Below are 72,089 nucleotides of genomic sequence, written 5' to 3'. Positions count from 1 at the left end.
TAACTGTATGTATTGAGTGATTGTATATAGAACCAATGTGTTTGTATACGTTATGTGTAGAGGAGGAGATGGGGGATGTACTCCGCGGTTTAGGGGAAGATGGGGGATGTACCTCTAAACCGGATAGTATTGGGAGAAGATAGGGGATGAACTCCGTAGATACAGCTCATATGCTTGTCTAGAGAAGTGAAGATAGAGCTCATATGCTTATCTTTGTGAAGTGTGGATACAGCTTATATGCGTATCTGTGAATGCGGGATACTGTTCTTATACATATCTGTTTAGAATGTGGATATAGCTTATATGCTTATCTGTGAATGTGGGATATAGTTTTTATACATATCTGTTGAAAAAGGGAAAAGGAAAAGTAACTTGGACTCATAAGTCGGATGACATAAAACGTGATTTATGTGGATGTATTAGTGTTGGCCATCTATCAATTGCTAATCTTTTAGTCATTGTTCATGGTTGGTTTAGTGTATTTCTACTGGGCTATGGCTCACCCTATATGGGAATATCATTTTCAGGTACAGGTAGCATGCCACCTCCAAGGTCATAGCTTGGGAGGCTAGAGGCGGGCAGATTTTTGTTGTGTAAGTTCCTTTTTGATGTATTACATGTATATTCAAGCCAAGGGCTTAATGTGTAAATGAGTTAGCACTCTTTTATTGTAACTAAGTGTTAACTTGGAAAGCTGTAAGCCCATAGGGCATTTTGCTTTTGTTGTTAACATGTAATACTTTTGTAATGAAACTCTGATGAATAGAAGAATGTGGATATTTTGTATGTAAATGAATGTCTTAATTGATGGTTTAATGTTATTATTTCGAGGGCGTTACAACTTGGTATCAGAGCGTACCGGGTTCGAATACTTTGGGTACGTGGGAAGTGATTAGTATCACAATGGGTTTGTCTCGCTTGATAGAGAGTTCGGAATAGTGTTGCATGCTGTGTGCTTAATTGATAACATGCTTATGTGACTATGTGGGTATGGAATGTAGTTTCTAGGATGTTGATTGGATCCTTGGGTTTTTAGGAGTCTTGTTGGAAAGGCACTTGATCAATGTCGTTTCTAACCGGAACTCTAGTAATGCCTCGGGACTATCATTATCCGGAGATGAAATTCGTAAGTGCTTATGTGTTTATGTGTTTACGTGGAGTGAATTACAGTTGTCCATGCATTAGGACATGAGTGTTTAGTTTCGGCACATTTGTGAATGTGCTAACGTCCTGTATCACCTTTATTAGGATGTCAGGACGAGGAAGAGGTGCTAGGCGTGGTAGACCTGCGAGGCAGGAAGTAGCGTTACCGGGTGAGATTCCGGCAGTGCAGGAGGGAGTTGGCCAGGCCAATGTGGCCGAGCCAGCGGGTCAGCAGGCTATGGGTGCCTTGGCCAGAGAGATAGCAGCAGCTTTGGGCATTCTTAGAGCTGGGAATCAGGCAGCTGAGGCAGGGCCTTCCTTCTTGAAGAGGGAGTTTTTCCGGTCTAATCCGGATGAGTTTATCGGGGATCCGAAGGAGCCACTGAAGGCTGATGAGTGGCTAGAGCAAATGAGTAAGACGTTCGAGATGCTTGGCATCGAGGACGGAGCACTGAAAGTGACCTTGGCATCCTTCCAGCTGAAGGGAGATGCGGGTCAATGGTGGAAGTACGAGAAGGCTCGTGTTGGGGGTACATGGGAGGCGTTTGTAAATGCTTTTCAGGAGAGGTTTTTGTCTGCAGCAGCTAGGGAGAAGCTGAGGGATCAGTTTAGCCGGCTTAAACAGTAGGGCTTGTTAGTGGCCGAGTTTGAGGCTACTTTTACCAGTCTGTCCAGGTTTGCACCTGAACTGGTGGTGTCCGAGGAACGCCATTGCTATGAGTTTGAGCGGAAGTTGAGGCGGGGCTTCAAGTTGAGAGTTGGTGGGTCTTACATCCGAGAGTATAGGCACCTGGTAGATGCCGCTGCTCATATGGAAATTATGATGCAGGAAGAGGAGGAAGAGCAGAGGGGCTCCAAGAGGGGCCAAGATGGCCAGGGTGATGGCAGGAGGCAGAGGGGTTATAACCCTCAGCAGTCTCAGGGAGCAGTCTCTAGATCGACCTTTCTAGTGCCGAGTGCAGGCTCGGGGAGAGGCAATCAGGGGGAGTTTGCTTGTTACAAGTGTGGCCAGCTGGGTCACAAGGTTTCAGTTTGCCCGCAGAAGGGTGGGGGTCAGAGAGCTGCTTCTTCTTCAGCTAGACCGCAGAGTCAGAGTTTGGGCAGGGGACAACCCTTGTCTTGTTATCAGTGTGGACAGCCTGGGCACCTAAAGAGGTTTTGCCCGCAGTTGAGTGCCACTTCGGGAGCGTCTGGTTCCAGGCAGACGCAGAGTTTTCAGCCAGCTCAGTCTGTGCAGGCCTCGAGGGCCAATCCGGGGGCTTCGTCGTCCCAGTCTGTGCAGCAGTCTTTTGCTCCTAGAGGGGAGCTGGTAGACCAAGGGCCTACGGGGCGCGTGTATGCTGTTACCGCGCAGGATTTAGTACCGGCTCCATCGGTAGTGAGAGGTACTTTTCTGTTCTGCAACTCGGTTGCTAGTGTGTTGATTGACACAGGTGCATCTCATTCTTTTGTATCTACTGCATTTGCATCTGTTTTGGAATTGGAGTTAGCACAGTTAGCATCTCCTATTTGTGTGGTATCGCCTTTGGGTGGTGAGTTGATCCTGAAACAGGGTGTTAGAGGTTGTGATATAGAGGTCGCCGACTATAGGCTTCCTTTTCCGTTTGTTGTCATGCCCATGAAGGGTTTTGATGTTATTTTGGGTATGGACTTGCTATTGTTATACCGAGCTGTTATCGATTGCTACCGCCAGAGGGTCACGTTATGTACCTTGAGCGGGGAGTGGTTCCATTTCTTGGGAGACCGGGTTGGTAGTGTTTTGCCACCGGGGTATGATTCGCGAGGGCGAAGTGAGCTTAGTGGTCTACTTGCTAGCTTTGAGAGTAGTGAGTGTGATGAGACCCAGATTGTATTGCCGAGGGTGGTTTGTGAGTATTCGGATGTCTTTCCCGAAGATCTTGTTAGTTTGCCACCTCACCGAGAGATAGAGTTCTCTATTGATTTAGTGCCCGGCACGGCGCCGATTTCTATGGCACCTTACCGTTTTGCTCCAGCAGAGTTGGTTGAGTTGAAAGTTCAGCTCTAGGAATTGCTAGATAAGGGTTTTGTTCGCCCTAGTGTTTCACCAAGGGGAGCACCGGCCCTCTTTGCTAAAAAGAAAGATGGTGCCTTGAGATTGTGTATAGACTACCGGAAGTTGAATCGGGCTACGGTCAAGAATAAGTACCCTATGCCCCGTATAGATGATCTGTTTGACCAGTTGAAGGGTTCCCGTTGTTTCTCTAAGATAGACTTGAGATCGGGTTACCACCAGTTGAGGGTCAGGGAGGAGGATATTCCGAAGACGGCATTCCGTACGCGGTATGGCCATTATGAGTTTCTGGTGATGCCATTTGGGCTTACCAATGCACCGGCAGTCCTTATGGACTTGATGAATCGGATCTTTCGGGAATTCTTGGATCGATTTGTAGTCGTTTTCGTGGACGACATCCTTATCTATTCGCCTTCTGAGGAGGAGCACGAGGAACACTTGAGAGTGGTGCTTGAATTGCTTAGAGCCCATAGGCTGTATGCCAAGTTTGGGAAGTGTGAGTTCTGGCTGAGGGAAGTCAAATTCCTAGGCCACGTGGTTTCCGGGGAAGGGGTGTCTGTAGATACATCCAAGATTGAGGCAGTGCAAGATTGGGCACAGCCTAAGAGTGTGTTTGAGATCCGCAGTTTTCTGGGATTAGCTGGGTATTACCGTCGGTTTGTGAAAGATTTCTCCAGGCTAGCTTCGCCGTTGACTAGATTGACTCGGAAGGGAGTCAAATTTGTGTGGAGTGAGACTTGCGAAAAGTCGTTCCAAGAGTTGAAGGTTAGATTGACCACCGCCCCGGTGTTGATTATTCCGGAGAGGGGGTTGGGTTATGCGGTTTATTGCGATGCCTCACGAGAGGGTATGGGTTGTGTGTTGATGCAAGAAGGGAAAGTGGTAGCCTATGGCTCACGTCAGTTGAAAATACACGAGAAGAATTACCCTACACACGACCTAGAGTTAGCGGCTGTGATCTTTGCCTTGAAAGTCTGGAGGCATTACCTTTATGGTGAGAGGTTCGAAGTGTTCTCGGATCAGAAGAGTTTGAAGTATCTGTTTACACAGAGAGACTTGGATTTGAGGCAGAGAAGGTGGATGGAGTTCATTGAGGATTATGATTTTGAGTTGCATTATCATTCGGGAAAGGCCAATGTTGTGGCCGATGCCCTTAGTAGGAAATCCATTAGTGATGTAGCTAGTATAGCCATCCGAGAATGGGAGATGTTGGGAGCACTTGGCGAGTTTGATTTGCTACTGGGCGAATCCGTTGAGGCTGCGGCCTTGTTTTCTATTGTTGCGCAGCCTACACTTGTGACACGAGTGTTAGAGGCACAGAGAGGTGACCTTGAGGTAGAATCTCTCCGAGAGAAGATCTCCACTAGGAAGGTTGAGAAGGGTTTGACGGTGTATCCCGACCAGAGTGTGAGATACCGAGACCATTTGTTTGTGCCGGAGTCTTGCCGAGAGGAAGTACTCCGAGAGTTTCACCATTCGCGCCTTGCGGTGCATCCGGGAGGTACTAAGATGTATCGGGATTTGGGTCGCCAGTTTTAGTGGCGGGGTATGAAGAGAGATGCGGCCGTCTTCGTATCGAAATGCCTTACTTGCCAGCAAGTGAAGGCCGAGCATCAGAGGCCAGCGAGTTTGTTGCAACCCTTGCCTATTGCCGAGTGGAAGTGGGAGCATGTCACTATGGACTTCGTTGTAGGTCTTCCGAGGACTCAGCGGGGTAGTGATGCTATTTGGGTGGTTGTAGACCGGTTGACTAAGTCGGCGCACTTCATTCCTATGCGCGTGAGAGATTCGGTAGATCATCTTGCCGATTTGTATATTCGGGACATAGTGAGGTTGCACGGGGTCCCAGTGATGATCGTCTCAGATAGAGATCCTCGTTTTACCGCCAGGTTGTGGCAGAGTTTGCAGAGTACCTTGGGCACTAAGTTGACCTTTAGTACGGCCTATCATCCTCAGACTAACGGGCAGTCCGAGCGCACTATTCAGATCCTCGAGGATATGCTTCGGGGTTGTGTCCTGGACTTCAGTGGGACGTGGGAGAGGCATTTACCCTTGGTAGAGTTTGCCTACGACAACAGTTTTCAGTCTAGTATCGGTATGGCACCGTTTGAGGCCTTGTATGGCCGACCGTGTAGGTCTCCAGTGTGTTGGGCCGAGGTGGGTGATGCACCTTTGTTGGGTCCGGAATTGGTTAGGGAGACGACGGAGAAAGTTGAGCTTATCCGTAGGAGGCTTGTTACAGCCCAGAGTCGTCAGAAATCGTATGCTGATCGTAGGAGGAGGCCTTTGGCGTTTGAGGTACGTGATCATGTCTTTCTGAAGATATCACCTAGGCGAGGTTTGATGAGGTTTGGGAAGAGTGGGAAGTTATCCCCTTGTTTATTGGTCCTTTTGAGATCCTTGAGAGGATTGGCGAGGTTGCTTATCGGTTAGCCTTACCGCCGCAGTTGTCCGGAGTGCATGGCGTGTTTCATGTGAGTATGCTTCGGAAGTATGAGCCAGATCCATCACATGTATTGGATTGGACCGATTTAGAGGTAGATGAGGGTGCCTCGTATGAGGAGAGACCGGTTCGGGTCTTGGATAGGCGGGATCAGGTCCTGCGTGCCAAGACCATTCCTTTGGTGAAAGTCTTGTGGAAACATCACGGAGTGGAGGAAGCCACTTGGGAACGTGAGTTGGAAGTCCGTGAAAAATATCCGGACTTATTTGTTGATATGTAATCTTGTATTTAGATTTTGAACTATTGTTGAACTTAAGAGCTTTTATATATGTCTTAAGTTGTGAAACATTGAAAATGTTTGGTTTATTGGAAGTATGTTTTGGAACTTGCCTCATATGGAAGTTGAATGTAACATTATATATGTTAAATGTATTGTTGAAATTGGGAAGGAAATGCATAATGTTGATACATGTTGAAAGTACATATGTTGTTTACATATTGTGAAATGCCTCTTGATAAGAGATGGGATGACCGGTAATGGGTCGAGTTTTTGAATGTTAAAATGCAACATTGTTAAAAAAAAATGGAGAAAAACCTGTCTTTGAAAACTTGTGCTTAATTTCGGGGACGAAATTCTTTAAGGGGGGGAGGTTATAGCGATCCCGGATTTACCCTTGTTGTATAGTGATCCGGACATGTGTCCGTGGATGTTGGTAGTTGGTTATTATCTTGTTTACATCCTTTCTTACTTTGTATTTGAGTTATAGGATGTGTTGGGCAGGTTTGTTACAGGTTGGTTGAGTTTAGAAACCAAAACTAGTTGCCCAGATTTTGGCCTGTCCGCTCGAGCGGGGAATACACCCATCCAGTATTTCCTGTGCAGTGTTGGACGCTCGAGCGGGGATTGGCCGCTCGAGCGGGAGGTTGTGAGTGACGCTCAAGCGGGGCTTCGAGCGCTCGAGCAGGGGACCTGTTGTGTCGAGATGCTGGGAGAGTGCATCCGGAGCTCGAGCGGGAGTTTGGCCGCTCGAGCGGGAGTCTGTGAGTGCCGCTCGAGCGGGGGTTCGGACGCTCGAGCGTGGCAACTGGGTTTAAGTTCCGAGTTTTGACTTTTCAAATCACTTTTTCACGTTCTCTTCTCTCTCCTACTTTTCCAAAAACACCATTGTTGAGCCTCTCACTCTAGAACTCTACCTTCTCTCTAGGTTTTGATCTAGTAGGAGTGATTTGCTCACCTTTGGCCTTTACAAAAAAGTTGTTGATCGTCGAGGGCTACATTTTAATCTGAAAATTTCGGGTTTTGGAGCACGTTGGGTTTTGTCATCTTCTCCCTTGGGGCTCCGGATTTGAGGTAGGGATATCCTACTCCTCTCTATGGATTTTGTCTTTAAACTTTGGTATTTTGAGATGTTGGGGTTGGTTTGGTAATTTTGTGAAAGTTTGGGGCTTTTGTGTTATTTTACAAAAGTTGGGGTTTTATTTATAATAAACCTAGATGCATGTTTGGTATAGAGAAATGGAATAAATGTTGAATCATTGATGAAAATGGGACCTAAGGGTTGTAATGGTAATTATGGAAAATGACCTAATTACATTGATTGATTAATTGGGATAATTAATTGTGAGAAATGAGGAAATGAAATGGAATTGTTGAGATTGAGAGTGCATGGGGTTAAAGGGTGTAGTTGAATTGTTTATCACACACCGAATTGAAATGTTGATTGAATATCCATTTGTGCATTTATTTTCTGTTTAGAAATAACTGCTTTGGGCTATCGGTGGAGGATAGTTGTAGGAACCCACATTTTAATCCTCATCATGTTCATGAGCATCGGTATGATTATGACTTGTTTAGCTTGCATGTGTATGTTGTGATTTGTTTCGCTTGAGCTAATGTGATCCATGCCCTGTTTTGAAGCCTTGTGATTTGTCTAAGTGTAGTATACTTGTCTTGTTCCTTCCTTGATGTGAAACTTAGGTCACGCCTTGCCTGAGTCATGCTAGCCGATGATATTTCAAGCCGAGGTCATCCTTAGTCTAGTAGTAGTATCTTGGAACCCCTTGTTGACCTCCGTCCTCGCCTTGACACATTAGCCGAGATGTTACCCTGCACCCAAGCGATCTCGTCCTGGAGTGGTACGACCTAGGCCGAGGTGTGGCGCATCTAGGCCAAGATGTGGCATAGCTTAGTCAAGTGTTGTCCTTCCTAGCCGAGGTCATTGTCACCTTAGTTGCCGAAGTCCTTTATTAGCCGATGTCACCCCTTGCCGGAGTGCCATTCCGTGTAGCTTGTTAGATACGCCTTGTTGTTAGCCGATGTCATTGCCTTGTCAGAGAGCCCATACCGCTTTGCTTGTTGAACACCCTTCAACCATGCTTTGTCTGGCCTGTCAGCCACCTTTTCAGGAAGAACCCAACCAGTCGCTGCCACGTGTCTCAGCAGAGGGTTAACCCCAGAACCGGGTATAGAAAACTATCATTTGGTGTCATAACCTTGTCTTGTAGAGAGAGAAGCTCTAGGAGGAAGAAAGAGTTTTAGAGTGAGGAAGTAGATCTTCAAGCTTGATTCCTAGAAATCGAACCGTTAGATCCGTGTTCTAAGGTTAGATTCTTGATCTGCTCATGATGTTCTTTACGTTTATGTTATTGCATTGCATGATTAAAAATGATTTGTAAGCCATGCATCGTTTTGAAGTTCGATTTTGGAAAGAGAAAATGACATTCATGTGTTCCTCAAGAAAGTCTTGTTTTGATCCGAAAGCTTGCATAGAGAATCATGTTTTTGTGTTTGTTCTTGCATGATTTTCCAGTACGGGTACCCAGGTCCATGTTTTCAAACTCATAACACGAAAATCCCAGATTTGTGATGGCAGATTATGATTGAACATTCGTATTTTCCATGTTTTCACCCTCATGTTCTTCATGTTCATCAGCAGAGGGAAACCCAGAGTTTCCCGACCTCTTTTCCTTGCATGTGGCCCTCGGGAACACACCTCGGCGAGGAGGTGTGGAACCTCGGCCTGAACCTGGTTGGTGCCCAGCATGTTTTCCGAAACCATTTGTGTACATACGAAACTTGTTGAAGGTGCATTCAATAGGCTTTGCCCTGTGTTTGTAGGACTTGGACTTGTCTCGACCCCGACGTGTGAAGAAACTATGTGAGTGGTATTTTTAATAAAGCTATGTTACACTTGTTTTCATAAATCTCGTCTTGCCTTGTTTTGAAAAGTACTTGATCTAGCATGAATGACTATCCCTACTTGTATATTAAACGCTATCCTGTTTTGATGACATGTCTTGAAAGTCCTTAGCTGCAGGGGACTATAATGCAACTGCACTCTTGTCTTGAAAGTCCTTAGCTGCAGAGGACTATAATGCAACTGCACTCTTGTCTTGAAAGTCCTTAGCTGCAGGGAACTATAATGCAACTGCACTCTTGTCTTGAAAGTCCTTAGCTGCAGGGGACTATAATGCAACTGCACTCTTGTCTTGAAAGTCCTTAGCTGCAGGGGACTATAATGCAACTGCACTCTTGTCTTGATATGTCATCGCACTTGTAATATGTAGATGTAATAACATCCAAGAACTTGAAAGGCCGACAATGAACTTGTTTTCCCCTTGCTTGTAAAGTATGCTATGTATTGTTTTGAAAGAAATCTTGGATATCAATCATGCAAAACCTTTATTCCTAATATCATTCACTGAGTATACAAGCTCACCCTCTCTATATATATGTAGGTGACGAACAAGAAGGCATTGAGGCCTAGTCGTGATGCCGATGTGTTTTTGGGTGCATTGCCGACATGTTTTGGACTATCATTTTGTACCATCTTGAAGATCATGCTTCTCGGCTTGTTTTTCATTTGTACTTGTATACGTCGGCTTGGGAAGCCTTTTGGTCAAGATGTGTTTTGTATCTCATTTCCTTATTGTATTTAAGTTGTAAGACTTTATAAAGATGTATGTCATTTCATCGGACTTATGCACGGCTCTCATGGACTACTTAGATTCTGTATGTACACATATTGCTTCCGCACTTGTAAGCCCCATATTTTATACTCTGACTGTGTGTGATTCTTGTAAGTCGGCCACCAAACTACTAGGGGCGGTTTGGGGGCGTGACAGAATGGTATCAGAGCACATGTTCCTCGGTATATGTTATTCACACACTTTGAGTCCTAAAGAGCATAGGATGTCCCTTAGAAGAATGTTAGGATTGCATCATGTTGCTTGCTACTTGAAAAGGTGTGCATCATCTCGGCATGAGCATTTTGTTACATCGGCATGATCATGTTCACTTGCACGCACGTTCATTTGTTCATTTTGTTCTAAGTGTCACATCCTCCACACCCCAGCATCATGAGGAGAGGTAGACCTCCAGTTGGCCGAGATCATTCCGAGGATAGGTTGGAGAGACTGGAAAGGTTAGTCGAAGGCTTGGTTCGTGAACTGAGACAACCGAGGCCATAGGATACTGGTACCACCTCTACCCAGGCCGAGCAGACCAATGGCCGATATGCAGCTCCGCCTCCACCTCCTCCAGTGCCACAAGTGCCTTTACAACAGGCTTTGTATGGGAACGACACGATAACCCTGATCAGAGAGTTCAAGAAAATGAAACCGCCAAGATTCCAAGGGGGCATAGAACCAATGAAAGCCGAGGCGTGGGTTTTAGAAATGGAGAAGCTGTTTGAAATTTTCCCCAGTACAGACGCTCAGAAGGTATCTCTGGCAGCGTTCACGTTAGACGACGACGCCCGCAGGTGGTGGATGATGGTTCGAGAAAGTAATCTGGGTTTGACTTGGGCCAGATTCCTGGAGTTATTCCACAACAAACATTTTCCCCTTAGCGTCCGAGACCGAAAGACCACGGAGTTCCAGAATCTGACACAGGGGAACAAGACAGTGGCAGAGTATGATCGTGCCTTTACCGAGTTGGCGAGATATGCACCCCATATGGTTGACGACGAATACCGAAAAGCGAGAAAGTTCGAAAGTGGGTTACGTGGACCGATACAAGATAGGGTCAATATGCTCAATATGCCAACATACGCTGGAGTACTGGACAAGGCCATCCTGGCTGAAGCTAATTTAAACCGATACCAGAGTTCAAGTGAGGGTCAGAGGAAGAGACAGAATTATGATAATCGCCGAGTTCCGTTCAATGCCAAGAAGAGAATGAGCACAGACAGTTCCAGCAACTCAAATCAGGAAGGTAACGCCAAGCCGATGTGCGCGAGTTGTGGAAAGCTACATTTCGGAGTTTGTCGTTGGGCAACAGGAGCTTGCTATGAGTGCGGCGAGATAGGTCATCGCCTGAAGGACTTCCCGAAAGCAAAGGCTGATGACGGGAAGAAGAATGGAAGCACCCCGGGCTCTGCACAGAACAACAATGTCGGGAGAATACAGGCAAGGCAAGGCAGAGTTTTCGCATTGGTACCCGGAGACGCCCAGAATGCCGAGGCAGTTGTGTCAGGTACCCTTTCAATTTGTTCTCAAGATGCATACGTATTGATTGATTCGGGTTCTACGCATTCATTTGTGTCCACGATATTCGCCGAGAAGTTGAGTAAAGAATTAGAACCCCTTGATTATGTATTATCTGTGTCTACTCCATCTGGGAGAAATATGATTGTTACATCCATTTATAGGGCGTGTATTGTTATGATTGAGAGTGTAGGGTTGTTAGTTGATTTGATGCCATTAAGCATGACCCATTTCGACGTCATATTGGGAATGGATTGGCTAGTAGCGAACCATGCATCCATTAATTGTGTTACCAAGAGCGTCACGTTGAAGACCCCAAGCCAAGCTGAGGTCATTTTCCAAGGTAAAGGAGTGGTACCCCCACCTTACTTAATCTCATCCATGAAGGCCTACAAGTTGATCCGAAAAGGATGTAAGGGTTATTTATGCAGTATACTAAGTAATTTGAATGGAAATGTTGAGTTAGCCGACATACCCGTTGTTGAGGAATTCCCCGATGTCTTTCCGAATGAGTTGCCTGGCCACCTTGTAGATAGGGAAATAGAGTTCACCGTGGACATCCTGTCAGGAACACAACCCATCTCCAAAACACCCTACAGAATGGCCCCAGCCGAACTTAGAGAACTGAAATCGCAATTACAAGAATTGTTGGACAAAGGATTTGTTAGGCCGAGCACTTCACCATGGGGAGCACCCGTTCTATTTGTTAAGAAAAAGGATGGCACACTTCGTCTTTGCATTGACTACAGAGAACTTAATAAGGTGACCATTAAGAACAAGTACCCATTGCCTAGAATCGACGATTTGCTTGATCAACTACGAGGAGCACGAGTCTTTTCCAAGATTGACCTTAGGTCAGGCTACCACCAGTTGAAGGTTAAAGCCGAGGACATCGAGAAAACTGCTTTTCGGACAAGATATGGCCACTACGAATTTTTGGTAATGCCCTTCGGAGTAACCAATGCCCCAGCAGCATTCATGGACTTGATGAACAGAGTCTTTAAGCCGTACCTAGATGAGTTTGTCATTATTTTCATCGACGACATATTGATCTATTCCGGGAATGCGAGCGAGCACGAGGATCATCTGAGACTTGCCCTGCAGACCTTGAGAGATAAGAAGTTGTACGCCAAGTTAAGTAAATGCGAGTTTTGGCTTTCCAGCATTTCATTCCTAGGGCATGTGATTAATGAAGATGGTATATCAGTTGACCCCAGTAAAATTGAAGCCATTGTGAATTGGCCGACGCCGACCAACGTGTCCGAGGTTCGTAGTTTTCTGGGTTTGGCAGGTTATTACAGAAAGTTTGTGAAGGATTTCTCGAGGATTGCAGTGCCTTTGACACAACTAACTAAGAAGGGAGCAGCTTATGAATGGACCAATGAAAGAGAATCAGCCTTCCAGGAGCTGAAGGCGAGGTTAGTTACAGCACCAGTTTTGGTACTACCATCGGCTACTGAGGAATTTCAGATTTACAGTGATGCTTCACATAAGGGTTTGGGTTGCGTGTTAATGCAAGAAGGTAAAGTCATAGCGTACGCGTCTCGTCAGTTGAAGCCCAATGAAAAGAATTATCCTACCCATGATCTGGAGCTAGCTGCCGTGGTTTTTGCTTTGAAGATATGGCGTCATTACCTGTATGGAACATCTTGCCAAGTTTTCACCGACCACAAGAGTCTGAAGTACCTGTTCACTCAGAAAGAGTTAAATATGAGGCAGAGAAGATGGCTCGAGCTACTGAAGGATTATGACATACAGATTCAGTATCACCCAGGTAAGGCAAATTCCGTAGCCGACGCATTGAGCAGGAAGTTAGTTGGAAGTTTGGCGTGTCTGACAGCGGTTTCGGTGGAACCGACCATCATTGAGGAAGTGAAGACCAGACAGAGGGAGGATAAATTCCTCAAGAAGGTAATTGATGAACTCGTCACCAAGCCGAGGCCGGGATACACCATGGAGAATCAAGTGCTTAAGTTTGAAGGGAGATTGTGTGTAGCCGACGTACCAGAGTTAAAGAGGAAGATTTTGCAAGAGGCCCATAGTTCCAAGTTTGCCATTCATCCAGGGAGCACCAAGATGTATCAGGACGTAAAGCGGACCTTTTGGTGGCCAAATATGAAAAGAGAGATAGCCGAGTTTGTAATTCAGTGTCTGTGTTGTCAGTAAGTGAAGGCAGAACACCAGAGACCGGCAGGACTTCTTCAACCCTTGTCAATTCCTGAGTGGAAATGGGAGCACATCTCCATGGATTTCGTAGTGGGTTTGCCGAGGACACAAAGAGGTATGGATTCCATTTGGGTTATAGTCGACAGGTTTACTAAGTCAGCTCACTTTCTGCCTGTCAAGACTACATTCAATGCCGACCGACTTGCCGAATTGTACATGAATGAGATCGTTAGGCTTCATGGTGTGCCGATGTCCATTGTGTCAGACCGAGATCCGAAGTTCGTTTCTAGATTTTGGCAGAGTCTACAAGGAGCCTTGGGAACAGAGCTGAGATTTAGCACAGCCTTTCACCCCCAGACCGACGGGCAGACAGAAAGAACGATTCAGACACTCGAAGACATGCTCAGACTGTGCGTGTTGGATTTCCAGGGAGGTTGGGAATCGCATTTGCCATTAGTAGAGTTCGCGTACAACAACAGCTATCAAGCCAGCATAGGCATGGCGCCGTATGAAGCTTTGTATGGAAGGGAGTGCAGATCGCCGATATGTTGGATTGAAGTAGGAGACAAAGCTCTAATTGGCCCCGAGTTGGTTCAGGTGACAACTGAAAAGATCAAACTCATTCAGCAGAGGATTAAAACTGCACAGAGTCGACAGAAGTGTTATGCCGACCAAAGAAGGAGGGAGTTAGAATTTGAAATTGGGGATCATGTGTTTTTGAAGGTCTCGCCGATGACAGGAGTATCGAGATTTGGGAAGAAGGGTAAACTTGCACACCGATATATTGGACCGTTTGAAATTCTTGAGAAAGTTAACACCGTTGCTTACAGACTCGCTTTGCCGCCAGATTTGAGCCAAGTCCACAGCGTGTTCCATGTTTCGATGCTGAGAAAATATATCCGAGACCCACTGCATGTAATAGATTACTCCGGGGTTGTAGTTAACGAAGACCTGGGCTACGAAGAGAAGCCGATGAGAATTATCGACAGACAAGTGAGACGGCTGAGAAACAAGTCGATATCAATGGTGAAAATCGAATGGGAGAAGCATTATGGCGAGGAGGCCACATGGGAAAAGGAAGAGGAGATGAAAATCCGTTACCCGGAGTTATTCGTAGGACAAGGTGACTTAAGTTTGGGGACCAAACTTCCTTAAGGAGGGTAGACTGTAGGAACCCACATTTTATGTCCTCATCATGTTCATGAGCATCGGTATGATTATGACTTGTTTAGCTTGCATGTGTATGTTGTGATTTGTTTCGCTTGAGCTAATGTGATCCATGCCCTGTTTTGAAGCCTTGTGATTTGTCTAAGTGTAGTATACTTGTCTTGTTCCTTCCTTGATGTGAAACTTAGGTCACGCCTTGCCTGAGTCATGCTAGCCGATGATATTCCAAGCCGAGGTCATCCTTAGTCTAGTAGTAGTATCTTGGAACCCCTTGTTGACCTCCGTCCTCGCCTTGACACATTAGCCGAGATGTTACCCTGCACCCAAGCGATCTCGTCCTGGAGTGGTACGACCTAGGCCGAGGTGTGGCGCATCTAGGGCAAGATGTGGCACAGCTTAGTCAAGTGTTGTCCTTCCTAGCCGAGGTCATTGTCACCTTAGTTGCCGAAGTCCTTTATTAGCCGATGTCACCCCTTGCCGGAGTGCCATTCCGTGTAGCTTGTTAGATACGCCTTGTTGTTAGCCGATGTCATTGCCTTGTCAGAGAGCCCATACCGCTTTGCTTGTTGAACACCCTTCCACCATGCTTTGTCTGGCCTGTCAGCCACCTTTTCAGGAAGAACCCAACCAGTCGCTGCCACGTGTCTCAGCAGAGGGTTAAGCCCAGAACCGGGTATAGAAAACTATCATTTGGTGTCATAACCTTGTCTTGTAGAGAGAGAAGCTCTAGGAGGAAGAAAGAGTTTTAGAGTGAGGAAGTAGATCTTCAAGCTTGATTCCTAGAAATCGAACCGTTAGATCCGTGTTCTAAGGTTAGATTCTTGATCTGCTCATGATGTTCTTTACGTTTATGTTATTGCATTGCATGATTAAAAATGATTTGTAAGCCATGCATCGTTTTGAAGTTCGATTTTGGAAAGAGAAAATGGCATTCATGTGTTCCTCAAGAAAGTCTTGTTTTGATCCGAAAGCTTGCATAGAGAATCATGTTTTTGTGTTTGTTCTTGCATGATTTTCCAGTACGGGTACCCAGGTCCATGTTTTCAAACTCATAACACGAAAATCCCAGATTTGTGATGGCAGATTATGATTGAACATTCGCATTTTCCATGTTTTCACCCTCATGTTCTTCATGTTCATCAGCAGAGGGAAACCCAGAGTTTCCCGACCTCTTTTCCTTGCATGTGGCCCTCGGGAACACACCTCGGCGAGGAGGTGTGGAACCTCGGCCTGGACCTGGTTGGTGCCCAGCATGTTTTTCGAAACCATTTGTGTACATACGAAACTTGTTGAAGGTGCATTCAATAGGCTTTGCCCTGTGTTTGTAGGACTTGGGCTTGTCTCGACCCCGACGTGTGAAGAAACTATGTGAGTGGTATTTTTAATAAAGCTATGTTACACTTGTTTTCATAAATCTCGTCTTGCCTTGTTTTGAAAAGTACTTGATCTAGCATGAATGACTATCCCTACTTGTATATTAAACGCTATCTTGTTTTGATGACATGTCTTGAAAGTCCTTAGCTGCAGGGGACTATAATGCAACTGCACTCTTGTCTTGAAAGTCCTTAGCTGCAGGGGACTATAATGCAACTGCACTCTTGTCTTGAAAGTCCTTAGCTGCAGGGGACTATAATGCAACTGCACTCTTATCTTGATATGTCATCGCACTTGTAATATGTAGATGTAATAACATCCAAGAACTTGAAAGGCCGGCAATGAACTTGTTTTCCCCTTGCTTGTAAAGTATGCTATGTATTGTTTTGAAAGAAATCTTGGATATCAATCATGCAAAACCTTTATTCCTAATATCATTCACTGAGTATCCAAGCTCACCCTCTCTATATATATGTAGGTCACGAACAAGAAGGCATTGAGGCCTAGACGTGATGCCGATGTGTTTTTGGGTGCATTGCCGACATGTTTTGGACTATCATTTTGTACCATCTTGAAGATCATGCTTCTCGGCTTGTTTTTCATTTGTACTTGTATACGTCGGCTTGAGAAGCCTTTTGGTCAAGATGTGTTTTGTATCTCATTTCCTTATTGTATTTAAGTTGTAAGACTTTATAAAGATGTATGTCATTTCATCGGACTTATGCACTGCTCTCATGGACTACTTAGATTCTATATGTACACATATTGCTTCCGCACTTGTAAGCCCCATATTTTATACTCTGACTGTGTGTGATTCTTGTAAGTCGGCCTTCGGTAATCTCGGATTACTGGCCATCATGGCACCAAACTACTAGGGGCGGTTTGGGGGCGTGACAATAGTCGTGATTGTTGTAGACAATGCATGATGATTAGGCAAACGGAAACTAATCAATGGAATGTGTCATGGAATTTGACGGTTGATAGAATACATTAACTGTATGTATTGAGTGATTGTATATAGAACCAATGTGTTTGTATACGTTATGTGTAGAGGAGAAGATGGGGGATGTACTCCACGGTTTAGGGGAAGATGGGGGATGTACCTCTAAACCGGATAGTATTGGGAGAAGATAGGGGATGAACTCCGTAGATACAGTTCATATGCTTGTCTAGAGAAGTGAAGATAGAGCTCATATGCTTATCTTTGTGAAGCGTGGATACAGCTTATATGCTTATCTGTGAATGTGGGATACTGTTGTTATACATATCTGTTTAGAATGTGGATATAGCTTATATGCTTATCTGTGAATGTGGGATATAGTTTTTATACATATCTGTTGAAAAAGGGAAAAGGAAAAGTAACTTGGACTCATAAGTCGGATGACATAAAACGTGATTTATGTGGATGTATCAGTGTTGGCCATCTATCAATTGCTAATCTTTTAGTCATTGTTCATGGTTGGTTTAGTGTATTTCTACTGGGCTGTGGCTCACCCTATATGGGAATATCATTTTCAGGTACAGGTAGCATGCCACCTCCAAGGTCATAGCTTGGGAGGCTAGAGGCGGGCAGATTTTTGTTGTTTAAGTTCCTTTTTGATGTATTACATGTATATTCAAGCCGAGGGCTTAATGTGTAAATGAGTTAGCACTCTTTTGTTGTAACCAAGTGTTAACTTGGAAAGCTGTAAGCACATAGGGCATTTTGCTTTTGTTGTTAACATGTAATACTTTTGTAATGAAACTCTGATGAATAGAAGAATGTGGATATTTTGTATGTAAATGAATGTCTTAATTGATGGTTTAATGTTATTATTTCGAGGGCGTTACAACTTGGTATCAGAGCGTACCGGGTTCGAATACTTTGGGTATGTGGGAAGTGATTAGTATCACAATGGGTTTGTCTCGCTTGATAGAGAGTTCGGAATAGTGTTGCATGCTATGTGCTTAATTGATAACATGCTTATGTGACTATGTGGGTATGGAATGTAGTTTCTAGGATGTTGATTGGATCCTTGGGTTTTTAGGAGTCTTGTTGGAAAGGCACTTGATCAATGCCGTTTCTAACCGGAACTCTAGTAATGCCTCGGGACTATCATTATCCGGAGATGAAATTCGTAAGTGCTTATGTGTTTATGTGTTTACGTGGAGTGAATTACAGTTGTCCATGCATTAGGACATGAGTGTTTAGTTTCGGCACATTTGTGAATGTGCTAACGTCCTGTATCACCTTTATTAGGATGTCAGGACGAGGAAGAGGTGCTAGGCGTGGTAGACCTGCGAGGCAGGAAGTAGCGTTACCGGGTGAGATTCCGGCACTGCAGGAGGGAGTTGGCCAGGCCAATGTGGCCGAGCCAGCGGGTCAGCAGGCTATGGGTGCCTTGGCCAGAGAGATAGCAGCAGCTTTGGGCATTCTTAGAGCTGGGAATCAGGCAGCTGAGGCAGGGCCTTCCTTCTTGAAGAGGGAGTTTTTCCGGTCTAATCCGGATGAGTTTATCGGGGATCCGAAGGAGCCACTGAAGGCTGATGAGTGGCTAGAGCAAATGAGTAAGACGTTCGAGATGCTTGGCATCGAGGACGGAGCACTGAAAGTGACCTTGGCATCCTTCCAGCTGAAGGGAGATGCGGGTCAATGGTGGAAGTACGAGAAGGCTCGTGTTGGGGGTACATGGGAGGCGTTTGTAAATGCTTTTCAGGAGAGGTTTTTGTCTGCAGCAGCTAGGGAGAAGCTGAGGGATCAGTTTAGCCGGCTTAAACAGTAGGGCTTGTCAGTGGCCGAGTTTGAGGCTACTTTTACCAGTCTGTCCAGGTTTGCACCTGAACTGGTGGCGTCCGAGGAACGCCATTGCTATGAGTTTGAGCGGAAGTTGAGGCGGGGCTTCAAGTTGAGAGTTGGTGGGTCTTACATCCGAGAGTATAGGCACCTGGTAGATGCCGCTGCTCATATGGAAATTATGATGCAGGAAGAGGAGGAAGAGCAGAGGGGCTCCAAGAGGGGCCAAGATGGCCAGGGTGATGGCAGGAGGCAGAGGGGTTATAACCCTCAGCAGTCTCAGGGAGCAGTCTCTAGATCGACCTTTCTAGTGCCGAGTGCAGGCTCGAGGAGAGGCAATCAGGGGGAGTTTGCTTGTTACAAGTGTGGCCAGTTGGGTCACAAGGTTTCAGTTTGCCCGCAGAAGGGTGGGGGTCAGAGAGCTGCTTCTTCTTCAGCTAGACCGCAGAGTCAGAGTTTGGGCAGGGGACAGCCCTTGTCTTGTTATCAGTGTGGACAGCCTGGGCACCTAAAGAGGTTTTGCCCGCAGTTGAGTGCCACTTCGGGAGCGTCTGGTTCCAGGCAGACGCAGAGTTTTCAGCCAGCTCAGTCTGTGCAGGCCTTGAGGGCCAATCCGGGGGCTTCGTCGTCCCAGTCTGTGCAGCAGTCTTTTGCTCCTAGAGGTGAGCAGGTAGACCAAGGGCCTACGGGGCGCGTGTATGCTGTTACCGCGCAGGATTTAGTACCGGCTCCATCGGTAGTGAGAGGTACTTTTCTGTTCTGCAACTCGGTTGCTAGTGTGTTGATTGACACAGGTGCATCTCATTCTTTTGTATCTACTGCATTTGTATCTGTTTTGGAATTGGAGTTAGCACAGTTAGCATCTCCTATTTGTGTGGTATCACCTTTGGTTGGTGAGTTGATCCTGAAACAGGGTGTTAGAGGTTGTGATATAGAGGTCGCCGACTATAGGCTTCCTTTTCCGTTTGTTGTCATGCCCATGAAGGGTTTTGATGTTATTTTGGGTATGGACTGGCTATTGTTATACCGGGCTGTTATCGATTGCTACCGCCAGAGGGTCACGTTATGTACCTTGAGCGGGGAGTGGTTCCATTTCTTGGGAGACCGGGTTGGTAGTGTTTTGCCACCGGGGTATGATTCACGAGGGCGAAGTGAGCTTAGTGGTCTACTTGCTAGCTTTGAGAGTAGTGAGTGTGATGAGACCCAGATTGTATTGCCGAGGGTGGTTTGTGAGTATTCAGATGTCTTTCCCGAAGATCTTGTTAGTTTGCCACCTCACCGAGAGATAGAGTTCTCTATTGATTTAGTGCCCGGCACGGCGCCGATTTCTATGGCACCTTACCGTTTTGCTCCAGCAGAGTTGGTTGAGTTGAAAGTTCAGCTCTAGGAATTGCTAGATAAGGGTTTTGTTCGCCCTAGTGTTTCACCAAGGGGAGCACCGGCCCTCTTTGCTAAAAAGAAAGATGGTGCCTTGAGATTGTGTATAGACTACCGGAAGTTGAATCGGGCTACGGTCAAGAATAAGTACCCTATGCCCCGTATAGATGATCTGTTTGACCAGTTGAAGGGTTCCCGTTGTTTCTCTAAGATAGACTTGAGATCGGGTTACCACCAGTTGAGGGTCAGGGAGGAGGATATTCCGAAGACGGCATTCCGTACGCGGTATGGCCATTATGAGTTTCTGGTGATGCCATTTGGGCTTACCAATGCACCGGCAGTCCTTATGGACTTGATGAACCGGATCTTTCGGGAATTCTTGGATCGATTTGTAGTCGTTTTCGTGGACGACATCCTTATCTATTCGCCTTCTGAGGAGGAGCACGAGGAACACTTGAGAGTGGTGCTTGAATTGCTTAGAGCCCATAGGCTGTATGCCAAGTTTGGGAAGTGTGAGTTCTGGCTGAGGGAAGTCAAATTCCTAGGCCACGTGGTTTCCAGGGAAGGGGTGTCTGTAGATACATCCAAGATTGAGGCAGTGCAAGATTGGGCACAGCCTAAGAGTGTGTTTGAGATCCGCAGTTTTCTGGGATTAGCTGGGTATTACCGTCGGTTTGTGAAAGATTTCTCCAGGCTAGCTTCGCCGTTGACTAGATTGACTCGGAAGGGAGTCAAATTTGTGTGGAGTGAGACTTGCGAAAAGTCGTTCCAAGAGTTGAAGGTTAGATTGACCACCGCCCCGGTGTTGATTATTCCGGAGAGGGGGTTGGGTTATGCGGTTTATTACGATGCCTCACGAGAGGGTTTGGGTTGTGTGTTGATGCAAGAAGGGAAAGTGGTAGCCTATGGCTCACGTCAGTTGTAAATACACGAGAAGAATTACCCTACACACGACCTAGAGTTAGCGGCTGTGATCTTTGCCTTGAAAGTCTGGAGGCATTACCTTTATGGTGAGAGGTTCGAAGTGTTCTCGGATCACAAGAGTTTGAAGTATCTGTTTGCACAGAGAGACTTGGATTTGAGGCAGAGAAAGTGGATGGAGTTCATTGAGGATTATGATTTTGAGTTGCATTATCATTCGGGAAAGGCCAATGTTGTGGCCGATGCCCTTAGTAGGAAATCCATTAGTGATGTAGCTAGTATAGCCATCCGAGAATGGGAGATGTTGGGAGCACTTGGCGAGTTTGATTTGCTACTGGGCGAATCCGTTGAGGCTGCGGCCTTGTTTTCTATTGTTGCGCAGCCTACACTTGTGACACGAGTGTTAGAGGCACAGAGAGGTGACCTTGAGGTAGAATCCATCCGAGAGAAGATCTCCACTGGGAAGGTTGAGAAGGGTTTGACGGTGTATCCCGACCAGAGTGTGAGATACCGAGACCATTTGTTTGTGCCGGAGTCTTGCCGAGAGGAAGTACTCCGAGAGTTTCACCATTCGCGCCTTGCGGTGCATCCGGGAGGTACTAAGATGTATTGGGATTTGGGTCGCCAGTTTTGGTGGCGGGGTATGAAGAGAGATGCGGCCGTCTTCGTATCGAAATGCCTTACTTGCCAGCAAGTGAAGGCCGAGCATCAGAGGCCAGCGAGTTTGTTGCAACCCTTGCCTATTGCCGAGTGGAAGTGGGAGCATGTCACTATGGACTTCGTTGTAGGTCTTCCGAGGACTCAGCGGGGTAGTGATGCTATTTGGGTGGTTGTAGACCGGTTGACTAAGTCAGCGCACTTCATTCCTATGCGCGTGAGAGATTCGGGAGATCATCTTGCCGATTTGTATATTCGGGACATAGTGAGGTTGCACGGGGTCCCAGTGACGATCGTCTCAGATAGAGATCCTCGTTTTACCGCCAGGTTGTGGCAGAGTTTGCAGAGTGCCTTGGGCACTAAGTTGACCTTTAGTACGGCCTATCATCCTCAGACTGACGGCAGTCCGAGCGTACTATTCAGATCCTCAAGGATATGCTTCGGGGTTGTGTCTTGGACTTCAATGGGACGTGGGAGAGGCACGTACCCTTGGTAGAGTTTGCCTACAACAACAGTTTTCAGTCTAGTATCGGTATGGCACCGTTTGAGGCCTTGTATGGCCGACCGTGTAGGTCTCTAGTGTGTTGGGCCGAGGTGGGTGATGCACCTTTGTTGGGTCCGGAATTGGTTAGGGAGACGACGAAGAAAGTTGAGCTTATCCGTAGGAGGCTTGTTACAGCCTAGAGTCGTCAGAAATCGTATGCTGATCGTAGGAGGAGGCCTTTGGCGTTTGAGGTAGGTGATCATGTCTTTCTGAAGATATCACCTAGGCGAGGTTTGATGAGGTTTGGGAAGAGTGGGAAGTTATCCCCTTGGTTTATTGGTCCTTTTGAGATCCTTGAGAGGATTGGCGAGTTTGCTTATCGGTTAGCCTTACCGCCGCAGTTGTCCGGAGTGCATGGCGTGTTTCATGTGAGTATGCTTCGGAAGTATGAGCCAGATCCATCACATGTATTGGATTGGACCGATTTAGAGGTAGATGAGGGTGCCTCGTATGAGGAGAGACCGGTTCGGGTCTTGGATAGGCGGGATCAGGTCCTGCGTGCCAAGACCATTCCTTTGGTGAAAGTCTTGTGGAAACATCACGGAGTGGAGGAAGCCACTTGGGAACGTGAGTTGGAAGTCCGCGAAAAATATCCGGACTTATTTGTTGATATGTAATCTTGTATTTAGATTTTGAACTATTGTTGAACCTAAGAGCTTTTATATATGTCTTAAGTTGTGAAACATTGAAAATGTTTGGTTTATTGGAAGTATGTTTTGGAACTTGCCTCATATGGAAGTTGAATGTAACATTATATATGTTAAATGTATTGTTGAAATTGGGAAGGAAATGCATAATGTTGATACATGTTGAAAGTACATATGTTGTTTACATATTGTGAAATGCCTCTTGATAAGAGATGGGATGACCGGTAATGGGTCGAGTTTTTGAATGTTAAAATGCAACATTGTTAAAAAAAAATGGAGAAAAACCTGTCTTTGAAAACTTGTGCTTAATTTCGGGGACGAAATTCTTTAAGGGGGGGAGGTTATAGCGATCCCGGATTTACCCTTGTTGTATAGTGATCCGGACATGTGTCCGTGGATGTTGGTAGTTGGTTATTATCTTGTTTACATCCTTTCTTACTTTGTATTTGAGTTATAGGATGTGTTGGGCAGGTTTGTTACAGGTTGGTTGAGTTTAGAAACCAAAACTAGTTGCCCAAATTTTGGCCTGTCCGCTCGAGCGGGGAATACACCCATCCAGTATTTCCTGTGCAGTGTTGGACGCTCGAGCGGGGATTGGCTGCTCGAGCGGGAGGTTGTGAGTGACGCTCAAGCGGGGCTTCGAGCGCTCGAGCAGGGGACCTGTTGTGTCGAGATGCTGGGAGAGTGCATTCGGAGCTCGAGCAGGAGTTTGGCCGCTCGAGCGGGAGTCTGTGAGTGCCGCTCGAGCGGGGGTTCGGACGGTCGAGCGTGGCGACTGGGTTTAAGTTCCGAGTTTTGACTTTTCAAATCACTTTTTCACGTTCTCTTCTCTCTCCTACTTTTCCAAAAACACCATTGTTGAGCCTCTCACTCTAGAACTCTACCTTCTCTCTAGGTTTTGATCTAGTAGGAGTGATTTGCTCACCTTTGGCCTTTACAAAAAAGTTGTTGATCGTCGAGGGCTACATTTTAATCTGAAAATTTCGGGTTTAGGAGCACGTTGGGTTTTGTCATCTTCTCCCTTGGGGCTCTAGATTTGAGGTAGGGATATCCTACTCCTCTCTATGGATTTTGTCTTTAAACTTTGGTATTTTGAGATGTTGGGGTTGGTTTGGTAATTTTGTGAAAGTTTGGGGCTTTTGTGTTATTTTACAAAAGTTGGGGTTTTATTTATAATAAACCTAGATGCATGTTTGGTATAGAGAAATGGAATAAATGTTGAATCATTGATGAAAATGGGACCTAAGGGTTGTAATGGTAATTATGGAAAATGACCTAATTACATTGATTGATTAATTGGGATAATTAATTGTGAGAAATGAGGAAATGAAATGGAATTGTTGAGATTGAGAGTGCATGGGGTTAAAGGGTGTAGTTGAATTGTTTATCACACACCGAATTGAAATGTTGATTGAATATCCATTTGTGCATTTATTTTCTGTTTAGAAATAACTGCTTTGGGCTATCGGTGGAAGATAGTCGTGATTGTTGTAGACAATGCATGATGATTAGGCAAACGGAAACTAATCAATGGAATGTGTCATGGAATTTGACGGTTGATAGAATACATTAACTGTATGTATTGAGTGATTGTATATAGAACCAATGTGTTTGTATACGTTATGTGTAGAGGAGAAGATGGGGGATGTACTCCACGGTTTAGGTGAAGATGGGGGATGTACCTCTAAACCGGATAGTATTGGGAGAAGATAGGGGATGAACTCCGTAGATACAGCTTATATGCTTGTCTAGAGAAGTGAAGATAGAGCTCATATGCTTATCTTTGTGAAGTGTGGATACAGCTTATATGCTTATCTGTGAATGTGGGATACTGTTGTTATACATATCTGTTTAGAATGTGGATATAGCTTATATGCTTATCTGTGAATGTGGGATATAGTTTTTATACATATCTGTTGAAAAAGGGAAAAGGAAAAGTAACTTGGACTCATAAGTCGGATGACATAAAACGTGATTTATGTGGATGTATCAGTGTTGGCCATCTATCAATTGCTAATCTTTTAGTCATTGTTCATGGTTGGTTTAGTGTATTTCTACTGGGCTGTGGCTCACCCTATATGGGAATATCATTTTCAGGTACAGGTAGCATGCCACCTCCAAGGTCATAGCTTGGGAGGCTAGAGGCGGGCAGATTTTTGTTGTTTAAGTTCCTTTTTGATGTATTACATGTATATTCAAGCCGAGGGCTTAATGTGTAAATGAGTTAGCACTCTTTTGTTGTAACCAAGTGTTAACTTGGAAAGCTGTAAGCACATAGGGCATTTTGCTTTTGTTGTTAACATGTAATACTTTTGTAATGAAACTCTGATGAATAGAAGAATGTGGATATTTTGTATGTAAATGAATGTCTTAATTGATTGTTTAATGTTATTATTTCGAGGGCGTTACACTATTAATTATTTGTATTGAGTGATTAAGGAACATAAGGGGGTGTACTGAATGGTGATTGGTGAGGGAATATGATTACATAATGTTCTGAGACTATTATATAATTTTCCATTATTACTTGCACTGTGCATATCCCCAGACCAGGGCCGACTTGAGGTAATGCCAAAAAGGCATTTGCCGCCGAATTCTATCTAAAAAATAAGGCTCCTGAATGATTTAGTTCTTATGTTAGGTACAATTAATTGACATGATCTGGAATGAAATAATCATCCCATTATAATGTTCATTTTCATGTTCAGTTCACTAAAAAAATGATCAAAAGATATATTATAAACAAAATCATTTTCACCATTGTGAGAGGCTAAGGAATGACAATTCCATTTTATTCAATTTCATTTCAGTGAGCCAAATATTGCTTTATTGTATTAGTAATTTAAAAATGAAATTTCACTATTTTTTTTTTAATAATTGAAGTGGTGAATTATTTAATAATAATGGATGGTTATTTGTTAAATGTGTGGAAAGATTGTGACTATACCAGTTATAATTGCCTCTTGATAAATAATTTCCTTAAAGTTGAAGCTAATCAAATTTTACATTCAATCAACTATGTCGTAAAAAAAAAAAGTTGGAATAAATTAAGGAGAATTTACCATAAGTCTCATTCCAAAAAAGTATGCACCGGAAAGTCTCTTCAATTTTCTTATAGACTATTAAGTCCTATTAAATTGGAAAGGTATACCGTGAGGTCGTTTCACTATATTTCATAGAAACAACAAATGTAGGGGTAGTTCATTTGTGTACTATTGTCTTGTTAAACTTTTGTCAAATGTATCATTTTTTTGTTTTTTGTTTTGAAAACATGAAAAACACTTATATTAGTAAACAACATACAGATTAACAAAAGAAAAACAACAAGATCCTAAAGGGTTGAACAAACAACCATACAACAAAACTGTAATGCCCCAAAATAATTGCAACAATTCCTCTATAAATGGCTAATACCAGATGGCATAAATGAAATAATCGACTTTCATTAGTCAATTTACAAAAAGACACATGCGATATACATTCATAAGCCCCACCTTGAATCTATAGCATGTGATATCAAGTTAATGATCAACAAAATAAATGCCATATAAACTTACATCTGTCCAAGACGGTGCTTGGTTACAACAAAAAAAAGAGTCTTAAGCTCTATACATATAAAGCCTTAGGCTTGTGCAAAATATTAAATACAAAACAACAAAACAGAGCCTTCAGCTCCCAGGTCCTCCCAAGCTAAGTCTTTGGAGGAGGCATGTCACCAGCACCTGAAAATGGTTTTCCAAGTAGGGTGAGTTAAAGCCTAGTAGAAATAATTTAACATAATATACGAATGTTAACAAAGGTATAAGTATAAATGTGCATATACAATGCTCGTAGTAAAATCATTCTTATTTGACACGATCATAGTGAGCCAAGTTTTATGTCTTAATCCATTTGTCTCAATTCCATTAATCGTATTCATTCCATTTCAATTCATTTTACCTCAGTTCCTGAGTCATATTCATCATAATCCAGACAACCCAGCTGAGACTACAATTCAGTGGTTCTGTAACATATACAACCATCACACAAACACTTTACTTTGCCATTTTATGGAAATTTTGTCTGCGGGAATCGGGGCCAATGTATACGCGCGGTTTTCGGGAATTTCACCCTAGACACACAGGCCAACTTAATTTAATGGAGTCCATCCCCTTTCTCCTCCCAAACATCATACATAGACAATGTATTAAAAATACAGTCATATTCAATGACAACCAACAAGAGATTAGTTTCAATTCTCCTAATCCTCATGCAATTTCAACAACAATCATAGCTATCCTCCACCGATAGCCCAAAACAGATATACAATCTTCACAACAGATGCATTATTCAAATTTCCATAGGTGAGAGATTAGACTTATCCAACTACACCACTTGTATAAACATCTATCCAATTTCACTTTCTTACACAAATTCCATTATTTATACAAAATAATTATTCAAGGTATTTTAGGGAAAAATTTCCCTTTTTCCCAATCTTGTCGCAAACTCCAATATCACCCATTTTAATACAACACAAGCTCATATACATTTCCATAACCCTTTCCAAGACATCCATTTTAGAACCCCCTCTTTTGAATTTTAAACCCTAAGCCATAGGTTTGTTCAAAATCACCTCAAGTCCCAATATTTCTTACACATCAATAAATAACTAAGTTAAAACTCATAAAAGAGTGTAGAAACTTCATACCTCAAAGTTAGCAGACGAGCAAAGTAAGGTGGAAACTTTAATGACGCTGAAACCAAGTTCCAATCGGATCAAAACGAAGTTCTAGGAATGCTCTAACTTTTTCTCAAAGGCACTAAGGTAGAGAACCCAATGGATCTAGGTGAAAATGTAGAGAGAATGTGGGTTTTAGAGAGAGAGACTCAAGATCTAGCTTTTCGAAAAGTTTTAGAGAGAAAGAGGAATGAAAAATTTAAGTAAAAAGTCATCTTCATAAACTGATATACACGTAGTTCGCTTGAGCGCAAGAAGTGATGCTTGTACGTCAGACACAATGTTTTGCTCAAGCGCAAGAAGTGACGCTCGACCGAAGAATACACACGTTTAGAAGTTTTGTAGACAGAAGTCCATCGGTTGCGTGCTAGAATGTTCGCTCGAGAGCTAGACCACCCGAGGGTATGAAACGCTGCTCGAGCGTAGAATGCTCTCGTCCAGTATTTTTGTAGAGACCTGTAAAGTACTGAAATTGTACAAATCGTGCTCGAGCGCAATAAGTGCTACTTGAGCGAAGGAGCAAAATGCTTGGCAACAAAAGTTTGAAAACTGAACAACCAACTTGTTTCAAACACAACCACTACAATCCAACAACCAAATTTAAAAAAGAATAAGGGGACAAAGACATGAACAACCATACGAAGCTATGAAACTCGAGACCAGAACACGCAATGGGTTGGGCCTAAACCAGAAACGTTATAAAAACATGAACAAAAAATAATAAATCTGTCAAAAACACCAATTATCATCCAAGGAAAACCACTGATCTTGTTATAATAAGTTAAAGAGATAAGAATGAAGCCTAAAGAGGAAAATGTGAATTTAGAACGGATAGAATTGTTTGTGACCCTTTTGTGTTCATGGAATGTGTAGGGTCGAGCTCCGGGGCAAACCAACCAACCGATCACTGCGAGTAATACCTTAACAGAGATATCTGAAATATGTTGGTGTCCAATTGCTTACTTCTATGTAAGTTTTATAAGTTCACTGATTCGATTGGTGGACAATGTTTGCTATACCAAATGAATGGGAGGCTGTTTTGGCACGAATGGATGGATCAGAGGCCGTTTTGGAATGAATGGATGGGTCAGAGGCTGTTTTGGCATGAATGGATGGGCCAGACGCCGTTTTGACATGAATGAATGGGCCAAAGGCCAGTTTGTCATCTGAATGGGCCAAAGGCCGTTTTGACACAAATGAAAGTTAAATGGGCCAAAGGCTAGTCTGTTTGAAACAGCAGTAACTTGACCTAAATTGTGTATATATGTTAAATAGAAATATGAATTGGGCCTAAGGCCGTTTGAAGCATGTTATTCTACATATCGTTTGTATAGCTTCTTTAATTGATATTATTCACTGGGCTTTCGCTCACACTCATTCACGTGTTTGTAGGTGAGCTAAGAGAAGTCCAAACCCAGCCCAGTGAAGTCTATGTGGAACGACAAAGGTTTTGGGAGAGTCAGCCCTTGTGTCTCACGCACGAGACCTGTCTTTGCCCTTTTGTTATGTATTTATATTCTGTCATGTTGGCGAAGACTTTGCATCTGTTGTATATAGTCGTGATGGGTTGACTTAGACTTATATGATTCTGTATGTACAGAACCTTGTGTGGTACATATTTTGTTGTGAATTATTAATGTGCATATGTCTGGTTGTTACGATGTGCCATGTAAGCACAACTCTGTGGACAAAGTTTTAAATTTTGCTTCCATTAGGCCCCTTTACTCTGATAAGTTGCGTCTGACTTGATTTGAGGCCGTAGGTAATCTCAGGATTACTTGCCGGTTATGTCCTTAACCCATAGGGGCGGGTTCGGGTCATGACAGTTATTATTTCGGAGCGTTACACTTATGTTTCTATTTGGGTATTCAATGCCATCATCTTACTTATATTTTTAAACTCGATAGAATGTTAGAGGATTAATAAATTAATAGAATCATGCATTCAAACACCTAAAAGTTAGCAAGGTAGGAATATGTGCCTAGCTATGTCAACAACACAAGTGTTCATCGTATATGGGAAAGGCTACTACATGCACCAAAAAAAAAAAAAGAAAAAAGATGCATATGGTATGCATTTACAAAAAAATGTAATTGCTATTACAAAATATAGAACTTTTTACCCTGTATAACTATTACTACAAAAAGCATAACGATGATTATTCATAACTTCAGGAATGCACACCACAATTTCACCATTCATAACTTTCAATACAAAAATCATAACTTTCACCATAAAAATAATAATTTCTCTTACGATATGCAAATGCACATTGTACCATTTCCTTTCTTACATAGTCTTCACTATTTGCCTATAAAAGGGCGAAAAAATCTATTTTATTTTATTTATTCAATGATTCATAATTTTGTATTTCCATAATCACAATAAAACCCTCAACACCAAATTTTAATGAACTCATTTCGAAATATTAATGTTCTAAACAATGCCATACGTACAAGGATCTCCATGACATTTTCCTGCTAGGCAAAAACTAAAAATAATAATACCGCAATGACTAATGCGTTCACATAAAAAAATAAAATAAAACATTCAAAGTACTCATGCTTAAAATCAAGTTTTAATTCCATACTTTCTTTTGTAATGTTTTTGAAACAGATCTAAAATCTTTGATGGCCTTGATCTTGGATGATCAATCGTGTGCTTGCATTCTGGTGTGATAAGGTTGTGGTTGAATGTTAGATATGGGTAAAATTTATGGAAGGAAAAAAATAGATGGAAATGTAATAAAATACATTTTCTCATCCTTTAATTTTTGGTCACAAATCTTCACCTAAATTTATGATCTAAAACACAACTGAAGATAATCATAGCATAGTGTAGAGGGTCAGAAATTAAAGTCCAAATCAAGTATGGCCCTAAGTGCGGAGATCGCCCTTTTTTCGGCAACCAGGAATGACTGAAGGAGGATGGGCTAAAGCTTAGGGAAAGTAGGTCAATAGTGGGCCGCAGTAGGTCCGACCTGCCAAGGGTCCGAGCGGACTCTATGAGGGGAAAATGTCTAAGTCAAGTTGCAAAGGCATTACTTGCAACGGTCAAGTTGACGAGGCACTTTGTCTCAACGCCACCATTCCAAGTATTGTTGGTACCACCGCCAGCTGCAGTTGTTAAGAAAAAGAGAAAACCAAAGCAACTAAGTTGCAGAGGCAGCACTTATAGTGGTCAAGTTGCAGAGGTACCTTGTCGGCGCCACCATCTCTAGTATTGTCGGCACTGTTATTTGAACTTGCCACAAGAAATAGCCACCGCAACAACTACAACCGTCGCAACTAACTTGCGGAGGGAACACCTCCACCAAGGTGATAGTAGCCTCTGGGAGAAGCTCCCCCTCCACAAATAGAGGCTAATGCTTGGCGCTAGTAGAAGGCTCTAAAGCATTATTAGCCTAGCACTGATAGCAGGCCTCAAAGCTTATCGGTTGGAGCTGATAGCAAGCCCAGAGATACCAGTATACCACGGTGACTCCGCGAAGATGGGAGCAGGGAAACTCAAGTGCAAGGGACTCACTTTCCATCCATCCAAGTCGTAGACTTGCCTTGGTCACATAGGCAGGACCAAGGAAGCCCCTTTGGGCTTGGTACTAAGGCATAGCATAGCTGATAGTAGGCTTGGTTATGGCCTTCGCCCTCGGAAGCTGGGGAGTTTGTGGTTAGGTGGCTAAGGGTGGAGGCTTCGCTGAATTGAACATGAAAACATGGCTGATAACAGGCTATGAAATCCTAAGAATGCATGTCTTGGCTAAACTGAACTAAAAAGGCAAGTGCAGTGACAAACATTACCATCACAAGTGCATTCGTTGAGGTTTAGGCCAAGGAGGCAAGTTACAGCAGAAAACACTCCCACCGCAAGTGCACTTGCCAAGGCATTTGTGCCAAATAGATAGTACACAGTACATGTAGAGGGACACAGTCAGCCTAGTGACGCAAGGCAGAATATTCCATGTGATTCTTAGGGACACATGTCTTTACTTTATTTGGCCACTTTGTATCCTTTGGTACCAAGGAAAAGCCTATAAATAGGACCCATTTCCCAAGGTCCAAAAGATGATTTCCTGGGAATTTGGGAGAGAGGCTGCCCATTTGTGCACTATCATTCTCTTCTCCTTGAGACACTTGCTCTACATTCACCTAGCTGCTCATTCTCTAACTTCCCTAGAGTTTTGTTTACTCATCCACCAGCCATTCTATCTTTGTTGGACCACTAATATAGTTTTGCCTCTCTAATTATTCTATTAATCACTGATCAAATCGAACCTCTTTGCATTTCTGGTGACTCCACTAGAGAGGCGACTTTGTTGATGGTCTACACCCGTAGTGGTTTTCATACTTCACCAGAAAAGATGGCGAAAAATGAAGTTCAACAACAACCACGACAACAAGGCTCTTCTAATGCCAGAGCAACACATACTGAAGACCATGACCACAGTGTTGTAGTCGAAGTAGTCCAGTCACTTCAAGACACGTAGAGGGAAATCCTGACAGCCTTGCAAACTCTTACCAAAGCCATTATGGCCATAGCGTCCAGGCCAGTTCTAGTACAGGCGCCTCCGCCTACAGTAGTCCTAAACCCACTCTCTGAGGATCGAGCTCTGATCCAGGTGCCTCTGATGGTACCTAAGGTGAATGATACAACTGCTGGCTCGGTTACATAGGGATAGACTGGCCCTTACCAACCCAATCACTTTGTTACTATAGCCGATGTCCACTCTATGCTCGAGCAAGAGTGTAGCAAGAAACAACTGTTGTCTCTTCTAGATCCGGATATGAAGCCCCCATATCCTCAAGAGATACTGTTCATGCCATATCGAACTGGGTATACAGTACCCAAGTTTGTGAAGTTTGACGACATGTAAGGTAATGTTAGAGAACACGTAGTAAGGTTCATTGAGACCCTTGGTGTCTATGGTAGTGACCACCCTCTGTGCCTCCAAGAGTTTTCCAAATCACTCACCAAAAGTGTAATGACCCAAAAAAAAAAAAATTCAATAGCCAGTGCACAATTTAATTGAGCAAATTTTCGAATTTGATTGCCGTGTAAATTCTGTGCGAAAACAATTCGGTTTTGTATTTTTTAAAAATAGTTTCTGATCTTAGACAATTATGTAATTTTTATATGTTGTTCCCATATGAGTCTAGCATGTCGGGTAAAAATTTCAAAATTTAATGATGAGTATTTATTTTATGAAAATTCACGAACTGATTGATGTTCAGTTTAATTTATAACAAAATTTAAAATTGAGTTTTGGGTGTTTGGACCATGATTTGACTTATGGGTGAGACTCATAATTGGACCATATTTGACTTATGGGTGAGACCCATGACTTAGATTTAATTTATATTGAGTTTGTTTAATGACTCACGTTTAACTGTTTGGTCCTTTTAAAATGTGATTGGTAATAACCACCTTGGGAGTTATTATTATTTATTATATAAAATTATAATAAATATTTGATAATTGATTTTATAGTGTGTACCATATTGATCCATTGGTCATTGAACTGCGCATAAACCGATTCACCATTGAGCGCGTACTCATTGATCCGGAGAGCACATTGGAAGTTATGTATTACAAGACATTCACCAAACTCGGCTTCTTCGAATTCGGATCTTTCTCTGGCTCCTTATCCACTATTCGGCTTCAACGCCAATCCAGAATACCCGTTGGGGAAAATCACACTACCCGTTCGAGCGGGCTCCCAAACAATGGATGTGGAATTCTTGGTCGTCAACCTGCCATCACCGTATAATCTCATCATGGGGTGAACTTGGTTGCATACTATGCAGGCCGTGCCAAGCACCTATCATCAGCTGCTACACTTCCCGATAGAACGCAACATTGAGCAAATCCGTGGCTCCCAAAAATCGGCATAAGCATGTTATCTCCTTACTGGAAAGATACCAAAAATGTTGCAAGTGAGTTCTATTGAGGTGCCGGATCAAGAGAGCCTCGACGATGTTGGGTGGCTCCCAAGTGAAAAGGCCACAGAAGCCCTAGATCGAGTTGATATTGACGGAAACCCAGACAAGTTCTTCATGGTCGGTGCTTCCCTGAATCAAGCCGACAGACAGCAGCTAATTTCCTTCTTGCTCGGCAACCTTGATGTTTTTACATGGACTCCATATGAGATGCCGGGTGTAGAACCATTTGTTTCGCAGCACCGTTTAAATGTTGACTCTAAATGCAAGTCGATTATCCAAAAGAGCCGGCGGTCAGCCGTCGAACACGCTGCCGCCATTGTCGAAGAGGTTGACCGATTGCTTGACGCTGGGGCAATCAGAGAAATGACCTACCCTACTGTAGACGCTCCCTTGGGCCTCATGCTACTGTAGTTCAGACTCAAATGTCACGGTTCTGAATCTAATCCCGCAAAGTGCAATGCGAGACCGATAAATCACCAAAAAGTCTAAATCTGGCAAATTGTTTTGGAAAACTGATTTTTAAGAAAGAAGTGCCAAACATGGATTGCTTTACCAGATACAGAGTAGCCACCTAAATATTTTGTTGTAGAAGAATTTAGGAAACCCTGACTCGTTGCCTAAGGCCATGTGTCCGTCATCACCAAAGTTGCCTCGGCCCGGGAACTTGGGTATGATTGGGGAAGGTCATCTATGAGCACCCCCGCTTGCCCGATCCGAAGATCGGCCTATACTAAGCATGATATCTTGTTTTTGAAAACATATGTGCTCTTATTCCGATTAATAAGCTAGAATTTACTATGTGATGCACACAATATACAAGTATAGACTAGATCGCCTAATTTGGAACAAAGCATCGCATATCCGTTTGTTTGGAAATGGTTTGAAGTTTGTTACTCACAAGTAGGCTAAAACACGGATTTCAATGAATTGTCCCAATTCAAGTAATCCAACCTTCCCCCACAGGCATTTAGGCAGTTATATCATATAAGCAATTAGCCTTATGGAAAGCATGCTGTCATGTTTAACACTCACATACATGCAAGATGCTAAAGCATAAACACTCACAGTGTACTTCGAGTCAAAATAAGAAACTAGTTAGAAATCATGCATGATCTTAGTTCATGTTAAAATGGCTAATGCATCGCATGCGAAGTGCAACTAGACATAGGCTGGACTATTCTAAAATGGCATATGAGATGCGACAATTGATACATATATTCAAATTGGAATTGAAATACAATGCAGTTAGTATGATGCACCGAGCCTGGTGCATGCAATACAAATGGATGGATGCAAACATGCATGGCTTAAGGATGCTAATTGAAACATGCCTTAAAACTAACCATTGAAAGCAGGTAAGTAAAAGGGAGAAAGAAGTGGAGGTTGGAAGACATGCATCGCACACACGCACAATTATTACAAAATTGGCCCTCTCGATGGAGGGTCCGAAAGAATAATACAAATCGACTAATTAACTAACTAACAAGCTAGTTAATTATTACACAATTCTTAACTAATTAAACAAATTAATTAAGTTATGAAAACAGTAAAGCAGCCTCGGGAAGAGGGAAAAATGCATGCTCGATCGGCTTCACTCGAAAATCCATTGCCATGCTTCACGTTGCCTCTGTTTGCACTGCTCTGTACCTCTGAAAACTGTGCCAACTTCTGTGACACTTCTGAACCACCTTGGGGACATGCTGAGAGTCCATCGGCTAAGACATAGGGCCATCGGCCAAGGGATAGTGGTCATCGACCATATGTAAGGCTCTCGGCCGAATGTTTGTAGCCGACCGGCACTGAAGATGGCCGACCGGCCATATCTTCGGGTAGAATGCTGTTTTGCTGGAGCAGAGGACAAACAGAGCATGACAATGCATTTTTAAGACAATGTAGGCACAACCATCCTCCCTATCATGTCATGAACTCAAGGGAGTATGGTTCTCGACCCTCGGACCACCAATCACGCATTTCAATGCGTGATGGCCAAAGGAGCCAAGTGTGCAATTTATATCAAATAAAATGCACACAACATATAAGGGGCCCCAACTTCTATCATGCTTGATCAAGAGGCAAGGGATGCACACACAATGCTAAGCAACCTAAGCATGCAAACAAGTATACAAGCAACTCAAGCATGATGCAAATCCAATGCAACATAAGCATGTTAATACGATGCCATATAAGACTAATGGTGACAGGCATGCCAAATGCAATGTAACCTAAACAAGTATGCAAGATGCAACATGAACATTCAAGCATGCAAGGCATGCAAAGGTGTACAAGTATGCAACAACATACAAAATGCGACAAGCATGTGACAACATGATAAAGGGATAAGCATGCAACATACAAGCATGCAACAACATGCAAGGTACTAAATATGCAACAAGCATGCAACAACATGCAAGGCAAGCATGCAACAACTTGCAAAGGATGGACTTAAACCAAAATGGACAGCTCTCAAATAGGCCCAAATCTGTGGCCAAAATGCTAAGGAATGAGGGACAAAAGCATATACAAACATGCATGCTAATTGGCCTATCACCTAGGCATGAAGACACAACTCTTAAGCACACTTAAACGAGTGAAAAGCATGCAAGTGTGACAACACTACATGCTATGAAATGATGTTGGAAATGATGCCAAATCACACATATAATCATAATCATAGCATGCATAAGGCTTAAAGCCTAAGACTAGTAAAGGGACTTGAACCAAAGCTACATAAAACAAAGAGCATATGACAAGTATAACCCAAAATAGTCCTAAATCATGTCAAGATAAGCCTAAAACATGCAATGGCCAAGGTCAAAACATGCTAGAAAGGTGGGTTCAAAACATGGAGCATGCAAGGCTACAAAAGGGGTGTTACACTACACCTATCAAAACCAAACATGGTATGATTTAAGCAACCAAAATTAGAGTTATGGCATGTTAGAACAAGACCAAAAATACATTGAAATGTCATCCTAGAAGCCTAAATATGGAGGCATACACAATGGTCCATTCATGAGGCATAAGACACAAACCCTTTAAAACATCAAAGGAGTGATAAGTGCAAGTGTACAAGCATACTATATGGACTGAAATAACATAACAAGTGATGCCAAATCACTGAAATGACCCAAGTAAAGCGTACTAGTGACTTGGACACTCAAAGCTAAAAAGTTAGATTACATGGTGGCTATACAAAATAATGCAAGCATGACCAAGACAAGGCAAAACAGAGCTCTAGTATGGTAAAACAAGGCTAAAAGCTTTATGGAGTCGAGCCAAAATCATGCTAGAAAGACATGTCAAAGCATGATGCATATTAAGGCAAGCAAGAGGATTGCAAGACAAGTATATGAAGCATATAAGAGAGCATCAAACCAACTTTAAATAAAGGTATATTATGGCAAAACAAAGCCTAATACACACTAAAATAAAGCTAAAACAAAGCTAAGCATACAAGCCACCAACATAAGCCATTTATGTAAGCATTCAAGACAACAAGGAGAGGGAATGACCCTCTCCTATTTAAGACCTCAAAACCACCTTTCCACCACTGAAAATCCTTTGGATTTCAGTGGTAGAAAGGTCATGCAAAGCTAAGAACAAAGGCCAAAATGGATGGCCTAAAACAAGGCCTAACAAGGCCTTTGAGGGGGTAAACAACCCCAAACCAAGAAGAGACCTTAAACAAAGGTCTAAAGCAAGTAAAAACAGAACTTTTATCAATTAATAGCTAAGCTTAAAACAATAAGCAAGAAGGGCTAAAAGCTTAAGCAAGAATGGGGTATTAAAAGCAAGTTTGCTCACCCTTGAAGAACACCTCCAAGAACACAACACCAACACCCTTCTCTGGTCAAAACCAGCCCAAGAACTCTAAAACGAACCCCCTAGTACCTCAGCAACCAATGATGGTGTATTGCTAGGTGTTTGTGTGCAATAGTGAGAACAAAACACCCTTTAAAGCACAAATGCACACACAAATATGTAAAGAGAGGAAGATATAGAGATAGATAGATACAACTCTCTAACCCTCAATTTCAAAACCTCTGAGAAGGGAGGAGGAGCTCCCTTCTTATAGAAGTCCAAATTTTAAGCTTCCTAAGCAAGCTAAGGCAAGGGACCAATCCCTCCATACAGGTGTATGGAGGGGGTGTGTGATAACCCTGTTCTGTATTTAGCTAATTGGTCCTTATTATGAATGCGATTATGTGTTTGATATGATTTTGTGTGCCATTATGTGAAAATATGTGGTTTTGAATTTCTATCTGTTCACCGTAGGAATATCTGTTGATTATCTTCTTTGGACGTTAAATTGAAGGCCTTATCGGCCGTAAAGACCGAAATTGATTGCGCCATTATGATTGGCATAATTTTTAGAGCCTACGGTGAAATTTAATTGAAAATTGTTTCGGATCAAAATAATTAGATTCAGAACCATTAATTAAGTGTCCAATTATTTAATATTAATAATTTTGACTAGTCGGACTTACAAAAAAGGGCACAATGCACTCAATTCCTCTTTTTATCCATTTGGGCTGAGATTTCTCTAAAGAGGGAGAGAGAGGGCCGATTCTAGAGAGAGAGGAGGAGGAGTTATGCATTTTGATTCAAGATTGTGAAATTAGAAGTTAAAACTCAAAGAACATTGAGTGTTTAAAGCTTCTAGGTGAGTAATCAATTCTTGATTTATGAATTGAGTATGTAATTTTGTGAAATCAAGTGGTATGGTAGCTCATGGCTAAGATTGAGCTGAATTTGAAGTTAAAATGAACATGCATGTGCATAATTGTTACAATTTTGGGAGTTCTAGCATGTAGCATGTTAAATATGAAGAATGGAGCATCAAACCTTACATGCATGAGTAGTTTTGTGTAGCTTCCTAATTTGGAGCATCATTTGTACCATTTGTAACAGAAATGAAGTCAAAATTTGACATGCATGCATGATTGAAGAAGTTTTGGAATTGGTATGAAGTTTGAATGTTTGGATTTTGATCATACGAAAGAAATGTTGATCTATTTGGGAATTAAATGATGACTTCGAACAATTTGGTGTCATACTTTTATACTCTCATGTAATATAATGTGTTTGCATGTTTTTGAACTGAAATCATGTGTTGTGGAACCTTTGAATGTCAAATTTCGGCTCAAGAACATTGTTGGAAAACCCAAAATTTTTGGTGTTCGCTCGAGCGTGGAAACTGCTGCTCGAGTGGGAAATACGTGCTCCTAGAACTTTTTGCAGACATGGTGTTCGCTCGAGCGGGGAAGCTCACGCTCGAGCGGGGAAGTTCACGCTCGAGCGGGGAGCTATGTATACAGACCTTCAGCTCGAGCGCCAGACTTCACGCTCGAGCGTAAATTCGATGCATCCAGTACTTTTGCAGACCTCATGGGTCCGCTCGAGCGGGGAAGTCCACGCTCGAGCGGGGACCCTCTTTTTTAAAATTTTGAAAATGCATTCTGTGTTCTGTTTTCCGTCCCCTTTCACTTCTAAGTACTCTTAAGCATACATTGAGCATTGTAAATGAGTTAGAAGAATAAGAATTAAGCCTAAAGAGGAATATGTGAATTAAGAACGGATTGAATCGGTTGTGACCCATATGTGTTATGTAATGTGTAGGGTCAAGCTCCAGGGCAAATCAGTCAGCCGATCACTGTGAGTAATATCTTAACAAAGATATCTAAAATATGTTATTGTCCAATTGCTTACGTCTATATAAGGTTTATAAGATTCATTGATTCAATTGGTGGACAATGTTTGCTATACCAAGTGAATGGGCCAAAGGCCGTTTTGACATGAATGAATGGGCCAGAGGCCGTTTTGATTTGAATGAATGGGCCAGAGGCCGTTTTGACAAGAATGAATGGATGGGCCAGAGGCCGTTCTGACAAGAACGAATGGATGGGCCAGAGGCCGTTTTGACAAAAATGAATGGATGGGCCAAAGGCCGTTGTGACAAGAATGAATGGATGGGCCAGAGGCCGTTTTGACAAGAATGAATGGATGGGCTAGAGGCTGTTCTGACAAGAACGAATGGATGGGCCAGAGGTCGTTCTGACAAGAATGAATGGATGGGCCAGAGGCTATTTTGACAAGAATGAGTGGATGGGTGGATGGGCCAGAGGCCGTTTTGACAAGAACGAATGGATAGGCTAGAGGCTGTTCTGACAAGAACGAATGGATGGGACAGAGGCCGTTCTGACAATAATGAATGGATGGGCCAGAGGCCGTTTTGACATGAATGAATGGGCCAGAGGCCGTTTCGACATGAATAAATGAATGGGCTAGAGGCCGTTTCGACATGAATAAATGAATGGGCCAAAGGCCAGTTTGACAAGAATAACAGTTTGACACGAACGATAGTTTGACACGAATAACAGTTTGACATGAAAGTATGAATGGGCTAAAGGTTAGTTTGACCTGAATGATACGAATGAATTGGGCCCGAGGCCGTATGATGTGTTTGGAACCGCAATTACTTAGCTTACATGTGTCTATGTATGTGTGTATTAGTTAGAAATATAAACTGGGCCCAAGGTCGTTCAAGGTATATTGTTCCAATGTATATTCTTTATTTGATATTATTCACTGGGCTTTTGCTCACGCTCATTCATGTGTTTGTAGGTGAGCCAAGACAGGTCCAGACCTAGCCTCAGCGAAGTTTGTATGGAACAACCAAAGTTTTGAAGAGTCAGCTCTTGCGTCTCACGCACGAGACACGTTTTTACCCTTTTGCCTTTCTGTGTATTTCGTCATGTTGGCGAGGACTTTGGTATACGTCTGTGTATAGTTTTGTTTGGCTGACTTAGATTTGAATGATCCTGTTTGTACAGAACCTTATGCTACTATACTTTCTGTTGTGAGTTATTAACATATGTAAATGTGGACAAAGTTTTAATTTTGCTTCCGTTTGGCCCCTTTACTCTAATGAGTTTCGTCTTATTTGGTTTGAGGCCGTAGGTAATCTCGTGATTACTCACCGGTTATGACCTTAACCCATAGGGGCGGGTTCGACGGTCGTGACAGAGTGGTATCAGAGCACGAGTTAATAACTCACACAATTGTCCAAAAGAGCAATAAGCGTCTAGAGAAGATCTAGGATGCATTCATGTGATAAGTATGAATCTGAAGGCATCAAGAATACGCTTAAATGTTTAATGTGAACAATTATGTATTATAAGTTTGTAATTTGCTTGCATTGCAAATTATTTGAATACGTACGCTCTTTAGTATATGCATACTTGTGAATCTTTGGTATAAAGTATAACGCAAGTTTAATCAGATGGTGAGAACATGTGATTATATGAGATATGAAGTGTTACACTAATGTGTACACCAAGTTTGTTTTGTTATAATGCACATACGTGAACATATGAGTAAGGAAAAGTTGCTTATGTGCATTCGATTCTGCAAATGGGTGTCTATGTGAAATATGAACGTGATTTGAGTATACAACTACTTAGTAAATGTTCAGTATTTGATATTTGATAAGTATGCAATCATCTGTTACGTATGTGATTAATTGTGCCTTGACAATACATAAAATGGGAATATAACAATGTGCCTATGTGCAAATGTACGCATGTGTATCTGTAGAGAGGATCCTGTATCGACAAGAACCACCGGTATCCATTTGTCTCTACATTCCACAGAGATGTAGAGAGGTTTGTTGTGATTTGCCCCCTCAGGCGGTAGTTCCTTGTCAGAAAAGGTCAACGTCGGGGAAGCTCCTCCCGGAAAAACCAATCCTACTAGCTGCTCAAGCATGGTGTCAATTAAGAGTTTGGCCTTGTCCATTGCTGAAAAGACAGCCTGTCTATGAACTCTTGAAGCCATAAGCAGTCCCCAGATGGAGACGTCTGCTTGTATCTTCTTGAGCTGTTTCAGCACAGCCTCTTCTTCGAGGAGCTTTTCTTTCTGCTTTTCCGCTTCCTTGTCCTTTCCGGACGCCTCTGGTTGATCTAAGTGCGGGGGCTTGAAAGACCGCCCGCTCCTAGTCATGTGGTCAACTTCGCCAATGTACCAGGTATCATCCGGCTGGTTATTCCCCCAGTCTTCATCTGTGTGGGCGAGACATAGATCATCATCTTCCCACCACATGCCATTAGCAGCCGACAGACACCGGTCCGACTCTGTTACAACTATTCCTGTGCCCACAGCACCTTCCATTCGTGTGCCTGCAGCACGTTCCGTCCCCACAGGGGCTTTGGCTTTTCTAGTCCTCTCAGAATTTTCGACCCTTTCCTGCTCAAACTGCTTTAGTACAGCCTACTGTTCAGTTTCTTCTGTTCCCAAACTACCCAGATCCTGAGCAAAATTCCTTACACCGGTGCTCTCCAGCGATGCACTATGCTCTTCGGCCCTTCCGGCCACAGTTGATATATTCGTCCCTAACGGATATTGTTCTAACTGAGGTTGTTCAACAATATCTGGCTAGTCGTCAAGCCACCCAGTAGACTCTGCTGACTCATAAAACCAATTGATTGCCACGTCCCCTGAGTCCCACTCGTCGAAAAACCGAAGGTTAGCAATATCCTCTGCTAGTTCTGCCAGGTCATCCAGACCCTGATTAAGTCCATCTTCATGTACTACATAAATCTCTTCCCCTACTGGTAATTCCACGTCCGGCCTAGCCTGGCCTGCTGATATAATGTAATCGCTCGGGTTGTTCATGAAGCTCTAAGACTCTTTAGGCTCTGTATAATCATTCTGATCTGCACCTGCAGTTGACCTACTTCTCTCTTCGATGGCCACCACCACCGTCTCAAGCTGGGTTTGCGAGATGTCCAACACGCACAAATCAGTGCTGTTAGGAATGAACACCACCGGCTTAGGTAGGTGAGAATGGGTGATATATATACTAAGGTCGTATGATACAGTCCCAGTTTGGATTAGATTGATGCGTTTGGGAGGTGAAGCTTGGTTATGTGGTGGGAGAGGGTTGGTTATGACATTCGGTTTCTCCGGAGGCATTATTACCCTGTTGTCAATGAGGTCTTGAATCTCATAACGCAATCAAAAGCACTGGTCGGTGTCATGACCATGCTATTGATGAAAGGCGCAGTACTTGGCCGGGTTATGGGAAGCAGGGAGTTTTTCTGGTAATGGCTGCGGCTCTAGGGGCTTCAAGTGCCCTTTCCTGATCAAAACCCCCAGAGCTTTGGACGGGGGCATGTATAGTGGAGTGAAGGTTCTTTGGCCTCACGGTGAATACTTGGTTGTTTGTGAGCTACTTCCGGATGCACCGGTGAATGGCGTAGCTGCAAGGGTTCTTGGGGGGGTGGTGGTGACCGTTCTCACATCTGAAGATCAGCCAGCTACAGCACTGCTTGTGCCTACATTTGTATTTCGATTGAAAGCCCTCTTGGGCTGCTCTCTATCCTGATCAATCAGACCTTGTTTCATAACATCCTCGATCTGCACCCCTATCTCATGTAGATTTGTAAAGGTGGGGAGGGGAAGAACGATCATCTTTTGCATAAGCTTTGGCTGGAAGTTGTGCACAACCATCCGAATCTGATCTTTGTCAACGGGCCTGATGGTCATCATTGAGGCTTTGGCCCTCCACCGGGTCACAAAATCGAAGAAACTCTCCTTAGGCTCCTACCTAGTTGTCTCGAGATCACGGGTTGTAATCTCAATCTGTGTATTGTAGGAGTATTGAGCTATGAAGGCCTCGGCCATCTCCTCCCAACTCCTTTTGACAGAGTCTTCTAATTTTGCATCCCAAATAGCCGCTACACCCGATAGGGTCCGGCCAAACAAGGAAAGCTTCTGCAATCTGGTGAGGCCCATTGGCCTTAGTATGTCCGAAAACAGCCGCAAATGCACCATAGGATCTCCAGACCGATCGAAACGATTTATGTGTGGCATTTTAAACCGGTCTGGCAGCGTCACGGCCGAGTCGGTGTACCCATCCTCAATATCCGGATTGGACTTCACACCTTGAGATTTCTTGAACAGCTTTTCAAGCTTACTCACTTTTAATGCTGTGGGGTCCACCTCGAACTCAAAGGGAGAATCCGACTAGTTAGTTTGTACTTTGGATAGCTGGGGTAGAATTGGGGGCGGAGCCGGCCCTATTGGAACGTCAGTATCATCCTAGACGGGTGTTGTCTCCCCGAGTATGGGAACTCTTGGTGGGGGCGGAACTTGGTATGAAGCAGATGCTTCAGTTGCTGCTGTAGCCTGGCAATTAATTATGCCTGTTAGGCCATGACCTCGGCCTGTTGCTTGGCAAATTCTGTTTGACGGGCAGCATCCTGCTGCATGGTTTTCATACTCTCCTGGAGTTGACGCATCATTTCCTCCATGCCTGCCATATTGTGCTGTTCTAGCTGAATACCCGGTATATCTGTCCTTTTAATAGAAACTGAGACCTCAGCCTGACTGTTCACTAACGAGGTAGACCACTGATCTGGCGACCGCTGCACCGATACACTACGTCCTCTTGACCTCTGTCTGGTAACCGGGGGTAAAGAAAGGAATATTGCTTGTCCGTCTATCAGATCCCTAGATCGATTAAGTCTACGATCTCTGACCCAGAATGCTTGGGGAATATCTAACCGGTCGGATGCAATGGTGCTAAACTACCTTGCAAAAAGATAAATAAATCACAATAAGGAAATAATGAACAGAAAAATGGACAGCAAACACAACACATAGTTGGCAAACACGCATTGAACGAACTGTTCTCAACCACTGATCACTGTTCCCAAATTCACTAGCCCAAAACTGAATCTGATACCCGCAGATATAACTGATATCCAAAATACTAATGCCCGCAGGCTTGATACCCAGATTTGCAAACTGATACGTGCATTCCTGTAGAGGCATACTCTAAAAGCACATAGCAAGCAAATGAGAGCCAAAGCACCCCTATGTTAGGGTAGGGTTTCCCCGTCCTATTTTGTCAGGAGCTAAAGTTTCACTACGCATGCAGCGGTTTCAAACAACCTATAATCGGGTAGCAACCTATCTTAGATTGGAATAATCACTATGGATTCCGAATATGCACTAGGTTGAATAGTCAAAAAGGGTGCCCCGGTAAAAACCGGGGTTTGTGTTCCCATCGTGGTAGAGCCCGCAACCGGTCAACCTTTTGGCAGGTTTCTCGAAGCGAGCCTCCAGTAAACCGTTCAGGAGTAGCATATGGCAAACACGGTGTCCTAGGCACACCAATGCAAATGCAATGCAAAGAGACACATAAGTGTAATCAAAACAAGATATCATGAGTTCGAGTCAAGCTCTCTAACGTACCCTTGGGCCTCATGCTACTACAGTTCGGACTCAAATGTCACGGTTCTGAATCTAATCTCGAAAAGTGCAATGCGAGACCGATAAATCACCAAAGAGTCCAAATCCGGCAAATCGTTTTCAAAAACTGATTTTTAAGAAAAAAGTGCCAAACATGGACTGCTTTGCCAGATACAGAGTCGCCACCTAAATATTTTGTTTTGGGAGAATTTAGAAAACCCTGACTCGTTGCCTAAGGCCACGTGTCCGTCATCACCAAAGTTGCCTCGGCTCGAGAACTTGGGTACAATTGGGGAAGGTCATCTATGAGCACCCCCGCTCGCCCGATCCGAAGATCGGCCTGTACTAAGCATGATATCTTGTTTTTGAAAACACATGTGCTCTTATTCCGATTAATTAGCTAGAATTTACTATGTGATGCGCACAATACACAAGTATAGACCAGATCGCCTAATTTTGAACAAAGCATCGCATATCCGTTTGTTTGGAAATGGTTTGAAGTTTTCTACTCGCAAGTAGGCTAAAACACGGATTTCAATGAATCGTCCCAATTCAAATAATCCAACCTTCACCCACAGGCATTCAAGTAATTATATCACATAAGCAATTAGCCTCATGGCAAGCATGTTGTCATGTTTAACACTCACACACATCCAAGATGCTAAAGCATAAACACTCACAGTGTACTTCGAGCCAAAACAAGAAACTAGTTAGAAATCATGCATGATCCTAGTTCATATTAAAATGGCTAATGCATCGCATGCAAATTGCAACTAGAAATAGGCTCGGCTATTCTAAAATGGCATATGAGATGCGACAATTGATACATATATTCAAACTGGAATTGAAATACAATGCAGTTAGTATGATGCACTGAGCCTGGTGCATACAATGCAAATGAATGGATGCAAGCATGCATAGCATAAGGATGCTAGTTGAAACATGCCTTAAAACTAACCATTGAAAGCAGATAAGTAAAAGGGAGAAAGAAGTGGAGGTTAGAAGACATGCATCGCACACACGCACGCTTATTACAAAATTGGCCCTCTCGACAGAGGGTCCGAAAGAATAATACAAATCGACTAATTAACTAACTAACATAATAATTAATTATTACACAACTCTTAACTAATTAAACAAATTAATTAAGCTATGAAAATAGTAAAGCAGCCTCGGGAAGAGGGATTAATGCATGCTCGATCGGCTTCGCTCAGAAATCCATTGCCATGCTTCATGTTGCCTCTGTTTGCATTGCTCTGTACCTCTGAAAACTGTGCCAACTTCTGTGACACTTCTGAACCACCTTGGGGACATGTTGAGAGTCCATTGGCCAAGAGATAGGGCCATCGCCCAAGGGATAGTGGTCATTGACCATATGTAAGGCTCTCGGACGGATGTTTGTAGCCGACCGGCACTGAAGATGGCCAACCGGCCATATCTTCCTGCAGAATGCTGTTTTCCTGCAGCAGAGGACAAACAAAGCATGGCAATGCATTTTCAAGACAATGTATGCACAACCATCCTCCCTATCTTGTCATGAACTCAAGGGAGTATGGTTCTCGACCCTCGGACCACCAATCACGCATTTTATTGCATGATGGCCCAAGGAGCCAAGTGTGCAATTTATATGAAATGAAATGCACACAACATATAAGGGGCCCCAACCTCTATCATGCTTGATCAAGAGGCAAGGGATGCACACACAATGCTATGCAATCTAAGCATGCAAGCAAGCATACAAGTAACTCAAGCATGATGCAAATGCAATGCAACATAAGCATGTTAATGACGATGCCATACATGACTAATGGCGACAAGCATGCCAAACACAATGTAACCTAAACAAGTATGCAAGATGCAACATGAACATTGAAGCATGCAAGGCATGCAAAGGTGTACAAGTATGCAACAACATACAAAATGCGACAAGTATGTGACAACATGATAAAGGGATAAGCAAGCAACATACTAGCATGCAACAACATGCAAGGTACTAAATATGCAACAAGCATGCAACAACATGCAAAGGATGGACTTAAACCAAAATGGACAGCTCTCAAATAGGCCCAACTCAGTGGCCCAAATGCAAAGGAATGTGGGACAAAAGCATATACAAACATGCATGCTAATTGGCCTATCACCTGGGCATGAAGTCACAACTCTTAAGCACACTTAAAAGAGTGAAAAGCATGCAAGTGTGACAACACTACATGCTCTAAAATGATGTTAGAAATGATGCCAAATCACACATATAATCATAATCATAGCATGCATAAGGCTTAAAGCCTAAGACTAGTAAAGGGACTTGAACCAAAGCTACATAAAACAAAGAGCATATGGCAAGTATAACCCAAAACAGTCCTAAATCATGTCAAGATGAGCCTAAAACATGCAATGGCCAAGGTCAAAACATGTTAGAAAGGTGGGTTCAAAATATGGAGCATGCAAGGCTACAAAAGGGGTATTACACTACACCTATCAAAACCAAACATGGTATGGTTTAAGCAACCAAAATCAGAGTTATGGCATATTAGAACAAGACCAAAAATACATTGAAATGTCATCCTAGAAGCCTAAACATGGAGGCATACACAATGGTCCTTTCATGAGGCATAAGAGGCAAACCCTTTAACACATTAAAGGAGTGATAAGTTCAAGTGTACAAGTATACTATATGGACTGAAATAACATAACAAGTGATGCCAAATCACTTAAATGACCCAAGTAAAGCGTACTAGTGACTTGGACACTCAAAGCTAACATGCTAGATTACATGGTGGCTATACAAAACAATGCAAGCATGACCAAGACAAGGCAAAACAGAGCTCTAGCATGGTAAAACAAGGCTAAAAGCTTCATGGAGTCGAGCCAAAATCATGCTAGAAAGACATGTCAAAGCATGATGCATGTTAAAGCAAACAAGAGGATTGCAAGACAAGTATATGAAGCATATAAGAGGCCATCAAACCAACTTGAAATAGAGGTATATTATGGGAAAAAAAAGCCTAATACACACTGAAATAAAGCTAAAACAAGCTAAGCATACTGTAGAGGTCCCTGAACGTGCCGGGAGGGAATCCTCTTTTGTTCATTGGGGCTTACTACAGTTCAGGACTTAATGTCACGGTCCGGTATCTAATCTCGCAGAGTGCAATGCAAGACCGATGAATCATAAAAGAGTCCAAATCCGGCAAATCGTTTTTGAAAAACTGATTTTTAGAAAGAAGTGCCAAACATGGATTGCTTTGCCAGATATAGAGTCCCCACCTAAATATTTATTTTGGGAGAATTTAGGAAACCCTGACTTGTTGCCTAAGGCCACGTGTCCGTCATCACCAAAGTTGCCTCGGCTCGGGAACTTGGGTACGATTGGGGAAGGTCAGCTATGAGCACCCCAGCTCGCCCGATCAAAGATCGGCCACTACTAAGAATGATATCGAGTTTTGAAAACATATGTACTCTTATTCCGGTTATTAGCCTAGAATTACTATGTGAAGCTCACAGCATACAAGTATAGACTGGGTCGCCTGAATTGGAACAAAACATCTCACGTTCGTTTTGAAAAACGGTTTGAAGGTGCTACTTGCAAGTAGGCTAAGACATGGATTTTGCCACTCTCGGGTGGGCTTAGAAAACATGATTTTGCCACTCTCAAGTGGGCTTAAAACTCTCATTCAATGCATTGTTCCAATTCAAATAGCCTAACCTCCACCGACAAGCATTCAGGCAGTTATATCACATAAGCAAATAGCCTCATGGTAAGCATGCTATCATGGCAGTCACTCATATACATGCAAGGATGCTAAAGCCTAAATACTTACCGAGTACTCCAAGGCAAAGAAAGAAGCTAATTAGAAATCATGCATGAATCCTAACTATGCTGAAATGCCTAATGCAACACATGCAAAAATGCAACTAAGATAGGCTCGGCTATTCTAAAATGGCATATGAAATGCAATAACTGATACACGTATTCAACTTGGAATTGAAATACAATGCAGTTAGTATGATGCGCCGAGCTCGGTGCATGCAATACAGATGAATGAATGCAAACATGCAATCATATAGATGCTAATTGAAATATGCCCTAAAACTAACCATCGTAAGCTGGTAAATAAAAGGGAGAAAGACGTGGGGTTGGAAGACATACATCACACACACAAACACTTATTACAACATTGCCCTCCTTGGAAGGTTCGAATAAATAATACACATCCGAATAAATAACGAATTACAGCTAATTATTACACAACCCTAATTAATTAACAAATTAACTAAGATGAATAAGCTAGCATGCAAATTAAACAAAAACAAACTGCCTCAGCTCTATTCCGGATGATAGGGATGTATGCATGCCCGATTCGCCTTGTCGGGAAATCCATCGCGATGCCCCGATTTGCCTCTATTGGCAATTGGTCTCGGAATACTGTACAAAGCTCTAGAAGGCTGCTGACCAGTTTTTGCTGCTGGTTTCTGGTTTACTGCAACAGAGAACGAGAAAGGGGCATGGCAAAGTATTTTCAACATATGTGTGCATGACCACTCTCCCTATCATTGCACAAGCTCCAGGGAGTGTGGTTCTTGATCCTCGTGCCACCAATCACGCATCTCAATGCATGATGGCCGAGGAGTCAGACTGCACGACTTGATGTAAAATGAATGCACATATAAACACAATAAGGCCTAAACTCCATCATGGGTAACCCGGAGTGTCGGCGACCAAGAATCGAGGCACGTTTCGTCACTTGGAGTGTGAAACGTCCCTCGTTTCCTATGTTTGGACTAACTCTATTCCAAACATAATGCAATATACATGGTATACTCAATGCGACTAGCATGCAATCCTAAACGAAATGCAACTAAGACATGCAAACATGCAAGGAATGACATGCAAAGATGCGACTAGCATATGCAATGCTATGAACTACAAATGGCATACTCGATGCACGTGAATTATATGGCATACGCAATGCACATACAAAGATGGACATGCATGAAGACATGAACAAAGCATACACAATGCGACGATTGAGCATGCGACAACATGGATATGGCATACATAATGCAAGATGGACTTAAACTAAAATGAGTGGGCCTCAGCCACACTCAAATTAGTGGCCAAACATGATGGAATTAGGCAGCAGAAACACATGCAAACATGCACCAATGCAAGAGACGAAACCTAAGGCACCGAATGCAACTCTATCATAGCATGGCAAGGGATGAAATATGGCATACAATCACACATTTTCCATCTCTGAAATTACATATAAGATAGTCCCGAATCATGCAAACACTTCACACAATGCATGCTAGATGGCCCGAATACCGAAACTAGTGAAGCGCATTACACTATAGATACACAAAGCAATGCACAAATGGCAAAACCAGTCCCAAACAGTCCCTAGGCAGGTCCAAGACAGTGGGAAAATGGTCTAAAATGATGGCTCAAAATGCATAGAAATGAAGCTCATCCAATGGTCCAAAAACGAGGCATACAAGCACCACTCTCAAATGCATTTAAAGAGTGGAAAACATGGGAATATGGCATACATGTAAGCTCTGAAATATGATGCACAATGGCCCCAAAACATGGAAACGACTCAACATAAGCATGCGATAGGCTCCAAACCTCAAAGCTAGGCAAGGATATTGAACTACAACCATGCATAGCAAGCATCATTCGACCATGAGGCTTAAAAATAGAGCTAAGGCAGTGCAAAAAATGCACAAAATCAGTTCAAATCATGGCCAAAAAGTGTCAGAATCAAAGGCCAAAATAGCATGCAATGTAAGCTAGTAAAGAGGATTTGCACTACAAGCTTGTGAGGTAATCAAGAGGCCACTAAACCAGCAAAATTCAGAGGTATGACATGCCAAATAAAGCCCAAAAACCCATGGAAACATGGTCTATGCATGCAAGAATGATAGTGTAATACCCCTGTCCCGTAATATGTTAATTGGTCCTTAATAAGATGTGATTATGTGTTTGTTATGGTTTTGTATGCCATTATGTGAAAATATGTGGTTTTGAATTTCTATCTGTTCACCGTAGGAATATCTGTTTGATTTTACCACTTCGGAAATTAAATTGGAGGCCTTGTCGGCCACAGAACCCGAAATTGATTACGCCATTGTGGTCGGCATAATTTTTAGAGCCTACGGTGAAATTTAATTAGAAATTGATTCGGGTCAAATTAAGTTGATTAAATTGATGAATTAGAGCCCAATTACATTATTAATATTATATTGGCCTTAGTGGGTTTTGTTGTTAAGTCACTACACTCTCCATCCTCTCTTCTTCATTTCATTTGGCTGAATTTGGGACTCAAAATAAAGAGAGAGAGCCGGCTATAGAGAGAGAGAGAAGGAGAGAATTGTGTAATTTTTGGCTCAAGCTTGGGAAATTGGGGATTTAGCTCAAGATTTGGCTAGAGCTTGGGTGTTTAAGGCTCCTAGGTGAGTAAATTCATGAGATTGAACTTGTGATTTTGTGAATTAAAGATTTATTGGTGATCAAGAACAAGAGCTGTGCTATAATTGATGAATTTGAAGCTAATGTGCACATGTATGTGTAAGATCACCATGATTTTGCATAATCATGCATGTATTAAGTTGAATATGGAAATAAAGGTGTTAAATCTTACATGCAAGCATGTTTTTGTTGAGCTCCATGAGAATGAGCACCATTTGCATTATTTGGAATGAAAATGAAGTCAAGATTAGCATGCATGTTGAATAATTAAAGATAGGAGCTCTGGAATGCATGAATGTGTATGATAGAATTGAGCTTGAATTAAATTGAGCCATGCATGTATTTGATTTATGAAATTGGGCTCCATGAAGATGTATTTTGGTGTTTATACCATGTTAGTACAAGTATATGTGAAATTGGAGCCACCAAAAGCATGAAATGACGGTTTGAATGTTGAAGGGAGCTCAAGAACACAATCTGGAAAACCCAGAATTTTGATGTCCGCTCGAGCGGGGAACCTGACGCTCGAGCGGAGAAATCGAGCTCCCAGCATTTTCTGCAGACATGGTTCCCGCTCGAGCGGGGAAGTTGACGCTCGAGCGGGGAGCTATGTAGACAGGCAGTCCGCTCGAGCGGCCGAGTTCACGCTCGAGCTGGAATTGAAGGCAACCAGTACTTTTGCAGACCTAAGGGTCCGCTCGAGCGGGGAAGTCCACGCTCGAGCGGGGATCCTATTTTCTGAAATCCTGTTTTTGCATTTTGTGTTCTGTTTTCCGTTCTCTTTCACTTGCAAGCATTTTTAGGCTTATGTTAAGCATTGTAAATGAGCTAATGAGATAAGAATAAAGCCTAAAAGAGGAATATGTGAATTAAGGAACGGATTGAATTGTTAATGACCCCTTTTGTATTCATGGAATGTGTAGGGTCAAGCTCCAGGGCGAATCCACAAGCCAATCACTGTGAGTAATATCAATATTTGAAAGCTTATCAATGTCCAATTGTTATTCCCTTATAAACTTTATGAATTGTTAGTTGGGAATGGACCAAAGGTCGTTTTGACATGAATGAATGGGCCGAAGGCCGTTTTGACATGAATGAATGGGCCGAAGGCCGTTTTGATAAGAATGAATGGGCCGAAGGCCGTTTTGACATGAATGAATGGGCCGAAGGCCGTTTTGACATGAATGAATGGGCCGAAGGTCGTTTTGATAAGAATGAATGGGCCGAAGGCCGTTTTGACATGAATGAATGGGCCGAAGGCCGTTTTGATAAGAATGAATGGGCCGAAGGCCGTTTTGACATGAATGAATGGGCCGAAGGCTGTTTTGATAAGAATGAATGGGCCGAAGGCCGTTTCGACATGAATGAATGGGCCGAAGGCCGTTTTGACATGAATAGAAATCTGAATGGGCCAAAGGCCAGAATGGTTGAAACTACAGTTACTTGATTTGAATTTTGTACAGCTATATATATATATTGTTAAATAGAAGTATGAATTGGGCCCAAGGCCGTTTGGAGCATGTTGTTCTACATTTTGTTATGTAACTGTCATGTTTGATATTATTCGCTGGGCGATCGCTCACGCTCATTCATGTGTTTGTAGGTGAGCCAAGAGAAGCACAAACCCAGCCCCAGTGAAGCCTGCTAGGAACAACACGAGTTTTGGGAGAGTCAACCTTGTGCCTCACACATGAGGCCATCCTTGCCCTTTTTGTATGTACTTATGTTTTGTCTTGTTGGCAAGGGCCTAGTGTATGTCTGTACATAGTCTATTATAGGTTGACTCGTTTTGGATGATCCTGTCTGTAATGAATTTTGTCAAACTGTACTTTCGATGTGGGTTATTAACGTATCCGAGTATGGTTTGTTTGATGTGCATATAAGCACGGCTCTATGGACAAAGTTTTAAATTTTGCTTCCCTTTGGGCCCCTTTACTCTGATGTGTTGAGTCTGTTTTGGTTTGAGGCCGTAGGTAATCTTAGGATTACTGGCCGGTTGCGTCCTTAACCCATGGGGGCGGGTTCGGGTCGTGACAGATAGGCTCCTTTGACAGGCTATAAAGAGGGTTGTTCTACACATGCATGATGGACATCCAAAATGGAAAAATGGGCTCTGGAAAGAGCCTATGCAGGTCCTAAAACCCACCAAAAATGGCCTGAAATATGGCTTGGAAGCATGCAAATAAGGGCTCCTTTGTAAGGCCAAAAATGCTAGTAAACAAGACAAGGGGTGAGAGGGTCACGCCTCTCTGATTTCGGTGCTCAAGACAGCATTCTAGCCACTAAAAATCCACTGGATTTCAGTGGCTAGAAGGCCAAACAAAGGCCAACATAAATGCTCTAAGGCATGGCTCAAAACAAGGTGGAATGAAACATGCAAGGGGGTAGATGACCACCAACAGAAAAATGGTCTCAAACAAACATGTTAAGGACCTCAAAATAAGACCTTTTTTAGTTTTTGACAAAGCCCAAATATGCTTGCAAATAGAGCTAAGATATGAAGCAAGATAAGGCTTAAAAGAGGGAAAAATCCATTACCCTTGTAGCAAAGAAGCTCCAACAGCTTATGGACCAAAAATGCAGGCCTTCAACCTCTGAAAATGGTCTCCAAGAAGCTCCAAGCAATGGTGGAGGTGTTAGGCTAGGAGATGGTATGCAATAGGCCAAGAACAAAGGACTTTGGAGCTTAGAATAGAGAGATATAGAGGGAGAGGTATGTATGCCTTAGACCAAAATTCTAAACCTTTGTTAATGAGGGAGAGGGTCTCTCTTATAGAGGAACAAAGGTCCAAGCTTCCTCAAGAAGCTAGTGCAAAGGCCAAAGCTTCTTGAGGAAGCCAGAGCAAAAAAGGTCAAGCTTCTTGAGGAAGCTAGAGCCAAAGGGTCAAGCTTCCCTTAGAAGCTTAGAGCAAAGGGCCAAGCTTCTTTAAGAAACCAAAACAAGGTTTCTAATCCTCCATACACGTGTATGGAGGATGCAGTCTGTGCCTTCCAGTTGGCACACACTCACAGAGACAGAAAATGAGGAAGCTGGCCGACCAGTTCAAGTGGTCGGCCGACCACCTTCCCTGGTCGGCCGACCAGGGTCAAAAGGTTCAGGTGGTCGGCCTCCTCCTAGGTTTGTCTCCCAAGTGAATGCAAGCTAGTGGTATGGTGGGAGACCAGTAATTGTGGCCCAAAAGTGAAGGAGACCAGTTACCCGACAAAAAAACCGGCCGACTGGGGAAAAGTGGTCTCCAAGGAGAAAAGGTGGTCTCCCACCATTGTACCACCTTCCAAACAATGAAAATAGGGTCCATGCCAAAAATGAACCGAGACGGATGCAAAACGAGGGTTCGGGGGTCAAAACGCGCGGCCGGAGGCCCCGAAAACAGGCTGTTAAGCATCGAAAGTGGTGTGCGACCATGAAGGTGGTCTCTTGGGCCACAGTGTCCCTCTAGAGAGAGGAAACAAGGTGTGTGCCAAAAACCGAAGCAAACGGAGAAAGTTAAGCGGTCCCGAAATGAGGCGCACGGCCGATGGCTCTAAAAACTGAAAATTGGTCTCCAAACAGGAACAGTGGTCTACGACCACGAAAAGTAGCCTACGGCCACTGAGAGATAGTCTACGAGACCTCTCCCTCCCTTCGGGAAGAGAAAACAGAACCTGATTCGCAAACCGAGGCAAAGCACAAAAGAGTCCCGAAGTTCGGAGGCAAGGCTCTCAGCCGAGACTCCATAACCTCAGAACAAGCACAACATGCGCAATCACTGAGCGCTCAATCGATGACGTCTGAGTCTTAAGGTCGGTCAAAAATGGAGTGTCTACAGTTGCCCCTCTTTGACAGAACTCGAAAGTCATAAGTGACGGGAGTGAATGTCAAAGCCCAGAGATGACCCATTTTTGACACGGCCGAAGACTTAGACAAACAGATAAGATAATCAAAGAGATGTGCCCGCAAGCAGGGGTAAGATGCAAAAGACAATGCAAGAAGCCAAACATAACTTATGATCATGCAAAGAAAGTTGTAACGAAGCAATTATACACACTAAATGCGACAGTTTTAAGCAAGCAAATTCAAGGCAGACTACATTACATGCAGAAAGGATGTAAGAAAATTATGCAATTCTCACGAACATGTGCGATAGATACATAAAGGTAAACGAAGGGTGATAGACACACAGAGTGAGTAAGCATTTGCAATAGATACACAAAGTAAGTGTAGTGATAGATACACTAAGGTGAACGTGTGATGGATACACGAAGCGAGCGTGCGATAGATACACAAAGTAAACGTGTAATGGATACACAAGACGAGTGTGTGTGATGGATACACCGTGTGATAGATACACAAAGCGAACATAGTGTGATAGATACACAAAGTGAAGCGAGTATGATGGATACACTATATGAGGCAAAGTGTGATGGGTACACAAGGTGAGCGCGTGATAGATACACAAAGGGTGAACACAAAGTGTGATGGATGCACTAAGTGAACAAAGTATGATAGATACACTAAAAATGAGCACAAAGTGTGATAGATGCACTGAGTGAACAAAGTAAAAAAAATGAACACAAAGTGTGATAGATGCACTATGTAAACAGAGTATGATAGATACACAAAAGGTGAACACAAAGTGTGATAGATGCAATATGTGAACAGAGTATAATAGATACACCAAAGGTGAACACAAAGTGTGATAGATGCACCAGGTGAACAGGGTATGATAGATACACTAAAGGTGAACACAAAATGTGATAGACGCATTATGTGAACAGAGTATGATAGATACACTAAAAATGAACACAAAGTGTGATAGATGCACTATGTGAACAGAGTATGATAGATACACTAAAAATGAACACAAAGTGTGATAGATGCACTAAGTGAACAAGTGTGATGGATACACAAAAGTAAATGAAGTGTGACGGATACACTAAAGGTGAATGACCTTAAATGGAACTTCTTTGAATGAACTGTACATACAATATCGTGCATGAATAAGAAAGAAACTTGATAGGTACAATGCAATACAATGCATGATGTTTAATGAATGCAATAAACAAACCTGGCGGCGCTTTAGAAAGCACCTCATGGGGTGAGTGGTGATGAACTGCTTTACTCTGACGGGGATCTCCCATCGTGCTCTTCGAACACTTACCTTCAACTCGCAGTACAAAGGCTCTGAAATACTGATAAGGGTTCTTCATGTAGAACACTTTGGATGCTGCCTTTTCTCCTGATCATATTCACAACTTTCCCTATTCTCCAACGGGGTGACAGACTAGGTTGGTTCTGTATCCAGAATTGAGGTGCATACACGCTATCTCAACCTATGGGGCTTCTATATAGATTTCAAGCCGAGGACACGCCTCTGGGTATTTAAACCAGACTTTAGTCACGAAAATCCCGAACCTTTGCGTTCTAGGCAACAACCATTCGATCTCTAGTTTCCACCGTCGTAGTTGGTCTCCTAGGAACTCATTGCGAACACAACCAAGATGCCTCTGGCAGGGAGTGGTACTCAGGGAGAGAACTTTTGATCGCCATTCTGGCTTAAAGGAGACTTGATCTTGAGCTTGAGGTAGAGGCACACTCATACTTCGGAGCATTGGCAAGACCTGAAGAGGTACACACGGAATGTAATCTCGGAACTTACTGAAGTTAAAATAAACTCTGATGCTCGATATTTTCCTCTTTTCTTTTGCTTTGCAGTTTGGAACCTATATAGCTTCAGATAGGTCCTGGTTTTGCTGTTCGCGCGTGACCTGGGTTGAACCCTGCAGTTTTACGAAAGAGCGAATCTTGTTTTGCATAGATGTGGAGAACGGCACGGCACTCGGAGCGCAAAACAATTTTATTTTTGAAATTGAGAGATGAGTTCTTGACTGGGGTATTGAGCCTACGACTGAACACAGTACACTACGACTCAACAATGAAAAACAAAAGGTAAACAACCTAAACACATTAAGTAACACTCGAAATGACTCAAAACAAGAATCAAAATAAAACAAAAAGACACGACACTCAAACGTGCACAGGGAGCCTGTTTCTCTGGGTATTATTTCCCACCCTTTCTCATTTGTGATTCTCACATCACTCGGCCCTCAAGCTCGGTTTTTCTCTCAAAACCCTTTCATCGCTTTTCCTCTCAGTGCACATCTCTCTATTCTTTAATCTCTTATTTTTCATCCCTCCCCAGGGTGGTTGATGGATAAACAGGAAGTTGGGGCTCTTGCCCCTAGCATTCTGCTAGATTCTTCTTCTTGTTCACAACAGTGAGTTTCTCTCATAGAGGGGATGCACCACAACTGGGTGTGTAGCAAATTTGTAGCTGACATCGGTTGACAAGGTTCTACTGGGGAGTTTAGACATGATCAAATGTGTCCAGATGAGGGAGTGGAATATCCTGTTCCATTCCAGTTCGTTCTTCGCACTTAGCTTGATTCCTCGCTGCTTGGAGGACGAGAGAACTTTCAGCATTTTGCTGTTAGTTTCTGTTGTCCCCTTTTTTGGCTGATACGGTGCCCTTTCTGGCAATGATGTTAACAATGGGGAAAAGACAGAACACCTGACTTAACTTTGCCCTTAGTTCATTATTTTGACCATTTTTTTTTTTTTTGTTTTTGACGTTCTGTTAAAACAATTTTGACCAACATAAGAGTTAGATTAACATGCTTGTTTGATTTTCTGATTTGAAATCATGCAAGTTAAGTTATGATTACTGAAAAGTTTCCTTTTTGGGTCCAAGAAATAGTTAACCTCAATAAAAATTCTCAAAACTGTTTTTGCAAATGGCCACTGCTCAACGAGCACAGAACCTACTCTCGAGATGCACAACCTTAGATCCGAAGGAGAATTACCCCTTGTCTGGACGGCACTGCATGGCAACGGAAAGGTGCCCCTTGTCTGAATAACACTGCAGCACTGCACGACAACGGAAAGTTACCCCTAGTCTGAATAGCGCCGCAGCACGTGGCAACCAATCCTCACAGTGACAATTACAACCAAATTCTCGGATATAGAGAAGACAAAGATGACCAGAACCATCACATGGACACAGTCGAATTTGAAGTGTTTTACGGTTGGACTTCAGAATGAAGTTGCCTACATATCCCAAAGATGGGAATCAAGCCTTACGTAGTTCGGGGTAAGGTACACTCGGGTATTAACCTCTCCTTTTGTGCTCTAACTTTTGCAAGGCCGCTTTTTCTGGGTTTTCAACCTTGCGAGCTTTGTTCTTTTCTTCTTTTCAATTTTTTCATTTCTTTTCTTTTTCATCTTTCCTTTTCATTTTCTTCATTTTTTCTTCTTTTCTTTTTTTTTTTTTGCATTTTTCTCTCTTTTCCTTTTTCTTCTTTTTCTTGCTCTAACTTTTTCCTGGGTCGCCCTTCCGGGTTTTCGGCCCAGCGAGCCTCTCAAGGGTAAAAGTGTAGCTTCGTCCATGTCAAATGGTTTTGAGATCCTGAAGTTATCTGAATCCAGGAGAAGGGCTGCTGTTCGCTGATGACGTAGAAGTTCATTTAATGGGGGCTGAATTTGCCCCTAGTGTTGTGGAGCAAAACTTCTTCTTTCCTCCCTTCTAGGATTTGGCATTCTTGCCGATCTTCATTAGCTTGAGAAATGTCCCAATTCTTGACACTTAGAGCACGCTTGACATTTTTTGCCCTTAGTTCCAGGGGTGCTTCTGATCTAGCTTTGCAAGCTTCTTTTGACAACACCTGATCTTCTTGATCTTTTCTTGCCGCTAGTTCACGGGCTGCTTCTGATCTGGCCACACAGGCCTTACATGGTGGTTGATCGTTGAACATTCTGAATCTAAGTTCAAGGTTCGAAAGTGAGGGGTCGAGTCTCAAGGTTGAGAGCGATCATAGGTTGTACAATCTCAAGAGCGACTCCACACAGGTCTTTGCAGGACTGCCCAAAATATTTTTTAAAATCTTTTAAGAAAGCGACTAGTCGCTCGCGCTGAAGATAGTGCGAAACCAATCTAGATCAAGCCAGGATCCTTCTCAGTATTCACATTAACAAGCATGATTTCATTCATTAAGGGCTTAGCACGCCTTTCTATCTCTCAATTGATCAAATTTTACAAAACCCGAGGAATTCCTTCCTCTACAGTTTCATCACAATGTTCAAAAAGGTTTTGAAAAACTTGGGTCGATGTAATGACTTAAAGGCACAGAAAAGCAGGTGAAAAGCACTGCCGTTTCATTCAAGTTTGCTGGCACAACAGGCTCAAAGCAGAAACAAGCACAAAAGCATGAAAACCACAACTGTTTCAATTAGATCTTTTGGTGTAACTGGCTCCCTGGCAAAACCAGACTCAAAAGGAAACATAAAAACAAACAAAGAACAAAATAGTGATATCCGAGGAAACGCCCCTGGGATCACCCGACTCTGACAAAACAGGACTGACTCGATACAACAAGACAAACCCAACTGACTCAGTATGAAAAGACTGACTCTATACAATGGGACAGACTCTAAACGACATAACAAAACTGACTCAATACCCGAATCAGAAAGTACAAAAAAACCATCATTCACAAATGCTCAAAACGGTGCGTGCCATACGCCATATCTGGAGTTGCCTGAGTGCCGCCCGCAGGTGGTTCATCCCCTGATCACATATTCGTACTATCCCCCAAGTTCACTGATCCAGTGGCGATAGACTTTGCTGAGTTGGTGCGTCGATGACCTTGTTGTCAAACAGATCTTGTACATCATGGCGAAGACGAAAGGAACTGTCAGTGTCATGACCGGTTTGTTGATGGTAGGCACAGTATTTAGTCTGGTCATCCTTTGCAGGGATTGGATCGGGTAGGGGCAGTTGTTCCAACAGTTTTAGATGTCCTTTCCGGAGTAAGACCTCTAGAGCCTTTGACAAAGGCATATGAAGTGGGGTGAAAACCCTCTTGACTCGAGGTGGATATTTGGTTTTTTGTGAGCTAGTTCCGGACGCACTTGTGAATGGGGTAGCTGTTTTTGATGTGGTGGTGGTGACCATGCCCACTTCAAAAGATCTCAGAGCTGCATCACCACTGGTGGTCGCATTTGAACTGCGGGAAAACGCCCTCCTGGGCTGCTCCTTCTCCTGGTCAATGAGGCCCTGCTTTATAGCGTCCTCGATCTGTACCCCAAGCTCATACAGGTCGGTAAAGGTAGGGAGGGGTAAGACTATCATCTTTTGCATTAGCCTGGGTTGGAGCTTACGCACAACCATCCTGATCTGGTCTTTGTCAGAAGGCCTTGTGGTCATCATTGAGGCCTTTGCCCTCCATCTCGTCACAAACTCTTAAAAACCCTCTTTTGGCTCTTGGCGGGTGACTTCAAGATCAAGAGTTGTGACCTCAATCTGTGTGTTATAAGAGTATTGAGCGATGATGGCCTCGGCCATCTCTTCCCAGTTCTGTTTCATAGAGTTCTCCAATTTCGCATACCAGATTGCGGCTATCCCAGACATGATTCGGCAGAATAGTGACAGTTTCTAGGCTGTGGTCAAGCCCATTGGCCTCAGGATATCAGAAAATAGGTGGAGGTGCACCATTGGGTCTCCAGAACCATCGAAGCGATCGATATGTGGCATCTTGAACTGGTCCGACAGAGTCACGGCCGAATCGGTGTACCCATCTTCAATGTCTGGAATGGACTTGACACCCTGAGATTTCTTGAACAGCTTTTCAAGCTTGCTCACTTTCAATGCTGTGGGGTCCACCTCGAACTCAAAAAGAGAATTCAGCAAGTTGGTAGGAGTGGGTGCCTTGGATAGTTGAGGTGGAATCGGGGGTGGGGCCAGCCCTGTCGGAATGTCCGTATCTCCCTGGACATTTGGTGCCTCCCTGGGTGCTGGAACTCCTGGTAGGGGAGGGGCTTGGTACGAAGCAGATGCTCCGATTTGCTGCTGTAACCTAGCGATCAACTCTGCCTGTTGAGGCATGACCTCGGCCTGTTGTTTGGAAAATTCGGCTTGACGAACAGTGTCTTGCTGCATGATTCTCATACTTTCTTGGAGTTGACTCATCATTTCCTCCATACTAACTGAACAAGTGGGTATCCCCTTTCTGAGGTGGAAATAGATATCTCAGCCCAACTACGCACAGGTGAGGTGGATAATGACCGCTGAACTGGGGACTATTGAACGGGTGATCTGTGCCTGATTGGCCCTTTTACCCTGCCTCTGGCGAAGGAACACTGATTTGCCCTTAAACTGAATCTCTGACCTGGCAAAGTTTATTAGCACAAGTCCAATGTACCCGGGGGATATCGAAGCCTTCTGAAGCTATGGTTCCGAGACTACCTTGCAAAAGAAGAAAACAGACAGCATCTTAGCCTGATTTCACCAAAACAGATATGAGCGAAGCCGAATAACTGCATTTGACCACTGATCACTGTTCCCCAAATTGCTGCTCTAAAACTGAATCTGATACCCGCAGATATAACTGATTCTAAAATACCGATGCCCGCAAACCTGATACCCAGACTTGCAAGCTGATACGTGCATTCCTGTAGAGACGCACTCTAAAAGCACATAGCAAGCAAGTGAGAACCAAAAAAACACCCCTATGGAGGGGTATGGTTTCCATGTCCTATTTTGTCAGGAGCTAGGGTTTCATTACGCATGCAGCGGTTTCAAACAACCTATAATCGGATACTTGTCTTAGCTTGGAATGGTCACTACGGATTTCGATATGCACTAGGTGGAATGGTCAAAAGGGTGCCCCGGTAAAAATCGGGGTTTGTGTTCCCATCGTGGCAGAGCCCGTAATCGGTCAACCTTATGGCACGCTTCTGAAAGTGAGCCTCCGGCAAACCGTTCAGGAATAGCAGATGGCAAACACGGTGTCCTAGGCACACCAATGCAAATGCAATGCAAAGAAACACATAAGTGTAATCAAAATAAGATATCATAAGTTCGAGTCAAGTTCTCTAAATCCCCAACAGAGTTGCCAGAAACAGTAGAGGTCCCCGAACGTCCCGGGAGGGAATCCCCTTTTGTTCATTGGGGCTTACTACAGTTCAGGACTCAATGTCACGGTCCTGTATCTAATCTCGTAGAGTGCAATGCAAGACTGATGAATCATTAAAGAGTCCAAATCCAGCAAATCATTTTTGAAAAACTGATTTTTAGAAAAAAGTGCCAAACATGGACTGCTTTGCCAGATACATAGTCGCAACCTAAATATTTATTTTGGGGGAATTTAGGAAACCCTGACTCATTGCCTAAGGCCACGTGTCCGTCATCACCAAAATTACCTCGGCTCGGGAACTTGGGTACAATTGGGGAAGGTCAGCTATGAGCACCCCCGCTCGCCCGATCAAAGATTGGCCACTACTAAGAATGATATCGAGTTTTGAAAACATATGTGCTCTTATTCCAGTTATGAGCCTAGAATTACTATGTGATGCGCACAACATACAAGTATAGACCGGGTCGCCTGAATTGGAACAAAACATGTAACGACTCGGATTTTAAATTCACATCGGATTGATATATAGTGGTGCCTGTCACCTTAAAATTTGTATGGTTGTCGGACTTTTGATATTGATGGGTTGGCAAGTGAACTATAAATATTATAATTGAGGACCTTGGATGATGTTTGGAACCTTGATCGAAGCATTAACAAGATATATAGATAAGATTAGATAAAAAGTCCCAAATTTGAGTTTGAATTTTTGACCAGCCGTCACTCTTTTGCCCTTTTCTCCTTCCATACTTAGAATTTGAATGTGAGGTTGGAACCATTGGAAATCTTGTTTCCGGGGCTTCAATTTGAACACAAGAACGGCCTAGAAAGGAGTCCCGATGAGAGAGTTATACCCGTTTGAAGTTTCCACATCTGTGCTGGAAGCAGAGCCGCACGTGCGGGGAATAGCGCCGCACGTGCGGGCTGTGCGGGACAGCAGCTAAAAAAACGTGATTTTGGGACCATTTCTTACATTTTCTTTTCCTCTCTTCTTCTCCCCTCTTCCATGTCCGAAAACTTAGCCCTAAAAACCTTGATTTCCTCCACTTTTATCAACAAATCAACCATGGATTTTGCATCAACAATGAAGAACAAGTGAAGATCAACATTTTCAACCGATTGGATTTTGAAATTTTGAAGTTATGCTCTTGACCTAGCTTCCTTGCTTTCAATCTTGAGGTAGGGGTCCTAGTTCTCCTTCAATGCTTACATAAATAGATAGATTTTTGGTATTTTGGAGGATATAAATGCAAAATCTACATGTTGAGCATATAGGGTTATATTATGGAAATTTGGGGATTTCGGATTTGAAGAATTTGGGGTTTTATTGTTGGGTTTAGATTATGGATTATGAACCTAGGATATATAATCAAGGGGAAATTGGAAGAAAAAATAATGGGTTAAGAAGTTTGAATTTTTCTTGAAATTTCTAGGTTTTTCTAGAAACCCTAGGTTGATTTTTGATGATAATCAATTATTTGGCCCAAATTGAAAGTTGAATCATGAAATTGGTAGGTTGAATTATCTATGTACAAGTTTAATTGGAATTTGGTTATGTTTGAAAATTATGTTTAAAATTTGCGAATGAATTTTGTTATAAGCAATGTAAATCATGTTATAATGAGAAGGAAATTGGAGGAAATGATTTATAAATGATATAGATGACATAAACTCGGTTATGGAATGTTGAAATGGAATTTAAGAATTTCTCTTGAATTATGTTGAATTATATTTAATGATGTTGAGTTGAATCATGTTGCTTATGTTGAATTGTAGTGATTATGTGAGATGGTGTTAACTATGTTGACTTTGATTTTTGTGACTTAAAATGTAGAGTTTTCCAAAATGGGTTAATCCCAAATTATTTTGCTAAATACTTGTGAGCTTGCTTAGTTATTAAAATCAAGAGAATGATTTATTTTTGGAAAAATGTGGAAGATGTCCATACAATTCCTTCCTATCTTGGAATCGAAGTGATTGATTTAAAACTTCATATTGTGTTTGCAAGAATGGTAATCTTCTATTTCTATATATAGATATATTGAGATGGAGGAAATTGTGGTATAATGGATGGATAATGGTAGGCTTGTGAAGAATAATGAAGGAAGGAAAAAGAACTAATGACTAAGTTATATATGTGTACAGGGCATACTTCAGGAGGGCCAAGCACTCCGTTGTAGCACTGTGAGTAGTAGTACTTCGATGTATCTTTAACCATTAATGATTATTGTTATCGACGTTATGATCTTTTCCATAAGAATTATGTTGACACGTATGTTATGTATGCTATATGAGGAACGTTGTGAAATTATGGAAACATCAAAAAGGATTTGTGAAATATGCATCTCGAAGTTGTGAAGTATGGATCACCAACTTGTGAAATATGAAACGATGTGGCCGAGGGCCATTTGTGAAGTATGAATTTCCGAATTGTGAATTGTGAAACTATGAAGCCAAGAGCCGAATTGTGAACCTATGAAACCCAAAAGCTAATTTATGTATATGTGAATTTATGAGGCCAAGGGCCGACTTGTGAATTTATGTGGCCAGGGGCCATTTGTGAACTATGAACCTATGTGGCCAGGGGCCATTTGTGAAATTATGAAGCTATGAGGCCAAGGGCCAAACTTGTGAACTTCTGAATCCAAAGGGCCGAAGGCCGATGTGCTAAGTTGTGAATCTATGAAACCTAAAGGCTATTGTGAATGTGTGAACCCCTCAGGCCAAGGGCCGAACTGTGGAATTGTGAAACCGATAAAGTCATCTGTAATCTAATGAAAATGTGCTTACTTTGTCCTGTTAACTTTATGTTAATTATGTTAACTCGTGGGAATGATGTAACGGTTACCATTAGGACTCTATTAATTACAAGGCAAGGCAACTATGTTAACATATAAGAATGATTAAACAACGGTGTATACTATTGATTAATAGAGCACGTGAATTACGTCATTTACCCAAAAGAATTTATGTTCATTCTTGAAGAATAGATTCTGAGTAAATATAAGAGTAGCTATGTGTATCCATATGAATTTGAAGTTATGTTGCTATGTTGCTTATGAATTGGAAGTTATTCAGAATCTACGATATAAGTGCAAAGTTTAGCATTATTATGTGACTCTTATGAGAATGTGAATTAGTCTCTTATTGTTAAGCGTACGATAATGACATGACACAACAAGAAACGCTCCAGTTATAATATGTTCCGTTTGACTTAATGAATGATGTTCAAGTGTGTTTCAGGTATGTTTCCAGTATGTTACAAGTTCAAGTATGCTGAGGTATGTTTCAAGTATATGTTACAAGTTTGAATATACTACAAGGTCAAACAAGTTTCAAGGGCTTTATGCCAATGTTTCAAGGGCCTCGTGCCACCACATTTCAAGGGCTTATAGCCATCAAGTTTATGTTGCAAGATTGGGCCTAAGGCCGTTATGTAATTAGCACAGAATCAGACTATTACATTGACATGTATTATGTTTCAAGTTAAGCATCATTTTATTTATGTATTACTATTCACTGAGCCCGGCTCACTCTCTATTATGTCTGTTTCTGTAGGTCACCAATCAAGTGGTCAGTCCTAGCCAAGACGCCCGCTTTCTTTTGTCAACCTTCGTATGTCCAGGCACTGTATAAGCCATTTATTTTGTCAAGTTGTTAAGATGTTGACTTGCTTATGGGTGTCCCTCTAAGGTTGTTGTATATCCTTTCCTGTTTGTTTTTTTTTTTTTTTGTATACGCCCAATCATGGGGCTGGCATTGTAAATGTGTATGTATATGCTCCGAGTTATAGTTGGAACTTTATCTATCCACTATAATGCATGTGATGAATGAGATCCTGGCATGTAGAAGTAGCTCAATGGAGTTTATTTGTTTCATTATTTCCATTTTTTTCGTGCTTCCGATAAGGCCCCGTATGTTATGTTACCAGGTTACATGTCCGTTTCTGAATAGGTCATGCCCAAACTTTTAGGGGCGGGTTTGGGGCGTGACAAAACATCTCATGTTCGTTTTGAAAAACGGTTTGAAGGTGCTACTCGCAAGTAGGCTAAGATGTGGATTTTGCCACCCTCGGGTGGGCTTAGAAAACATGATTTTGCCACTCTCAAGTGGGCTTAAAACTCTCATTCAATGCATTGTTCCAATTCAAATAACCCAACCTCCACCCACAGGCATTCAGGCAATTATATCACATAAGCAAATAGCCTCATGGTAAGCATGCCATCATGGCAGTCACTCACATACATGCAAGGATGCTAAAGCATAAACACTGACCGAGTACTCCAAGCCAAAGAAAGAAGCTAATTAGAAATCATGCATGAATCCCAACTATGCTGAGATGCCTAATGCAACACATGCAAAAATGCAACTAAGATAGGCTCGACTATTCTAAAATGGCATATGAAATGCAACAATTGATACACGTATTCAACTCAGAATTGAAATGCAATGCAGTTAGTATGATCCGCCGAGCCTGGTGCATGCAATACAGATGAATGAATGCAAACATGCGATCATATAGATGCTAATTGAAACATGCCCTAAAACTAACCATCGTAAGCTGGTAAATAAAAGGGAGAAAGACGTGGGGTTGGAAGACATACATCACACACACAAACACTTATTACAACATTGCCCTCCTCGGAAGGTCCGAATAAATAATACACATCCGAATAAATAACGAATTACAACTAATTATTACACAACCCTAATTAATTAACAAATTAACTAAGATGAATATGCTAGCATGCAAATTAAACAAAAACGGACTGCCTCAGCTCCATTCCGGATGATAGGGATGTATGCATGCCCGATTCGCCTTGTCGGGAAATCCATCGCGATGCCCCGATTTGCCTCTGTTGGCAATTGGTCTCGGAATACTGTACAAAGCTCCAGAAGGTTGCTGACCAATTTTTGCTGCTGGTTTCCGGTTTACTGCAACAGAGAATGAGAAAGGGGCATGGCAAAGTATTTTCAACATATGTGTGCATGATCACTCTCCCTATCATTGCACAAGCTCTAGGGAGTGTGGTCCTCGATTCTCATGCCACCAATCGCGTATCTAGATGCATGATGGCCGAGGAGTCGGACTGCACGACTCGATGTAAAATGAATGCACATATAAACACAACAAGGCCTAAACTCCATCATGGGTAATCCGGAGTGTCGGCGACCAAGAATCGAGGCACGTTTCGTCACTTGGAGTACGAAACGTCCCTCATTTCCCATGTTTGGACTAAACCCTATTCCAAAGATAATGCAATATACATGGCATACTCAATGCGACTAGCATGCAATCCTAAACGAAATGCAACTAAGACATGCAAACATGCAAGGAATGACATGCAAAAATGCGACTAGCTGTAGACACCCCATTTTTGACCGACCTTAAGACTCAGACGTCACCGATTGAGCGCTTGGTGATGTTGCATAATGTGCTCGTTCAGAAGTTTCAGAGTCGCGGCCGTGAGCCCTGCCTCCGGATTTCCGAACCCTCTTCTGTGCCTCGTCTCGGTTTGCGAACCAGACTCGGTTTTCTCTGTTTCTTTTCCTGAGGGGAGGGAGAGGTCCCGTAGACCATCTCTCAGTGGCCGTGGGCTACATTTTGTGGCCGCAGGCCATTTTGCCTATTTCGGAGTCCGGTTTTCGGTTTTTCGGGACCGTTGGCCGTGTGCCTCAGTTCGGGACCGCCTAACCATCTCCGTTTGTTCTGATTTTTGGCATACTTCCTTTCTACTCCCTTTTGAGGGACACTGGGGTCTGAGAAACCCACTTCGGGGCCGAATGCCACTTTCGGTGCTCAACAGCCCATTTTCGGGACCCCGAACTACGTGTTTTGGTCCCCGAGCATTCGTTTCGCATCGGTTTTTGTTCATTTTTGGCAGGTACCTCTGTTTTATCACCGGGAAGGCCATAGAAGGGTGGGAGGCCAGCAATTGTTTCAACAACCAGTTTTTGCTCCTCCGGCGCCCTCCGACGCCCGTTTTTTTCTCACTTCCGAGCAGATGTTGAACAACCTGGGCCCTTTTTCTTGAACGTTGAACCACATACTTGTGATGTACACACATGGGAGGACCCTAAAAGTTGGTGGCCGGCCACTAATTCCACTTGACCCTTTTGAACCCCTCCTTCTGAGCTAATGTTGAACAACCTGGAGCCACTTTCTTGAACTTTGAACCACATATTTGTGTTGTACACGCATGGGAGGACCCTAAAAGTTGGTGGCCGGCCACTAATTCTATTTGACCCTTTTGACCCCTAGCCGGCCGGCTAGGAGGGGTGGCCGGCCGGCCACCTGCACCTCCAAAAGGTGGCCGGCCATGTTCCTTGCAACACACACTTTACAACTGTATAGCTATATCCCCCAGAAAATATCTCAATCCGGGGGATATTATTTGGGGGAAAACTTACCTCCTTTTCCCCCACCTTTTCCCCATCTTTACACCCTATTTTTGTTCCTTATAACCAGTTGCAAGCCTTTGTATTAGGGGTTAGAAAAATTGTCTTCAAGTCTTGCATCCAAATCTCCCTCTATCTCTCTCATTTTCTCAAAAACATCCAAGTTCTACACCTCATTTCTTCATCACCACCAAGCACCACCACCACCACTCCATTTCCAGCAGCAAGGAGGGCTTCTCAGAGGCTAAAGGTGCTGCAACTTGGTCCAAGAAGCAACCAAAGAGTGGTCTACAAGGGTGAGTTGCCATTTCCCCCTTTTTGAGCTTATTTTTGCAACATTTCTTAGCCATATATGCTTTTTGCTTTGAGCTCCGGCCATAACTGAAAGTGGCCTTCTTTTGAGCTCTTTTTCACTTTTTCTTAAGGGCTCAACCCAGTTTGAGCCCCCCATCTTGCACTTGCTTCAATGTCATCCTTAAATGCTATTTTCTTGCATGCTTTGGCAGCCTATTGTGCTTCGGTTTTTAGTCTTTTTACAGTACTAAAAATAGTCTTATTTTGGTCCATTCTTCATGTTTTATTAAGGGCCTTTCACGGTTTGGGACCTCCATATGCTGCTTCATGTTATATCCCTCCTTGGTCCCCTTTTCTTGCATGCTTTGGCAGCCCATTATGCTTTCATTTTTGGGCATTTTACAGAACTAAAAACAGGCTTATTTTGAGCCCCTCTTCAATGTTGAAGAGGGGCTCAACACTGTTTGGGACCTCCATGCTGCACTTGCCTTTATATTCCCTCTTTGGTCCCCATTTTTGCATGTTTTGGCAGCCTATCATGCTTCGGTTCTTGGCCTTTTTACAGTACTAAAAATAGTCTTATTTTGGCCCATTATTCATATTTCATTCAGGGTCTTTGGCCGTTTGTGGAATATTTTGTATACTTTGTGTTATAGCCTCTTTTGAGCCTCATTTTGCATTGCATTTCTAGCATGTTTGTATACTGTTTTGGGGTTTTTATAGTTCTGTAAATATGCATATTTTTGGTCCCTCTTCAATGTTGTAGAAGGGAATTTTTCAGTTTGGGCTTTGCATATACCCCTTGCCTCTTTGGCCACCTTTTGGCCCATCTTCTTGCATAAGAGCTTAGCCATATCTATGTTTGTTTTTTAGGGTTTTTACAGTTCTGTAAAGTGGCTTATTTTGAGCCCCTCTTCAATGTTGTTGAAGGGCCCTAACCTGTTTGGGGTCAGCAACTGTGAGTTGCTTCTTTACCTCATATTTAGGGCCATTTTTGCATGCCATTGTTTCCCTATCTTTGTTTGCTGTTTGGCCATGCCATAAACTGCAAAAATGCTTATTTTGAGGCTGCCTTGCTTCTGTCTTTTCATCTCATATACCAATTATGCATGCTTTGTATAGCTGTAGTTCATTCTATGCGCCTAATTTGCATTTCGGGAGAGATTCCATGCATCAGGTGTGTTTTCGCCTCATTTCGGGGCTGTTTTCCCCCATATTTCAGTGCTGAAATTCCATTGGCATGTTTGCATTCTATATGCCATTATAGCCATATTGCATTGCATATGCTGTTGCCTCGGTTTGCGTGCCCGTGTGCACGCGTTTCGAGGCACTTCATTTTCAACCACCGGCCTCTTATGTGAGTGTGGCTGAGGCTCTGTCATGTTAGTGTAAGTCCATGTTTGCATTCTATATGCCATTATAGCCATATTGCATTGCATATGCCGTTGCCTCGGTTTGCGTGCCCGTGTGCACGCGTTTCGAGGCACTTAATTTTCATCCACCGGCCTCTTATGTGAGTGTGGCTGAGGCTCTCTCATGTTAGTGTAAGTCCATGTTTGCATTCTATATGCCATTATAGCCATATTGCGTTGCATATGCCGTTGCCTCGGTTTGCGTGCCCGTGTGCACGTGTTTCGAGGCACTTCATTTTCATCCACAGGCCTCTTATGTGAGTGTGGCTGAGGCTCTCTCATGTTAGTGTAAGTCCGTGTTGCATTCTACATGCCATTTTAGCCATATTGCATTGCGTATGCCATAGCCTCGGTTTGCGTGCCCGTGTGCACGCGTTTCGAGGCACTTCATTTTCATCCATCGGCCTCTTATGTGAGTGTGGCTGAGGTTCTCTCATGTTAGTATAAGTCCATGTTGCATTTTTCATGCCATTTTAGCCATATTGCATTGCGTATGCCAATACCTCGGTTTGCGTGCCCGCGTGCACGCATTTCGAGGCACTTCATTTTCATCCATCGGCCTCTTATGTGATTATGGCTGAGGCTCTCTCATGTTAGTATAAGTCCATGTTGCATTTTGCATATCATATTTTCATGCCATTGCATTGCGTATGCCATTGCCTCGGTTTGCGTGCCCATGTGCACGCATTTCGAGGCACCTCATTTTCATGACATTGTGTATGTTAGGATTGTATCTTAGTTGCATTTCATGCATGTCATGCAGATTGCATCGTGTTCGGGATAGGAGTTAGCCACGGCACGGGAAACGAGGTGCATTTCGTACTCCGAGTGACAGCATGTATCTCAATTCCCCAGTCACCGACACTCTGGATCACCCATGATGGAGTTAGGTTCTTGTTGTGTTTATACGTGCATTCATTCTATATTGAATTGTGCAAATCGACTCCTCGGCCATCATGCATCGAGATGCGTGATTGGTGGCACGAGGATCGAGGCATGCATACATTTGTAGAAATACATTGCTATGCCCCTTTCCTGCTCTCTGTTGCAGCAAATCAAGAATCAGCGGTCTTCCGAAGCTTGGCACGCATTTCAAGAACAGGTGCAAACAGAGGCTAATTGGGGCATCGTCATGGATTTCCACGCAAAGGCAACCCGGGCATGCAACATTCATCAGAAGCAAGGCAGTCCCTGGCTTGCACGCCAGTTTTACAGCTTTCTTAGTTAATTTGTTAATTAATTAAGAATTTGTACATTATTTGGACTGTAATATTTGGACTGTAATATTCTTTTATTTGGGACTGTATTATTTATTCGGACCCTCTGCACGAGGGCACAACTGTAATAAGTGTGCGTGTGTGTGTTGTATGTCTTCCAACCCCACGTCTTTCTCCCTTTTATTTATCCGCTTTTGATGGTTAGATTAGGGCATATTTAAATTAGCATACAGTGTGACAGCATGTTTGCATCATTCATCTGTTTTGCATACACCGGGCTCGGCGCATCATGCTAACTGCATTTGTATTTCAATTCCAAGTTGAATACATGATTAGCTGTAGCATTTCATATACCATGTTTAGAATAGCCGAGCCTGCTATAGTTTGCATTCTTGCATGTGTTGCATTAGGCATTTCTGTATACTTAGGATCATGCATGATTTCTAATGTAGTCTTTTTTTTTGGCTTGGAGTACTTGGTGAGTTTTATGCTTTAGCATCCTTGCATGCGTGTGAGTGCTGCCATGAATAGCATGCTTACCATGAGGTTATATGCTTACGTGATATAACTGCCTGAATGCCTGTGGGTGAAGGTTGGGTTACTTAAATTGGAATAAATCATCAAATGTTTTAAGCCTACTTGCGAGTAGCAAACCGCCTTTCAAAAATAAACATGAAATGTTTTGTTCCAATTCAGGCGATC

The sequence above is a fragment of the Camellia sinensis genome, chromosome 7 (assembly GCF_055761805.1).
Source record: "Camellia sinensis isolate YWXY chromosome 7, ASM5576180v1, whole genome shotgun sequence".
In the NCBI taxonomy this organism is placed as follows: Eukaryota; Viridiplantae; Streptophyta; class Magnoliopsida; order Ericales; family Theaceae; genus Camellia; species Camellia sinensis.
This window is presented reverse-complemented; position numbering follows the sequence as displayed.